Source organism: Hyaena hyaena, unplaced genomic scaffold, assembly GCF_003009895.1.
Source record: "Hyaena hyaena isolate Hyena2069 unplaced genomic scaffold, ASM300989v1 scaffold_120, whole genome shotgun sequence".
Taxonomy (NCBI): domain Eukaryota; kingdom Metazoa; phylum Chordata; class Mammalia; order Carnivora; family Hyaenidae; genus Hyaena; species Hyaena hyaena.
This window is the reverse complement of record NW_024080752.1, coordinates 289662-361750: the sequence shown is the minus strand read 5'-3', so window position 1 is coordinate 361750 and position 72089 is coordinate 289662. Positions and strand designations below refer to the sequence as shown.

The 72089-nt window shown below is 43.4% G+C and overlaps 2 protein-coding genes across 2 annotated transcripts; both read right to left on the bottom strand.

The window, feature by feature from the left end:
• Nucleotides 1-10767: 10767 nt before the first annotated feature.
• LOC120235022 (galectin-7-like) lies at nucleotides 10768-11172 on the bottom strand. Its single transcript, XM_039237123.1, has one exon. The coding sequence runs from the start codon at nucleotides 11170-11172 to the stop codon at nucleotides 10768-10770; it is 405 nt and encodes a 134-aa protein (XP_039093054.1).
• A 20138-nt stretch (nucleotides 11173-31310) lies between these two features.
• Nucleotides 31311-69050, bottom strand: ONECUT1 (one cut homeobox 1). Its single transcript, XM_039237141.1, has 2 exons — nucleotides 67946-69050; nucleotides 31311-31603 (listed from the first exon to the last, which is right to left on the bottom strand). The coding sequence occupies exons 1-2, from the start codon at nucleotides 69048-69050 to the stop codon at nucleotides 31311-31313; spliced, it is 1398 nt and encodes a 465-aa protein (XP_039093072.1).
• Nucleotides 69051-72089: the final 3039 nt, after the last annotated feature.

Genomic DNA, 72089 nt, shown 5'->3' with positions numbered 1-72089 from the left:
TTAGTACAGCAAGTGACTTAAAAAAAGTTTTTTTAACGTTTATTTTTTGAGACAGAAACAGAGAAAAAGGGACAGAACATGAGTGGTGGAAGGACAGAAAGAGAGGGAGACACAGAGTCTGAAGTAGGCTCCAGGCTCTGCTCTGTCAGGATAGAGCCCGACATGGGGCTCGAACCCATGAACTGCAAGATCATGACCTGAGCAGAAGTCAGCCGCTCAACTGACTGAGCCACCGGCACCTCAAGCATTTGACTCTTGATCTCGAGATTGTGAGTTCACACCCCATGTTTGGTGTAGAGATAACTTAAAAAATCTTGGGACACCTGGGTGGCTCAGTCTGTTGAGCACCCAGCTCTTGATCTTGGCTCAGGTCATGATGTCACCGCTTGTGAATTTGAGTCCTGAGTTGGGCTCTGCACTGTCAGATTGGAATTCTCACTCTCTGCTTGGGATTCTCTCCCTCTGCCCCTCCCTGCTCTCTCTCTCTCTCAAAATAAATAAACTTAAAAAATTAAAATTAAAAATTAATAAAAATCTTAGGGGCACCTGGGTGGCTCAGTCAGTTAAGTGCCTGATTCTTGATTTTGGCTCATGTCATGATCTTGTAGTTTGTAGATTCGAGCCCCTGTGCAGACAGATGACAGCATAGAATCTTCTTGGGGTTCTGTCTCCTTCTCTGCCCCTTCTGCTTGTGTGTGCTCACCTCCTCTCTCAAAATACATAAATAAAACTTTTTAAAAAATCTTTTAAAAAAGTGTTATTTCACTGTCTCCTATCATTCTAATTACTAATTACTATTCCTTTGTAGGTGATCTGCCTTTTCTCTCTGAGAAAAGATCTTTTCTTGTCTCTGGTATTTTGCAGATTTCACTATGATGTAACTAGGTTTAGATATTTAAGAAATTATCTTCCTCAGCATAGGCTGTTTTTACTGTAGCTTTAAATTCCTTTCTTTCAGGGGCGCCTGGGTGGCTCAGTCGGTTAAGCTTCCAACTTTGGCTCAGATCATGATCTCCTGGTTTGTGGGTTCAAGCCCCGCATCAGGTTCCGTGCAGACAGCTAAGAGCCTGGAGCCTGTTTCAGATTCTGTGTCTTCCTCTCTCTCTGCCCCTCCCATGCTCATGCTCTGTCTCTCTCTGTCTCAAAAATAAATAAACTATAAAAAATATTTTTAAAAATTAAAAAAATAAATTCCTATCTTTCATCATTCTGGAAAATGCTCAGCAATGATCTCTTTAAATATTGCCTCTCTTGCATTGTCTCTAATCTCTCCTTCTGAGACTCTAATTGCACATATGCTAAACCTTTTCCTTTTTTCTATCTCATCTTTTCTCTCTGTGCTACATATTTGTTAATTTCTGAAGACCTTTCTTTCAGTTAGCCAATTTTTGCTTCAGTTGCTTCTAATCTGCCTATTTAATCTCTATTAAGTTTTTTAAATTTCTATATATTTTTTATTTTAAAGGTTCTATGTGTACCCATATGGCCAAGTAATCTTGGACAAAGCAAGAAAGCATATCCAATAGAGTCAAGACAATCTCTTCAGCAAATGGTGTTGGGGAAAAAGACATGGAGAAGAATGAATCTGGACCACTTTCATACACAAAAATAAACTCAAAATGGATGAAAGACCTAAACATAAGACAGGAAGCCATCAAAATCCTAGAGGAGAAAGCAGGCAATGACGTCTTTGACCTCTGATGCAGCAACTTCTTACTCAACATGTCTCTGGAAGTAAGGGAAACAAAAGCAAAAATAAACTATTAGGACTTCATCAAGATAAAAAGCTTCTACATGGTGAAGGAAACAACCAGCAAAACTAAACGGCAATGGACAGAATGGAAGAAGATATTTGCAAATGACCTACCTGATAAAGGGTTAGTATCCGAAATCTATAAAGAACTTATCAAACTCAACACCCAGAAAACAATCCAGTGAAGAAATGGGCAGAAGACATAAACACTTTTCCAAAGAAGACATCTTGATGGCTAACAGACACATGAAAAAAATGCTCGCCATCACTCATCATCAGGGAAATACAAATCAAAACCACAATGAGATACCACCTCACTTTGGTCATAATGGCCAAAATTAACAACGCAGGCAATGACAGATGCTGGCGAGGATGCAGAGAAAGAGGAACCCTTTTGCACTGCTGATGGGAATGCAAACTGGTGCAGCCACTCTGGAGAACAGTATGGAGGTTCCTCAAAAAATTAAAACTAGAACTACCCTACAACCCAGCAATTGCACTACTAGGTACTTACCCAAAGGTAAGTACAGGTGTGTCATTTCAAAGAGGCACATGCACCCCAATGTTTACAGCAGTGCTATCAACATTTGGAAGGAGCCCAAATGTCCACTGAGAGATGAATGGATACAGAAGATGTGGTATATATAGACCATGGAGTATTACTTGGCAAACAAAAAGAATGAAATCTTGCCATTTGCAACAACATGGATGGAACTAGAGGGTTTAATGGGAAGAGAAATTAGTCAGAGAAAGGCAAATATATGACTTCACTCATAAGTGGAATTTAAGATACAAAACAGATGAACGTAAGAGAAGGGAAGCAAAAATAATGTAAAAACAGGGAGGTGGACAAAACATAAGAAACTCTTAAACACAGAGAACAAACTGAGGGTTGCTGGAAGGGTTGTAGGTGGGAGGGTGGGCTAAATGGGTTAAGAGGCATTAAGGAAGATACTTGTTAAGATGAACACTGGATTCTACTCCTGAAATCATTATTGTGCTATATGCCAACTAACTTGGATGTAAATTAAAAAATTAAAATAAAATAAAATAAAAAATAAAATAATACATAAATAAAAGTTCTATGTGTATTTTTTTCTGGTCAGTCCCATCTTTTTTTTTTTTTTCTTTTTCTTCCTTTTTTTCAGCTTCATCATTTTTGATTGTCTCCCTTTTCCATTTTTGTGATTCCAACCTTTATTTATTTAGACATTTCACCTATTATTATTGTCTAGTTTTTATTTGGTAATTATAGTATTTGAAGTTTGGGTGGTTCTTACAGTCCATAAGTCATGACTTATGATGAATGTCTTTGCTGATACTCACTCATGGTGCTTTTTTTCCTTATTGATCCTTGGTAATGAGTACATATTTGATCTTAACATGTAGGAAACTTCAGGGCTAAGCTGAAGTTGCTTTTTTCAAAGGAAACTTTCATTTGTTTCTGTATGCAGGGGGCACTGCCTTCAGGGACCTTTTGGTCCCTTCTAGGACCTCTGGCTTATTCTAGTCTAAGGTTCATTTTTGTGACTCAAGATGTAGGCTCTGTTATAGGCTGAATTGTCTCTCCAAAATTCATATGTTGAAGTCCCAACCCCCAGTACCTCAGAATATAAGAGTGTCTGGAGATAAGCTCATTAAAGATTTAGGTGATAACATTAAAATGAGGCTGGGTCTCTAATCCAATTAGGGTGGGCCCCTCATCCAATATGACTTGTTTCCTTATAAGGGTGACAAGAGCACAGAGGTGAACAGGTGAAAAGGCAGTGAGATGGTGACTATTTTCAGGCTAAGGAAAGAGGGTTGGCAAGGGGTTGGCACCTTGATCTTGGACTTCTAGACTTCAGAATTGTGAGAACAGTGAATTTCTATTGTTGAAGCCAGCCAGCGTGTGATATTTTGTTATGGTAGCCTGGCAGACTAATACAGGCTCCACGGTGCAGTTCATTAGGATTTGCCCTCCGGGTAACAGCAGCTTCCCTCCAGTGTGTTTATTATTCACCACTCTGCTTTCAGCTCACATTTTAATCTCTGCCCCTGGGAAATGTCCCTTACTTCCTACAAGCTCACTGATGCAAAGAAATGTGTTTCACTACAGATCTAGCTGTTTGGTTGGGTATCTATTCAGTGTATCTAGTCTGCCAGGAGCAGAAGTGCTTCAAATTCTATTGCTTTCTTAAGTACCAGTTTAAAAATTCTTTCTTTATGATATTGTCCTGAGTGACCTTCTCCTATGACAATCCTTTCCCTCCTTAAAATCTTAGCACTTATATATATATATATATCACTTATTGCCATTCAGGCTGGCTTAGAATTAGTCACCAACCTTTTTTTTTTTTAATTTTTTTAATGTTTTATTTATTTCTAGGAGAGAGAGAGAGAAACAGCGTGAGCAGGGGAGGGTCAGAGAGAGAGGGAGACACAGAATCTGAAACAGGCTCCAGGCTCTGAGCTGGCTGTCAGCGCAGAGCCCGATGCGGGGCTCGAACCTACGAACTGTGAAATCATGACCTGAGCCGAAGTCAGACACTTAACCGCTTAACCGACTGAGCCACCCAGGCGCCCCAGTCACCAACCATTTTCTTGATAACAGAGGCCAAATCTTATGCCTTCTCTCACACAGCTCATAAGGTAATCATAAGGTGCCTCATAAGGCACTGTAGAGATCTATTTCATGTTTATGAAATGGTGAATAGAAAATGAAAAACAGAGGATCAAAACGCTGTTAGTTGTCACTACTAGCTGAACAGACTGCATGAACCACAGAGTTGATTGTGGCTATTAAGTGATCTGAATACATTTTAACTACAAAAATAATGACATCTGAGGTCTGATTCATAGGGAGCCTTTGAGAAGTTAGTGAAAAGGCCTTCCATTATTGGTGAGAAATACCCCTGAAGGAAATGAAAACTGACATGAATCAGATCAACAATCCTAATTTATTTTGCAAGTCCTGCTCTTCCTGAGAAACAACAAAAATAATAGAAACTAAATTTATCTTGCACTGCCTCACACCAGAAAGGAAAATACAGTCACCTGTTGTGACTCATGCAGCCTATTTGGCAATGATTTCCAGATTCCTCTTCCAATTAAGAAGCAAGACAGAACTAAGATTGTTCAGTTAAGTCTGTGTGGCTATAGATACTAGACCATAACCATATGGAGACACTTACAACATGGGGACTTAGTCTGTAAATTAATTCTGATTTTTATTATTATTTATTAAATTTTTTAAATGTTTATTTTGTAAGAAGAAAGAGAGAACACGTAGGGGAGGGGCAGAGAGAGATGGAGACAGAATCTGAAGCAGAGTCCAGGCTCAGAGCTATCAGCACAGAGCCCAATGTGGGGCTCAAGCTCACAAACCGTGAGATCATGACCTGAGCTGAAGTGAGACGTTTAACCAACTGAGCCACCGAGGTGTTCCAATGAATTTTGATTTTTTTAATTTATCAGGTTTCTTCTATCAATTGTGCCATTTCATATTGTCGAAGAAATAAAAAGGAATTAAGTGGAAAATAAAAATTTAATAACTAAATAACCACATGGTCAGAATTACTTTATTATTTTAAAGCTTGAGGGGTGCCTGGATGTCTCAGTTGGTTAAGTGTCAGACTTCAACTCAGGTCATGATCTCGCGGTTCGTGGGTTTGAGGCCCGCATTGGGCTCTGTACTGACAGCTAGCTCAGAGCCTGGAGTCTGTTTCAGATTCTATATCTCCCTCCCTCTCTGACCCTCCCCTGCTCATTCTGTCTCTCTCTCTCAGTCAGAAATAAATAAAACATTAAAAAAAATTTTAAAGCTGGATTTTTATTTTATTTTATTATTTTTTTTAAGTAGTCTCTACACCCAACGTGGGGCTCAAACTTGCAACCTTGACATCAAGAATTGCATGTTCTACCAACTGAGCCAATCATGTCCCTAAGCCTTCATTTTTAAAAAGCTAATAAAGACCCAAAGGAAGAAGAGGGACAAGGAGCTGGGAAGGACCATGGAGGTGTGAGATGAGATGGAGGAATGTCACAGCTAAGAGGAGTAAGTCACCGAGGCCACCTTGTGGGGTGACTCAGGAATCTGGAAGTGGTCCTCCTCCCTTCCAGCTCTGAGGGCTTCTGGAGAAGTTCCAAACAGATGTTTGGAATCTGGAACAAGACAGACAGCTGTAAAGCGCATGTTAGCTGTCCTGCCTTGTAACCGAGGGCATTCTGTGTCAGTGGTACGTGAGTGGCCAGTTCTTAGTTCACTGTCATTTGGGAGACTGCTAGGAGCAAGCTTATTCCTAGACCAGTGCCAACACAAAAAACCTGGACTGAATTTGTTTTTGTTTTGTTTTTTTTTTTCAGGATTTTCTTTTTTTTTTATTTTTTTATTTTTTTATTATTTTATTTTATTTTATTTTATTTTTTTTACAAATAGTTTATTGTCAAATTAGTTTCCACATAACACTCAGTGCTCATCCCCATAAATGTCCTCCTCTATGCCCATCCTCCCCTCCCCCCCACATCCATCAGTCCTCAGTTTTTGTCAGCATTCAAGAGTCTCTCATGGTTTGCCTCTCTCCCTTTCCCCCACCATTTCCGCCCTTCTTCTCCCCCTTGGTCCTCCGTCAAGTTCCTCCTAATCCTCCTATACGTGCAAACATATGATATTTGTCCTTCTCTGCCTGACTTATTTCGCTCAGCATAACACCCTCAAGGTCCATCCATGTTGCTACACATGGCCAGATTTCATTCTTTCTCATTGCCATGTGGTATTCCATGGTATAGATAAAGCACATCTTCTTGATCCATTCATCTGTTGATGGACACTTAGGCTCTTTCCATGTTTTGGCTATTGTGGAGAGTGCTGCTATGAACATTGGGGTACATGTGCTCCTATGCCTCAGCATTTCTGTATCCCTTGGGTAAATTCCTAGCAGTGCTATTGCTGGGTCATAGGGGAGTTCTATTGTTAGTTTCCTGAGGAACCAAACCTGGACTGAATTTGATTGAGAATCTTCATTGGGTTCCATTTTCTGAAAGGCCATCAAATTAAAGAAACACATAGTCTTGTAACCAGAATTATGATGGTTTCCATAGACTTATCTTCCTATTGTGCGTATATGTTTGTTTGAAACAAACTCACAGTCTGCTGAAATTTACCTTCCTTTCTCTTAAGGGAAGAGACAATTATCCCCAAATGGGCCTAGACTAGTTACTTTCTAGCCCAGAACTTGCGAAGCTGGTGCTTGTAGGGACATATATTTACTTAAGTGATATGTTTGTATCACTGTTTTGTTAATAAATCTGTAAATCCATATACCTTCACACTCATTTTGTGGAAAACCCCCAAAACCCTCCAATTTTCTACAAATCTTTTCGTGTAGCACACATATTTCAACTTCTCTTTTCACCTCATGGAAACATGATCAATTTCCTGTTGACTCGATTTGTTTCATGCATGTGCTATTAGATCTTATGACTAATGCGCACCACCTTTTGAAGAGGACCTAAATGACCTACCTGTAATTCTAGTTCTTTTGTAATAGACCCACATCTGGTTTCTCTTCCTGGTCTAGTTAAGACAGGTGACGTGCAGGTAATTTTTCTATCCCCTTCCCCACAGGGGTGGGGGTGGGGTGAGCTGCCCATCCCTGTACTACACTTCTGTGTCAGAAACAAAAGGAATATGATATCCAAAGGGTTTCTGGGGAACTGTAATAAATAGTTTTCACTTATTACGGCTTTTATAGTCCAATTCTCCAAGGTGCATAAAATCAGCACATTGAGGTAGGGCAAATGAGTCTGAGTGTCAGATCTCAGCTTTCTTGTCTCATAGTACACCCCAGAGAATACCTGAACCTCTGTGTAAGCCAACACCAAGGTTAAAAATACCTCTCTCTGCTCTGGCTGGGGGAGAGTAGGGCTTCACCTTGGAGAGGAGCGGGTAAGGCCACGGCCACCCTTGCCTGACCAGGGCATTCTGTTTCTGGAGAGTTGCCCAAATATAAAGATAGCCCATCACATACCTCCCCCAGAAGCATAATGGAGACAGTCTTGAGCTCTCATAACAATTTCAGAAGAATTGAGAAAGGCTATCTCCTGGTCAAAATATCTTCCCTATTCTAACAGCCAACACCTGAAATTCTGTCAGATGTCTTTAGCTGAAGACATGTGAAAATGCAAACCCTCCCAAGAATGGTAACACATAGCAATACATTTAACAAAAAAAGAAAAAGACGACGTGTAATTGTTGAAAAAGTCATATGTGCACATGGTAAAAAAAATATATATATACATATATATATGCAGATAGTTCAAAGGCTATACATTAAAATTAGTCTTCCTCCCAGCCCATACCCTCAATCTCTCTGCAGTTACACTTCTCAGACTCAGGCAGATCTAAGATAGGTGTCCCCCTATAGTCTTTCCCTTTGTTTCTTACCTACATGTGAGCACACAGTTGCATTCCTCCAATGCAACTCACCTTTTTTTTTCTTTTTTTTGCCTCCTTGTTTTCTTCAATGGACTGATTTATTCTGAGAGTACTCTTAGAGATGGAGCATATCCTTCCCAGCTACTGCTCAGTGTTACATGACCATCATAAAAGGCAAGAGCTATCCTGGGTTGTTTTTTTTTTTAATTGTTTATTTATTTTGGGGAGAGAGAGTGCAAGTGGGGGAGGGGCAGAGAGGAGGACAGAGGATCTGAAGCAGGCTCTGTGCCGAGAGCTGAAAGCCAGATTTGGGGCTCAAATTCAAAAATGGGCAGATCATGACCTGAGCTGAAGTTGGATGCTCAACCGACTAAGCCACCCAGGTGCCCCCAGAGCTATCTTTGTCTTAAGGTGATCCAGAGGCTCCACATTTCCTTGAACAGAAGAAATATCTGAGATCACTTTAAGGTGGCTTGTTTGAGTAGGACACATGTTCATAGAACAAATTCTTTATTCCACAAAACAAGGTAAACTATTTAGAATTTGGGGTTAATTAAGTTTTGAAATTAGAAGCTCTAAACTTTGGGAACAAGGTAAACTTTCAAATGTCCAATCTTCTTCTACTTATGGGGTTGGGGCTGAGGGAGTGACCAAGCAGAGCAGGTGTGAAGTGGATGTTTGGACCAGGATCAGAATCAGGGGTAGGGTCAGGATAGGGCTGTGAATCAGAAAATGGAAATAGATCAGGCTCCCAAGAAAAAACAGGTGTTTCCTGTAAAAGATTTAAATATTCTCATTTATTTTATGTGGATTTCTTCCAAGCCATATCAGGGCATATATTTGTGACTTATGAGATTCCAAAGGTAGAATTATAAGTAGACTTTTGTCCATATAATGAATAAGTAAGTAGGTTTTATGTTTCATGAGACTAAGATAAATGCTGTCTAATTGAGCAGTACCAGTTGATTCGTGTGTGATACTTTACATAATTGTCATTTATGTCTGTCAGTCTTTCTGTGAGATACTTTTTCCATTTTATAAAAACATCCTTAGAATTCTGGCACTTAAAAAATTTTTCTTTTTGGGGCGCCTGGGTGGCTCAGTCAGTTAAGCGTCCGACTTCGGCTCAGGTCATGATCTCGCGGTTCATGGGCTCGAGCCCTGCATCGGGCTCTGTGCTGACAGCTCAGAGCCTGGAGCCTATTTCAGAGTCTGTGACTCCCTCTCTCTCTGACCCTCCCCTCCTCACGCTGTCGCTGTCTCTCTCTCTCTCTCTCTCTCATAAATAAATAAAACATTAAAAAATTTAAAAAAAATTTTCTTTTTAAGTGATCCTTGTACCCAGGGTGGGTCTCAAACTTACAACCCTGAGATAAAGAGTCACATACTTTTACTGACTGAGCCAGCCAGGTGCCCCTTAGAAGTCTGGCTTCTAAAAAACATTTAACCCAGGGGTGCTTAAGTGGCTCAGTCATTTGATTGACTGGGCTCTTGATTTTGGCTCAGGTCATGATCCTAAGGTCCTAGGATGGAACCCTGTGTCAAACTCCATGCTGAGTGTGGAGCCTGCTTAACATTCTCTTTCTCTTTCCACCTGCCCTTCTCCCCTGCTTGCTCTCTCGATCTCTCTAAAATTAAAAAGAAAAAAAAAGTTAATCTGAATCTCTGTTTTTTGGTTTTTTTTTAATGTTTATTTATTTTTGAGACAGAGAGAGACAGAACACTAGCTGGGGAGGGGCACAGAGAGTGAGACACAGAATCTGAAACAGGCTCCAGGCTCTGAGCTGGCTGTCAGTACAGAGCCTGTCGTGGGGCTCAAACCCACGGACCACGAGACCATGACCTGAGCAAAGTCGGCCGCTTACCTGACTGAGCCATCCAGGTGCCCCCTGAATCTCTGTTTTAGATCTAACTACCAGGTTATAGGAAACTTAAAGGATACAGAAACAAGCTAAGCCACATCTGGAAGAAGCCATCAAACACACCCAGGAGGCAAGTGTTTTCCAAATCAACTGATCATGAGTCTCCAAGGAGTCAGAAAAATGAATAAAGGGAATGTTGTAGATTAAGAGACCAATGGGGACATAAAAAAACATGTGCAATGTGTAGTCCTGCTATTGGAGCCTACTTAATTAATTGTTTATTTAAAGTTTATTTTGAGAGAGAGAGCATGAGCGGAAAGAGGGGAGAGAGAGAGAGAGAGACCCAAGAAGACTGCACTGTCAGCGCAGAGCGCGATACGGGGCTTGGAACGCACCAACCGGGAGATCATGACCTGGGCAGAAGTCCCACGCTTATTCAGCTGAGCCACCCTCTTTTCTATTTATTTTAAAAAAAGATTTTTCTTTTAGGTATTTTCTACACTGCTCAAACTTACAACCCCCAGATCAAGAGTCGCATGCTCTTCTGACTGAGCCAGGGAGGCACCCCTGAAACCCTACTTAAAAATGAACAAGTAGAAGGACATTTTTAAGGACAATCTGACAAATGTGAATTCTAAATGGGAATTACATATTAAGGCATATATTTATATAATTTAATTTGGTTCAACGTGAAAATGTTATTTTTAACTATAAAAAATGTTATTTTATTTACTTACTTATTTGTTTGTGGGCTGAAACTGTATTTGCCACTCAGCATCCCGGTGTGCCCTCCGGGGCTGGCTCAGAAGACCTTCACCCAGCTGCAGCTTCCCGTCCACCTCCAGGAGGCATGTGCGGGCGGGCGGATTCGGTAGCGGAAGGGGTGGCACCTCGGATTGCCGGACCGCCTCCGGGAACCCTTCCGTGGTGGTGAGGAGCCCGCCGCTGCCGAAGGACCGCCTGGACGGGAAGGGAATGCCTGCGCCGCTCTCCCCTGGGCCCCAGGTGCCCTGCACCAGGGTGTTGAAGCCCACTGCGGACTCATTCAGCCAGGGAGTGAAATGCAGGGCCTGAACCTGGCTCAACAGCAGGCTCACATAGAACCTGCCTGCCTTGCAAAGAACGACACTACGAGTCCTCATCACAGGGCCAGCTCAGATGCCCTAAGGCGGTGAGGTCTTGTGGGACACATTGTGCGGGATCAGCGGAGGGCGGTCCAAGGGACCCAGGAACGCAGAGGAGAGAGGCAGATGGGTCAGCCCCAGGGAGAAACGACCAGGACCCACATCAGCAGAATCAGTGAGAAAAGTGAGACAGAGGAGAGAGAGCCAGAGCCAGGTAAAGACTTGGAGAGAGAAATGCAAAACATCAACAGAAAAAGAGAGAGAGCATCCAAGAGGCAGATGGGAGCTTTGGGTTGGGTTGGGTCAACCCAGGAGCCACACAGCCCAGACACTTCCTCGCACATCCTAGCACCCACTTTCTCCTTTCAAACAGGAGACCTCAGCCTGGTGCAGCGTTGGGTCCAAGCCTCGCAGGCCTCTAGGCCCCTGAGACACTCAAAGATCTCCCCTCTGCCGTGGTTGGGACAGTAGCACAGACAATGGACAGATGTTCTTATTTTAACCAACTGAGCCACCCAGGTGCCCCACAAATGTTCTTATTTTAAAAAGATGTATATTGAAGTAAAAAAACAAACTGTGTCGTCACCCACCCCCCATTCCGCCACCAGACTTAGACTGAGTTCTTAAAATGAAAGCTACCAGATCAGAGTAGGGCACAGGGCTGTGCTTCATTTTTCTTTTCCTTCTGGTTAAAACCAAGTGTCATCCTTGACAACTGGGGGTGAGGCGTGGGGAGGAAATTACAGCAAATCAAAATGTTCACAGCCATGCATGTCTTTCTTGAGTTGCTTCTTTTCCTAATTGTTTTGCACTGTCAGCAGAGCGGAGCCTGTGTTATGTAAAGCCAGGGATTCCTGCATCACAGGACTTAGGCCCTCTCACCCACATCCCTTCACATTCTGCTGTGGATGGGGGAAGAGGCTCCAAAGCAGCAAGTATATTGTGGGTCAGAACTAACTACAAGGACTCTGGGCTGGAAAGGAAGACAGAAGTAAGTTGGGTGGGTCTCTGGGCTGGCTGGTTTGGACTAGACCTTGTGGCTCCCACAGTGATAGCTGCCTGCAGGGACCCCCAACCTTGGGCCTGTACCAGAAACTCAGGAACAGCTCCTGTTGGGATTTTTTAAGCCCTCTCTGTCAAGCCTAATATCTCTCAAGCCTAGGCCCCAGGGAGCCCTGCTGAGTCTGGCTGATTCTGAAAGCCACGTCTTTCTACACATCCAATCTGCTGCTTTGTCGAATGGGCTGGGAGGGCTGGAAGGGGGAAAGGATGTCTAAAGATGCCAGGCAGTGAGCGTTAACAGGGTATTTTAGTATTGCTGGGGAGCTCTGAGCAGACACCACAATGCCCATCTGTCCATTAGCAGTAGGCTATGGATTAGAAGTGGTAGAAAGGATATCTTTAAATAGATTTCTTGTTTTGTTTGTTTGGTTTCAGGCCTAGTGATTGAGGTCACTCTGGGAGAAGCTTCAGAAGAAGCAGGAAGCTCTGGTCAGAAGCTTTGGGTTTTACATTTCACAGCCATTATCCTCTCTCCTACTTCAATGGGGGAGAGAAAAGGTTAGGTGGGTGGGGTAGTGGAATGAGGAACAAAAATCCTCAGTCTAGGAAAATCAGACTAGAAAACATTACAATACATATTTTATATGTCTGAACCATTGAGGGGAGGGGGCAGGGTTCGGCTTAGCACAGCTCACCTTCATCAGGGAATCCTGATGGTTTTCCAGCAAAAATCAGCCTGGATCCCTGATGCCTTTGAGCCCACTCATTTGCAAATAAATGGCAGGAGCTCAGAACCAGTTTCCGTTCCAGTGGAAGGACTGGACGTACCCAAAGTCTTGGCTTTAAATTCTAGCTCTGGCACTTGCTGGCTCTGGTGTTTTAAACCAGTCCCTGGCCTGCCCTGGGGCTCAGCAACTAGTTTAGATGCTGAGATAAGGGGGTAGGGTATCAGACTTTCATGGGAGCAGTTCTGGGCTTTGGGAGAGAAGACAGAGGAGAGGAGAGAGAGAACCAAGTGGAGTTTCTTCCAAGTATACAGTTGCCTAAAAAAATTGCTATTAGTTGTATTTAAAAATGATTAAACTTCTTATAATATTAATAATTTATCATTTCTTTGTAATTCATATTTTGAAAGCTTTAAAAACATTGGCAAGTCATCCTTTGTTATTCTTTCACCAGTGTGGCATTAGCACCCAGTGGACGCTGTGCCCAGGGCTCCTTCATGCCCCAGGATTGGAGTGGGGCAGGGTGGAGATGGGGTGGGGTAGATAATTTTGCCTCCAAGCCTTACATCACTGTTTACAAGTTCTTTCCTTCCTGTCTCATCACTTAAGTGCCAATAAAAATGGCATCGCCCTATTGTGACTGTACATCATATAATGACATCGTCACCTTCAACTCCTGGGTCGGGATGTCTCCTTTTACCTCCCTCTTTGCAATCTCAGGTTTTGCCTGGAGTTGTGCTGAGAAGAACCTTGGTTGAGTGCTGCCATCTGCTGGCCAAAATGTATATAAGTAAGGAGATGTGGCAGGGAAAACGTTAAACCCGATGTTTCCAAGACCGTGTGCTGTGATGTCACTAGGTTGCAGCTTTTCATATTATTCTGTTAGCAACATATTACTCTGTAAAGCAAATACAGAATCCATAACTGACTTTCAGAGTAAAATAACTCTAGAAATAGTGTTGAAGTAATTTGGGATTTACAGAATAGTTGTAAAATAGTACTGAGAGTTCCATTAACCCTTTACCCAGGTTCCTTTAATTTTAACAACCTACGTAACCATAGTGCCATTATTGAAACCAGAGAATTAACATTGATGCAATACTTTTAGCTGTACTAGAGACCTAATTTGGTTTTCGAATGTTCTTTCTCTTGTACACGATCCAATTCAGGAGCCCATGTCGTCATTTCTCCTTAGTCTCCTCCAACAGTGACAGGTCCTCAGTTTTTCCTGACCTTAATACTTTTGAAGAATACTGGTCAGCTATGTTGTATAATGCCCCTTGGTTTGTTTGATACTTTCTCATAATTAGATTGAAGAAATACATTTTTGTCAGTGAATCATATAAGAGGATAAATCATGCTGATATGACTTACAAACAGTGATACTTTTTTTTTTTGAGATTTTGTTTTTTTTTTTTTGTTTTTTTTTTTTTTACAAATAGTTTATTGTCAAATTAGTTTCTACATGAGATTTTGGTTTTTTTTAAAGAAATCTCTACACTTAACATGGGGCTTGAACTCATGGCCCCAAGATCAAGGGTCACCTGCTCCACTGACTAAGCCAGCCAGGGGTCCCCAGTGATGCTAACTTTGACCTCTTACTTAAGGAGATGTCTGTCAGGTTTCTCTGCTGTAAAGTTATTATTTTCCTCTTTTAAATTGATGGGTATCTTCTGGGAGATACCTTGAAATTTTGCACAAGTCCTGTTTATCATACTTTAACCTAGTGATATTAGTGTTCATCAGTGGGTGTCACTTGCAGCAAATATTACTGTATTATTTGCCTAGTGGTGATTATTTCCATTTCTCCTATATTTTGAAATTGGAATTCTGCTGTGAGGAAGGGCTATCCCTCCACTTCTTTCTTTCCTTCCTTTGTCCCATTGACCCTTTGTTCATTCCTTGCTTCTTTTCTTTTTCTTCCTTTCCTTCCCTTTCCTTCTTTTTTCTTTCTTTCTTCTTCCTTCTTCCTTCGTTCCTTCCTTCCTTCGTTCCTTCCTTCCTTCGTTCCTTCCTTCCTTCCTTCCTTCCTTCCTTCCTTCCTTCCTTTCTTCATATCAGTATGTACTCATGGATATTTATTTTATTCTATGGGTTAGAATCCAATGCTATCATTTTTTATTTTGTTGTTCATACTGTCCAAGCTTAGGCCTTTGGGAGCTCTTTTAAGTCCACTCCTGTGCCCTTCAACACAGACCATCATTTTAAAAGTAACGACAGTATTGAGATATAACTCACATACCATAAAATTCATGCTTCTAAAGTGTACAATACAGTGTTTTTTAATGTATTCATAAGAGTGTGCAACCATTACCACTGTCTAATTCAAGAACATTTTCATCACTACCAAAAGGAATCTATTAGCCCTTACTCCCTGTTTCCTTTCCCTCAGTCCCTGGAAACCACTAATACCTACTTTTTTTTTTTAATGGACTTTCCTATTCTGGACATTTCATACAAAAGGAATTGAAGGGTAGCAGACACCCCAAAATGTGTCACTTTGGCATGTGGATTATTTTGAGCTGCAGTCAATCAAGATGTTGCAGACTCGAGAAAAACTTCTACTTCTCCCTTAACTACCTGAAAGAATTTAGATGGGGGTCCTTCCCAGAAAGAGGGCTATTACCACAGATAGTTTTTTTTTTTTTTTTTTTTTAATCTGAAAGACCTATCTGTTTGGCAGGGTAAATATCTGATTACCGAATATCTGTTCTGTGAATTACCCTTCTCCCCTTCGAAGCCCCAGGTCCATATCCTATTCCTTTGCTCAGGTAGGCATACAAGCCTCAACTGCCCGATTTGCTCTTATGTCTCATACCTTTAGGGCTCCCTTATGTATGAAATTAAATTTGTTTTTCTCATGTTAATCAGTTTTATATCAATTTAATTATTAGACTCACCAAAGAATGTAGAAGAGAGAAGGGATACATTTTCTGAGCCTGCAGAATCGTACACATGTGGCCTTCTGTACCTGGGTTCTTTCTCTTCGCGTAACGTTTTTGAGGTTCCTCTGTGGTGCAGCAGGTATCAGTTCCTCATTCCTTTTTATAGTTGAATAATAGTGCATTGTACAGACATACCACGTTTCATTCATCCAGCGAACACTTAGCTTATTTCCATTTTTTACTATAATGATTAATGTTGCCATGAACATTAGTGTACATGTGTTTGTGTGAACATGTTTTCAGTTATTTTGGCTATATACCTGAGAGTGGGATTGTTGGATCAAATGGTAACACTATGACTAACTTTTTGAGGAACTGCCAGATTGTTTTCTAAAGTGGCTGCACCTGTTTACGTTCCCACTAGCCATGTGCGTTTCAATTTCTCTACATCTTCACCAATGCTTGTTATTGTCCTTATTATAGCCCTCCTAGTGGGTATAGAGTAATAGCTCCTTGTGGTTTTGACTTGCATTTCCCTAATGACTAATGATGTTGAGCATCTTTTTATGTCTGTATCTTCCATTTATATATCTTATTATGATTTATTTAGATTGCTTTAAATTTTTTTCAACAATACTGCAGTTTTCAGTGTACAAGTCTGGCACTTCTTTTGATAAATTTGTTCCTAAGTATTTTATTTATTTATTTATTTATTTATTTATTTATTTATTGAGAGAGAGAGAGCAGGAAAGAGGCAGAGGGAGAGGGAGAGAGAGAATCTTAGCTTGCTCTACAACCAGCATGGAGCCCTATTGTGGAGTTTGATCTCATGATCGTGAAATCGTGACCTGAGCTAAAAGCAAGAGTCAGACACTTAATTAACTGAGCCACTCAGGTGCCCTAGTATTTTATTTTTTTGATGCTCATATAAATGGAATTTTTTCTTTATTTCATTTTCAGATTATTCATTCTAGTGTACAGAAATATGATTGATTTTTATATAATGATCTTGTATCTTGCAACCTTGCTGAATTCATTTATCAGTTCTAATAATTTTTTTATAGATCCCTTAGGATTTTCTATATACAAGGTTGTGTCAACTGCGAATATAGTTTTACTTCTTCCTTTTTAGTCTGGACACCTTTTCACTGCTGTTTCTTGCCTAATTTCCCAAGCTAGAACCTTCAGTACATTTTTTAATTGAAGTGGTGAAATTGGACATCCTCATCTTGTCTCTGATCTAAGGAGGAAAGCAGTCAGTCTTTTTTTCTTAAGGTTTTAAAAAATTTTTTTTCTGAGAGAAAGAAAGAGAGAGAGAAAGGGGATGGTCAGAGAAAGAGGGAGATACAGAATCTGAAACAGGCTCCAGGCTCTGTGCTGTCAGCACAGAGCTCGACGCTGGGCTTGAACCCACGAACCATGAGATCATGACCTGAGCTGAAGTTGGCCACTTAACCGACTGAGCCACCCAGGCACCCCAAAAGCAGTCAGTCTTTAGCTATTAAGTATGCTGTTGGCTGTGAGTTTTTCATAGATGTGTTTTATGTGGTTAAGGAAGTTTCCTTCTGTTTCTGGCTTGTTGAAATTTCTTATCATGAAAAAATGTTGAATTTTGACTTTTTTCCCCCCTGCATTTATTAAGATGATCATGGATCATCTTGTGGATTTTGTTCCTTATTGTATTAAGATGGTATGTTAAATTAATTGATATTCACATGTTAAACCAATCTTGCATTCTTAGGATAGATTCCCCTCAATCATGGTAAGTCATCCTTTTTGTGTGTTACTGAATTGGTTTGCTAGTCTTGCATGGGGACTAAAATCATCCCTAGTTGAGAATTACTATGCTAGAGGAAAGGCTAAATTATGTTTATTTCCCCTTTTTAGTGAACATTTATCTTAGTAGGCAATCAAACATAACAGTGTGTAGCCAGTACTTTGGTCTAATGGAAGGAGACTTTATATAGGATCCCCAGCCACCTCCTTCTGGTGGGCATAGCTGTATCTGGCAGCCCTAGATGCTATGGAACTAAACAAATGGGGCAATCCTTGAGTAAGGCATAGGCAGAAGAGGCAATCAAATGTTTGGACAGAAGATACCTGGCATATAAGGTAGAATTGCAGTTAAGGAAACAAAAAGTCCTTTTGTGGCAGGATTCTCACACAGAGTCGTGACACTGTGGCTCTTCTTTCCAGGAAGCAACTTTATTCCTGCCGGCACTATTCAGTTGGGTTTGTACCCAAAGAACTGAGCCTCAAATGCCACATGGCATAGTTTTAAAATATTTTTTCTACTTCTTTGTCTCCCATATATGGTAACACAAAAACATGTAGTCTGACTAGGTGGTCCCATGTTATAAGGTCTTGAGGGATGTTGTCGCATATAGCTAGGTTGCCTTGAGGTTGTTTGGGTTTTTTTTTACTTTCCTTAGGGAGGGGACCCTACCACACTTTCTTATGATTGGATAGCTCCCAGGTTGGTCTTAGCTCTTCCCAGAGGATGATAATGTGCATATAACCAAGTGTTTTGAGTGCCTTGAATGTTCTGGGCATATGGCCTGAGAACCTCTGAGCCAACTGATTGACTAGACCTAGTTGGGTTAATATTAGTGCCAACCATGCAGGGGCACTCAAAATGTGAGGACAAATTTTGGAAAGACTATGATGTTTGATCTGTTTAAAAAAAGCATTAAAGTATTTATCATGGGAAAAATAGAAAATGTGTTTAACTTCTTTCTGTGTACTATAGGTTTAGTATTGTTTTGAGTTTGAATTCTACATTAGGAATATGGTAGAGAGAAGGTGGGTGAAAAAGGTACATCATAATCTTTTCAGTGCTTAGTGCCCCTGCAGATTCAGCCCTGCCTGTGGGGTTATCAGAATGTGCTCTAGTGGGAAGAGCACAAGTCTTAATCCCCGATTTTACAAAAGAATAAGCTGAGGCTCAGAGAAGTTAAGTCCTTGCTATATAAAGTGTGGTCTGTGGACCAGCATCACAGCATCACCTGGAAGCTTTTTTGGAAATGCCAAATCTTAGGTATCATCTCGGGCTTACTGAATCTGAATATGCATTTTAACAAGAACTCCAGGCGATCTGTGTACAGAGTCTGAGAAGCACTGGGTTGAGAGATTTATTGAGGATCAAAGAGACAGAAAAGCCAAAGTGGAGCCCAATTGTACCTACCATGTATTTGTGTTTTTGATGTCATTATTTACTTCTTTTTATATTGTGTATTCATTAATAAATTATTGTAGTTATACTTATTTTTAAAAAAATTTTTAATGTTTATTCATTTTTGAGAGAGAGACAGAGACAGAGACAGAGTGCAAGCCGGGGAGGGGCAGAGAGAGCAGGAGACATAGAATCCGAAGCAAGCTCCAGGCTCCAAGCTGTCAGCAAAGAGCCCAATGAGAGACTAGAACTCACGAACTGTAAGATCATGACCTGAACCGAAGTCAGATACTCAATCAACTGAACCACTAGGCGCCCCATAGTTATACTTATTTTTAATTCATTTGTCCTTTAGTGTTATTTTTATTTAAAAAATTTTAATGCTTATTTATTTTTAAAAATTAAATTTTTTTTAAAATAGTTTGTTTATTTTTGAGACAGAGAGAGACAGAGCACGAGCAGGGGAGGGGCAGAGAGAGAGGGAGGCACAGAATCTGAAACAGGCTCCAGGCTCTGAGCTGTCAGCACAGAACCTGACATGGGGCTCGAACCCACAAACCATGAGATCATGACCTGAGCCGAAGTCAGACACTTAACCCACTGAGCTACCCAGGTGCCTTAATGCTTATTTATTTTTGAGAGAGAGACAGAGCACGAGCAGGGGAGGGGCAGAGAGAGCGAGACCCAGAATCCAAAGCAGGCTCCAGGCTCTGAGCTGTCGGCATAGAGCCTGACACGAGGCTCGAACTCATGAGCTATGAGATCATGACCTGAGTTGTAGTCAGACATTTAAGTGACTGAGCCACCCAGATGCCTCCGTCTTTTAACCTTTATACTATAGTTAAGTGGTTAACACCCTGCTGTATTTGAATTTTAGTGTATTCTGAATTTGAATGTATACTCACCTTTACCGGAGTGTTGTATATTTTTATGTGTTTTCATGTTGCTAATTAGTGTCCTTTCATTCCAGTTTGAAGAACCCCTTTCAGCATTTCTTGTAAGGCGGGTCTAGTGATGACTCCTTCAGCTTGTCTGGGAAAATCTATATCTCTTATTTCTGAAGGACAGCTCCACGCTGTCAACCTCAGAGCCTGATGTGGGACTTGATCCCATGAACTGTGAGATCATAACCTGAGCTAAACCTAAGAGTCAGACGTTCAACTGACTGAGCCACCCAGGAACCCCTCTATGTTTTCTTGTAGCTCATTGATCTCCCTAAAAACAGCTGTTAAAAACTCTTTAGGTAGATTGCAGGTCTTTGGGGTAGGTTACTGGAGGAGTATTGTGATACAATGGTGATGTCATGTTTCCTCAAATGTTTATCTTTCTTTAAGTCTTGTTGCTATCTTCATGTTTGAAGGCATAGTGACCCTCTCCAGTCTTTACTGAATAACTGTGGGGGAGAAATATCTTCCTTGAATCCTGCTAAGGGTTCTGAGGCTTTATTAGACCTTCTATGGATACCCCTGCTCCAGGCTTCTTGCTTCCTCATGTGGCAGAATTCTTAGGCTGTATGCCTTCTTTTGATCCTTCAGCATACCAAGCTGAGTGCTGAGAGCCTCCCTTTTGCTTTCCCAGGGGTTGTGCTAAATCTCAAGTTTTCAGTCTCTCCTTGAACCAAAGATTTGGGCTGGTGCAGGCTTTCTCTGAGGGCTCACTCGCCATCTTCCAAAGCTCTCTCTTACCACTATTGAGAGCACACATTAGGGAACTGGCTATAGGGTGTGTGTGTGAGAGTAGAGGGGTGAGACTCAAGTAGTGCTGGGATACCTGTGGCCAGTGGGGGGATTTGTGGGTGAGGGACTCCCCAGTAGATCATGGGTAAACTTCTTAATGGAGTCCATGACACAGTTATTAGGGTCTGTGTCTCCTTAGTGCCCTGAGAGCCCTATCTACCACTATGCAAGCTACTTCCTGTCCCCCATGTGTGAGCTCACAATTCAGTATTCTAGGTGCAGTGAGACAGAAATGGGCTTCTTTGGCCCTGTCCTGCACAGATATAGAAGCTGGGTGCCCACTCATGTGCTTTCACTTTCCACTCTGGGAAAAATCATGGGCTAAGAAGGCCTCTCTTGGGGGAGGAGTGATGTGGGTAAAGTCAAACTATTCCTCTTACCCTCTCCAATGAATCCAAACTCAGTTTTTGTTTTTTGGTTTTTGTTTTTTTTTGCTCTAATGGTGTTCTGGAACCTCTGCTGGACTCCTAGACATCCACAAAAGTCTTCTTGTTCATGGATAATTGTCTCAGATAGTGCCTTCCAGGGGCTCCTGGACCATGGGCAAGAGAGTCCAGAGCCAGTTCCTGGTCCACAGCAGGGTCCACAGCTGAGCCTTAGTGCCCTGTATGGGTGGGCAAGAATTCTCCTAGGTCCCTTGGTAGATGGTGCTGCATCCCATAGCTCCCACGAAGGTACTTGTGACCTTGGAAGGATACCAAATTGTTGTTGATGGGGGGATATGAGTGAGGAATGTCTAATTTGGCCAGTTTACTGATGTCATTCCCTGGGTGTTTTCTTAGACTACTGGTTAAGAAAAGATGCCATATCCTATGACTAAAATGCTTGTTGTTATGGAGAGATGGCTTTTGAGACCTAACCCTTTTCCCCCCAAAAACAAAAAATCTTAAAGAAGAAGCCAAAGGCAAAAATGTTCCAGCTTAATGTTTTCTAAGGAACTGACTGATGTAATAAACACTGTGTGGTCCGGAACATGGTAACTTGACTAAAATTCAGATGGAACAAAGTAAATGATCTGGTTGTGGAGACTTTTTTTTTAATGTTTTATTTATTTCTAGGAGAGAGAGAGAGACAGTGTGAGCAGGGGAGGGTCAGAGAGAGAGGGAGTCACAGACTCTGAAACAGGCTCCAGGATCTGAGCTGGCAGTCAGCACAGAGCCCGACTCGGGGCTCGAACCCACGAACCACAAGATCATGACCTAAGCGAAAGTCGGACGCTTAACTGACTAAGCCACCCAGGCACCCCTGGTTGTGGAGACTTTTAGTGGTAACACGTTAGGGGGTTGGTGGTGAGAGTTAGGTTTTAAACACCTGAAAATACTAAAACATTTTTTTAAAAAGTTTTTTCTATTTCCACCCTACTAGGAAACATCCTCACCTCCTCTCCAAAAGAGAGAGACAGAATGCAAGCAGGGAAGGGGCATAGAGAAAGGGAGACATAATCTGAAGCAGGCTCTAGGCTCCAAGCTGTCAGCACAGAGCCCGATGCAGGGCTCGAAACCAAGAACCATGAGATCATGACCTGAGCCGAAGTTGGTCACTTAACAAACTGAACTACCCAGGCACCCCAGAAAAAACTTCTTTGGAAGGAATTGAAACCAATTACATTTTATAGATATTTATTTGCCATCTGCAGTCAGTGTGCATGCTAGTTTCAGCACTTTAATGAAATAGAGAAATACTGACCCCATCTGGGAGGCTTCCATTTTGTTTGACTTCTCTTCCTCTGGGCTTCATTTATAATGTCTTCTGCAGGTATTCTTAGACCCTCTAGGTTCTCTCTGTGTAACCTTTCAAATCTACCCAAACTAGCTCCACTCCGCTAAAGACTCACATAGTTGAAGCCTTCAGGAGACAGTATTTTGGATGACTCCAAGGAGTCTCTCAAAGTCCACTTGCCCTTTAAGAACTTCTTCTAGACAGGTAATTTTCCTTTCTGCTGTCCTGGGACTTAAACATTAAACTGGATATCTCTTTAGGGTCAACCCACTGGACCACTTGGCAAGGCCCTATTCACATTTTATTCTACATCTTTGTTGCATATCTCCTACCTTTGGAAAATATAAAGTAATTGCTAGAATGTGCCAAGAAAGCAACCTTACTTTTATATTGAAAAAATGGAAAGCCTAACTTAGAAATTACTCTTTTTAACTAGAAAAATATCTGCACTTTAAGATATTTACCAATAATAAAAACTGCTAAGATTTATTAAACTTTGTCATATGTCAGACACTATACTAAGTTTTACTTGCCTGTAATATCTAATCCTCACAGCAACCCTGTAATATAGATACGATAGATACATAGCCCATGGGGGTGCCTGGATGGCTCAGTCAGTTGAGTGGCTGACTCTTGTTTTGGCTCGGATCATGATCTCACGGTTGGTGGATTCAAGCCCCGCATTGGGTTCTGCCCTGGCAGCATGGAGCCTGCTTGGGATTCTCTTTCCCTTTCTCTCTGCCCCTTTACTGCTCTTGCTCTTTTTCTCTCTCTCTCTCTCAAAATAAATAAACACTTAAAAAATATATAGATACTTATACCCATTTTACAGATGAGGAAACTGAGATTTAGGGAAGTTAAATCACTAAAGTTAAAGAATGTGCCCACAAATCTAGTAATGAGCACAGCAGGAATTCCAAACCTAGTTTCCCTTTTACCTGAACCGGGCCTCATGATCAATCACACACACTATGAAAGGAAAGAAGATCCTAAATCTCCATCCTCCCCTAGCTCCTGAGCCATGTACACACACACAGTATTTTACTGATGAGGACTTTTAAAGGCCATTCTCTCTAATACTAATTTTATTTCTTCCGAAAGTCAATCAGGTTAATACAGATGGCTAACATCTACAAATAGAATGTCCCACTTCCATTTAAAAACACCTCCTGGGGCTCTGGCTGGCTCAGTCAGGAGAGCATGAGACTCTTGATCTTGGGGTCATAAGTTCGGGCCCCATGATGGGTGTAGAGATTACCTAAAAATAAAATATTTAAAAAACAAAAACAAAATAAAGCAAAACAACACAAAAACAGCCTCGTGTTCCACTGGAGAATACCATTTCCTTTTTTCCCTCGTAATGAACCCTTCTTTAAACCATGGCACTGGCATTAGTTCTCAAGCACGTCACCCTCTCAGCTTCACCCTTCCTCCAAAGAAAAACCATCAACTCCTTGCCGAGAATGGCAGAGAATAAGAACAAAAGAAGGCAAGAATTGTCTAAATTTAAAGTGCTGGAAAATCCAACATTTTATTTTACTACATTTTGGTGACTACATAAATGCTGAAACATTTTAACACTGAAAAGCATGATGGCATCATCACTTGCTTTTTTTTCTTTTTTTTCTTTTTTGCTTAGCAAACACAGCAGATGATATTGCACGGCATAAAGTGAGAACAGTAGCGAAGCTTAAAAAAAATGAAAGAAACCTTAATGCAGTACAGGAGATACTCATAAACAAACCAGAATAATGCCTAATGCATTACACTTTTTGTTGCTACACACAAAAATACAGAAGAAGCATTGGACAGAGAGAAAGAGAGAGAGAGACAAAATATTAGCGAACAACCATAACTGGGTACAATAATCATTTAGTCTGAAATGCAGATGCAACGTAGAAACTACCACTGCTTTCTAATTGACGAAGAAAATGACAACAACGTTTGTCTTTTATCAAAAAAACCTTCTAAGCCCCTCATGGTTAGGTTTTTAAATTAATTATTTAATTATGTATTTACCTTTTTTAAAAATTTTTTTTTTTTTTTTTTTTTTTTTTTTTTTTTTTTTTCATTGCTAAGGAAGAACTCCCTCTGCTCTTGGAAGATTTTCTACTCTACTGATCTTTTTAAAATTTTATCTTTAATTTTTTTTTTTTACCTGATGATTGTCTTAGGCACCCTCCTTACATAATAAACCATCAAGCTAACTTGAACAGGGAAACTGAGTCACACTCAAACAATAGCGAAGGTCAAAGGTGTACTGAAAATACAAGGGAGGGGGGACAGGTCTAAGTGAGTGACACATGGGCTGCCTTCTGAAGGGACAAGGAACACAGGGAGATATGAAGACAACTACCGAAGCAAATGGAAGACAATGTTTTAAAGTTTATTTTGTTAAAAAATACTTGTCACTTGGTTCATATGGCAAATCTAAAATGAGCCCACAATGATTATGTAATAAATGCAGAACATACCACAAAAAGAAAAATCAAGACTAACACAGAAACAGAAAATATGACCTTGTGAATACAACTCCGTTCAGTGTTTCACTGCTGATGGTAGAAGTCTACTCCCTTAACCATTTTCCTGGGCTTTCTGTAACTCACTGCTCAACATTTGTATTAAAAACAAATAATTAGTCAATGCTTACCAATGATCCTGCAAGTCAGAGCAGAATTATTGCCCTATTAACATACATAACGAGTATAAAAATGTTTCTAAGAAAATGGAACATTTGACCCAAAGTCTAAGCCCTCCCTTTCCTTCCCCACCCCTAATACCCTTGCAAAAGAAAAGATAAAATTCTTGTATTGAGAGGAAAAGTATTTACACCTATGGATTTATGCCATGTAGTTGAAGCAACTTATTTCAGCAAAATAAAACAAAGCAGTGGGCACCGGCGCTTCTGAGGATGCTGCTAGTTGGCTGAGAATTGTGTGTTTGTGCTGACCTAAACCAGGGGCAAGAATCTGAACAGCCTCGATTAAGGGAGCCTGGGGCAGGGAGCATCTCTGGTGTGGACAAGAAAAGTAGTGTGAAGATGAAGAGTGAGAAGAGACAAACTCAAATAGGGCTGGGGTATATTCACTCAGGACTCTGACATTTGAGGAGAGCTCTTGCCAGTTTGGTGGGGGTAGGGGGGAATGGATGGAGGTGGGAGGCAGGTGTGGTGTGTGTGTGCAGGGGAGCATAATGTAAGTAGCAGATTACAAGAAACAGATGTGCATAGGAGCATTAACTGTGAAGCAATTTCTTTGATAATTGGGGCCGAGCAATCATGTCTTGCTTTCCTATGGGTTGGCCAGACAGGCAGGAGCTGGTCTGGGCTGCCTCTCAGCCTTGACTTTCTCAGTCAGGGCATGAAGCCATCACACTCTCCTCAGCTCCGAGGCAGGAATTGCCTCTCTGCCCTGCCCCCTGCCTCAAAGCAGTTCAGAAACTTGGTGAAACTTAAGAGGATTTCCAAATTCAAGTTAGCTTGCCTCTTTGAGTTTTTTTTTTTTTTTTTTTTTACACTCTTTACTTCTCATACCCGTGTGAATGGTTTAAAAAAAAAAAAGTAGCAAAGTATCTCACAAATGCCGGTGCTTTGAAACATTAAACAACTCTTAAATTCTTTGGAATTTCAGGTCTAACCTGCAAAATAATCTTTTCTAAGAAAAAAAATTAATAAATTAAAGGAAGAATAACGCCTTTCTCCTTTCTAAGCGATGAAAAGGACTACCTTGAAACACTCATTTTGGCATGTACAAGTGTTTTGAGGGGGGAACCTGGCAGTGTTCACAACACACATTGAAGTGCCTGCTAAGAAGAAGCTGAAGATACACCCTGCAGTTCCGAGAAGCTCTTGCCTTCAGCTTTATCTTAGCATCAAGAACAAAAAGATTGTTAACGTAAAGCTTTGGCCGTTCAATTCTACTATATACATTTTAAAAACTACAGTCATAAATTAAAGCAGTGATTAAATAAGCTCATATAAAATGTAATTAAATTAAAAAAAATCACAGCACATTATAGAGAAAAATAGGAACCAGTTTCACAAAAAACAGATTATATATATATATATATATATTTTTTTTTTTTACCCTGTGGAAACAAATTTACTACAAAACACAAAAGCTTCGTAAGTAACCATCAAAAGGAGAATCATTTCTTATTCCATTCTTGCATTTTTTACACAACCCTTAACCCACCTGGGGAACATTTCTGGAAATTAAGTCTTCCTTGAGCAACAGAGCAGTTCTGCCAAGAAAATAAACCCCAAACCGAAGGGGGGAGAGATGGGGGGACATCCCAAACATACAAACTACAAAATAAATAAGAATTATAAAGTTTTTTTTAAAAGTAACCTTAACAATTATCAAACTAGTAAGTTCTGCCTTATCACATAGACTCTCTATACAACATAACCCTAAAACTTTATTACTATGAGGTATTTGGAGGAATTGGTAAAAGTGATGCACGGCCTGCCTGGTGAAGGGGCTCGGTGAAGTGGGGGGAACTTGAGAGGGAACGAGGAGGAGGAGCTTTGGTTTATCAGCAAGAAATTGGGGGGGGAAGTCATCCTTTGGTATCAAAGAAAGTTTCATTGCATGGTTGCACGGAAAAAGCACCACGGTGAATAATTATTCCTTTTTTTTTTTTTCATTAGTGGCCTTTCTAAGAGGCTGAGGTATTCAAAGAGTATAAGGTGAGAGGTCAACAGCGGTTTAACACTTTGGTTCAAGCAAGGCACTCATCCTAGGAGTTTACAAAGTTTGCAACATGTTTGCCTAGAGATTTACAAGTAGAACTAGCAGTAGTAAGAGTAGTATTTCCTAATGTTGTTATCATTTCGTATCATTATTATTAAGAATGAAGACAAGTTTACACACTGAGTGAAGAGTGAGGAGGGGAAGAGAGGTGGGGGAGGGAAAAGGGCGGAGTTCCCTCTGCAGACCAAGGCCGTGCATGAAAATATCTTTGGTATTCTTTGGTATCATCAATGTGATTAAAATCACCAATGGAAATCGAGTGAGGTAGCGTCTTTGGTTCACACTATAAATAGTAGATCTTTACACTTTTTTTCTTTTTTTTTCTTTTTTTTTCTTTTTTTACACGTGGAAGTAGCTATTTCTTACCTTCTGCTTCTTTGTCCTTACTATTTAGGAAATAGTTACCAAATGTACTGTAAAGCTAACCACACCACAAGAAAAATCCAGAAGGCCAATCGCATCTCAAAATGGCCTCTGGTGTTTGAATGCACCCTAAACAACTAGATAGGAAAGGGAGAAGTGCTTTCTCTTTGTTTGCTAAATGCATAGTTTTCATCCTTTATGTACAAAGAAGGGAGGACCTTTCTTAGAGAAAATGCCTTTATAGCTCATGTGAAAATGTCCTAGGACTCTTTGGTATAGCAAAGTTTGCATTTAACCTGCAAAGACGGATCATTCACCTGGGGTAGCAATGGGAGTGGCATGAGTCCAAAAGTAGTGTGGTGCTTTTACTTTTTTGTCCTGGAAGATTAATTATGGTTTTTGGCAGGGGGCAGAGTGAGAGACATGTTCAGTTAGAATTTCTGAATTTCCCCACATTCTCTTTGGATTTTGGGGTCTATGTCAGCTGCATGTTTAGTTCCTTACCTCCAGAACTCATTTACCTGAACATTTACTGAAGTCTGGGCTTCTTGAGTATCCAGACTTCTCATTTTCCACTCTCTTTCTTTGCCCCCTTTCAGGGAAGCTTGTAGCCATGAGAGGACCTGAATGGTTTATGGTGAAAAACAGTCCAACTTTCATTCTACCAAAAAAACCTCCACAGAACCCCAAAACATGTTATATGAAGTGCAGTTTTGGAATAAACAAACATACAAATGAAAGAGTGAGAAGATACCTTTTTAGGTGAATTTTGCAAAAGGACTGAAAAATAATGGGTGAGCAAATGGCAGGTGATCTGTTCTGTTGAATGTGGTAGGTTAAGAAAGCTGTGCCATAAATTAATGCCACATGTCAAGTTAGAAGCAATAAAGAATCAGTCATACATGATGTAACAAGTGTATTGCTCGTGAGAAGCTGAGTTTGTCCATTATGATTTTTAAAAAGCAAAGATTGTGAGTATGCTTGAACAGTCAAGTAAAAAAATTGCTTTTTAGGCTCTGATTTGTGCATCTGATTATGAGAAAATATATCTCTAGGCCCTGAAATTACGTAATGGGTGCAAATTTAATGCTGGTATGAAAATTATCTTTGGTGTCAGCAAATAGGATCACTGGACTTTTTTTCAAAAAAGCATTATGATGGGAGTATTAGAAATGTAGTAATATTCTCTGAGACTGTGTCTACACAGCACCAAAACAATTGGTTGAAATGTCAAATGCAATTGGATTAATTTAAAGGGGTTATATAGCAAAAATGAAGCAAAAACCATAGTGTTCAAATTCAACTTTTGTTTTTTCTGGGGAGCTGAATTTGGTAAGATTGTGTGTAGACACAGCTTGAATTTCCCGGCATTTAATATTCTAATGTTTTAAATAAATAAGGCTTTCCTCCCTCCTGAATTATAAATATATTATATAGCTGTAACCTTGGCCCCCACCATTCCCGGAGAGAGTGAAAAAGTTAGTTTTTTCCTTTTGATTTATGTCATTGACAAGATCATATGTTAAGCAAAATCTCTAAGGGTGGCCAATGAAATGGTCTCTTTTAATAGTTGAATTGTAATTGTGCCATATTTAGAAGGGAAATTTTAATCTGGAGTCTGGTGTGAGATTAAAAAAATACTAAGACAAAATGTGTCAAGGCAAATGCGCTATTTCATTAAAGGAGAAGTATATGTTGGTTTGCTTATCTCATTCTACAGCAGACATGAAGGAGACCTAGAGGGCTTGTTGATTTAGTTTCATCTCTCCACGTGCCTGTCTCTTCTAGACTTAGACAAGACGCTGAGACTTGACCTTAAGGAGTTAGGTTTTGTGTCAAAATGGTTCAGTATTTTTCCCTATAACATTTCATTTTATATTTCTAATTAGATGTGCTAATTAACCAAGAGTACCCAATTGTTTACCTACTAATACCTAATAATTACCTAATAAATATTACAAAAGGCAATATTTGCTTGAGTTACAATTCAATGGAATTCAGAGAGAATTTTTCTGGGAAGCAAGTGATTTACTTGGGTACTGCTAGTACAACTGTATTCGTTTTTTTCTTCCCCCTTGGTTTCTCCAGCTCTAGTTATGTGATTTGGAAAAACAGAAATTGAAAATTTTGTATTTGGAAGCTCAAGTCTAGTGTTTAATTTGTCCCTGTTAGAGAGTGGACTCTCTTTTAGAAAATTTCCAGCTTAATGCAGTAGCAAGAAAGAATGTAGTATACTTTGGAGGCTATGCTTAGTGAAATAAATACCTTCATGCCAAAAGAACCCAAAGTCTTATCTTCCGCTAGAACTCTGTTTTTTTTTTCTATGGAGTTCTACCACTTCTCAGTTGCCTCTGTTATTTTTATTGTGTTCAAGTCATAATATGTTTGAGACTGGCAATAAAATCAATTTGATTACAAATACTGGATAGTTCATTTTAATAATAATGTTGGTCTGGTCACTTTGTGTGTTCATAAAATATTTTAAAAAGTACTTGGTGTCAAATGCATAAAGCAACTTTAAGTCAAATTAATCTAAGTATGATATCCTTTATTCTTTGGTCTTCTACTAAAAAAGCATTATTTTGAACAAATTTTCTAATTTAATTATTTGCTCTGTTAAACTTAATTTTCTAATTTATAAATGGGGTCCTACTTTGGAAGAATCCCCAGGTTTTCTCAGCTGTGAATAGCTCATGGCATCATGTCTATATGTCGACTTAAGTATCATTTATGGATCCCCAAAGGGAGTGTGCCATCTGGATGTACAAGTACACTACATTGACCTCTCTGTTATGATATTAATTGCTTCCCTGAAGCTACATTCTTTCTTGCCAGTTCTGAAAACTAATATTTCAAATGCTTCAAGAGTCATAAATAATAGTCATGATTCTATGTGGCATGTGTATTACAGCTAGATCAGTTCATACGTATAACTTTACATAGTATCTTGTGTAAAAATAGCTTTGGTTATTAAAATCATTGCAATAAAATACCTGCACTATAATATTGTGTTCTTTGGTACCTAGGTGATTTTTTTTTAAATGGATGGACTCTTGTTTCATTTCTTAAAAAATATCTGAACATTCCTTAACAAACAAAGAGAATGCACTGGTTTAGGTGCCATTCAAATTTTCTTTGCTGGGTTTGAATCTGCATTTAGGTTGCGGGCCTGGCAGGTTCAAACGCTAGGCTAGATGAGTGAAATCACACTCCTATCCAATGAACTCAGACAACCCCACACTATGTTGGGTGCACTCCTATAGCACAACCCTTCCTGAAGACCAGCCCTGCCTAAGTCCCTAACCACTGGTGGTATGTGTGTGTGTGTGTGTGTGCGTGCGCATGTGTATGTGTGTGTGTGTGTGTGTGTGTGTGTGTGTGTGTATGCACTCACGTACCCACACACAGTACTGAGACAGCATACACCTTCGTGGCATGGTGGAACAGATGAGAAAGTCTGATCTTAAAAGATGTCCACTCAATGGCTCAAAATCACTATGCTCCAAACCACGAAACAGCCAAGCACAGCGAGAATGATTATGGATTGAAGGTGTGAGATCCAGTGGTGCTTTCCTGCCCATATTTTTTCTTGCCAAGTCGTTGCCCCGCTGAAGTGTGTGTCTCCGAACAAAGTCAGATAGATGCAGGTGAGCTAAGTCTTTGGTTTCTTTGGACTATAAATAACACTTTTTTTTCCTTCAAATATTTCTAAGTATAAACCTGCTATCTTGAGGTCCTGGTCTTTTAAAAATTTTTTTACTTAAAGCTTTTCCACCGAGGTTTAGTTTGTGGGTGTTCCTTCATGCTTTGGTACAAGTGCTTGATGAAGAAGATGAGTTGCCTGAATTGGAGCTGCCCTCGTCCTGCCACTTGTCCAGACTCCTCCTCCTCGCGTTCATGAAGAAATTGCTGACGGTGCTCAGCTCCAACCCCAGCTGCTGGGAAATAGTGATTTGCAATTCTTTGGACGGACGCTTATTTTCCTTGAATATTGCATGTAGAGTTCGACGCTGGACATCTGTGAAGACCAACCTGGGCTTTTTGGGTGTGTTGCCTCTATCCTTCCCATGTTCTTGTTCTTTCCTTTTGCATGCTGCAACAGAACACAGCGGATGTTAGAACAAACTTGCCTGGGAGATTCAAGAGGAGAAAGGCAGCACCAATCACATCTGTTTCCCATTCCTCACGGACAGCTTTTTGGCTGCTGACCGCTAATTTTAGCACCAGGGTGGGCTGGGAGGAAAGCGTAACATTAAGGATAGAGAATTAGGAGGTGGGGTTCTGTGAGTCCTGGGTGTGGGTCCTGGCTTTATAAGCATCTACTCCTTGTCCGTGGTAAGTGGGAAATCAATTAACACCACCAGGGCCTCAGATTCCTCATCTGCAGAATGTATTTTCTGTATTGTTCTGATAAAACAAATCTGCTGCTTGAATTTTTATATTAGCATCTGCAAAAAACTTACCTTGCTGTGTTGTGGTAAGGATATATGAAATAGTAATGTGCAGAAGTTTATGTTAACTGAAATGCTTTACAAATGCAAAGTCTTACCACCTAGATGTGGTACTAAGAGCCCGAGAGAGTCTGAAAACAATAGGAAAAGGAAATGCATTTGCTATCCTTCTGACCTTTTTTGTTTCTGAGGCAACTCTGTATGTAAGACCTCCATGCCCATCAAACAATTTTCTACAGATTTAGTGGAACCAGGACTTTGGGAGCTGTGAAGCCTGTTTCCTTACAATTGGGGGTAAACCTGTCATATTAGTCATGTTCCCTTTTGTGGTCTCTCTGTGCCTCCTTTTTACTGTTGGAGTCCCCTTCTTTCCCTACCTCATCTCCCACTCTGAAGGCCTATTTCCTGCTCATGCCTTTTGGTTCTGGATCAGGTATCATGCTTATTGGCTCCTAGAACTATTCTGGTGTATCATCCCAATGTGGCCTTTGGGCCCCCTGGGGTTTGGTGTTGGATCAGGGTTTCTCCTCACCTCAGGTGCCATACTTCCTTTTTGAGGGCTAACATGGCTCACTAGCTTCCACCTGCCAAAGAGGCACTAAGGGCTACACTGCAAACAACATGCTCCACCCACTCCTAATATCCATCATCAATCAATCCCTATAGCCATCCCCAAATAACTGTACAATCTATATAAAAATGATGCTCTAGTTATGCTAATGCAACTTAAGAAGGCTCCTGTGTGCTGACTCCAATCGGAATGCTGCCTCTCAGCCCCCTACATAGACACTGTGGGGCTGCCAGTGCTTTCTTCATTTCTGGCTGGTTCTACTCTGACATGAGCTCCAGTCACAGTGAGAGGCAGATGGGGTATCTTCCTGGTTGATACAGAGGCTACGACTCTTTTATTCTTCCCTCTCCTCTCCTCTCCTCTCCTTCTTTTTTTCCTTTTTGGCTTGAGCAATGCAACAGCCTATATGGCTGCAGTAACCCTGATAGAGATGCCTCATTCTGGGTTAAGGCTACCCCCACCCTACCCCACCCCTTGGTCCTTATCACTGTGGGACTTTGGAAAGGAGGCATAGAATCTCTAAGCAGAGCTGGAGAGAGTCAGGTTGGATTGGCCAGTGTGGGGATCATCTGGAACCAAGAGTTCAATGGCAGTCAGGATGCTTGAATCCTCTGTCTTGATGGGGGCTGGGAATACTTGAGCCTCAGGTTCAAGATTAGCAATGCTCTGACCTGGGTTCAAAGCTGGGGTGGGGTTTGGAAAAGCCTTAGTCCAAGGTTCAAGAGAAGGCCTTGGTCCCAGATCCTGGCTTTGGGGCTGAGAATGGGCGATGGGTGGGTCCCAGATTAGGGGTAGGAGACTATCCCTGGATCCAGGTTTGAGGATGGCCATGGATGTTCTGGTCTCCAAACTCCAAGTTCAGAGCTGGGGAAGAGTCTGGTCTCTGAGGCAATTGGGACTGGGTAGGAGGGATATCCCAATTTTGAACCTGGGGGTATGCTCACAGATGTCCTGCTTTTTGAATTTGAAGGGGGGCTCTATTTTTAGGGCTGTGGACAAGGGCTCTGGGTCCCTGATTCCAGGTCAGAGTTGGTAGGGGCATTCTCCATGTCTGTGTATAGATCCCAGGCCCCTAGGATCGTGTCCTGCTCTTGTCCCAGCACCTCTAGTAGCAGCCCAATTGGAGTCCACTGGAGACCAATACTCTCAATCCCATTCTCAATCTTGTTCTTGAGGTTTTGCAGGTGCAGTGATGCATGCACCAGATTCAGAAGCACGGGCCTGGCGACGCTGAGCAGTAAGGTACAAGTGCAGCCTATAACCCAGAGGACGAGGAGGCTGACGGCAACCACTGCACCCAGGCAGGTGGTAGGGTGGCTGCTTGAACCTCAGCTGCCCACATCAGCACATCAAGGCCACTGTCACTTCCAACACACTTAGTGGGGTGTGCAGCGGGAGGATGTACCTGCTTCTGGCATGTTCCAGGCTCCCCTCCAAGCCCAGAACCTCCACAAGTTCACTCTCTCAACACGTGACCACATCCTGGTCTCTGTCTCTGCCTGAAATGCTCTTACTCTTTCATGTCTCCTTATACCTCCTGATGGCTGCCTTCCTCAGTGGTTCCTGCTCCACCTCCTGCCTCTTTTTATTCCAGGTTCTCAGTTTCTTACCAGATGGCTTATTAGATTTAGACAGATGCAGTCTCTGTGCTCTCCACACACGGCCCTGCTCCCCTGCCTGCCCGTACCTGTCATTTCTAATTGCTTCAACTCCTGGATTTCAGGGTTTTCCTAAGGCCTTAGCACAAATTAGCTCAGCAATCAGATCAGCTGCAAAGTTAAAGGGTGAAGGCTGAAGAAGACTCCAATCTTTGGAGTCCAATCAAGGAGTCTTTAAAATGTTGTAACCATGTGCTACTTAATAAAAAATGTTTTTTTTTGAGTGTACACTTTCTAATATTACTTATTTATAAATTATGTATATATGTGTTATTCTACAATAGTATGCTTTTAATAAAATATACACAAAATATAGAAATTTTGAAACGACTAAAAAATAAATAGACACAGAAATTCTCTTCTCCAGATGAATTAGCTTCCTCAGGCCCTAGCATCCATTCACCCCAACCAAAGGACCACTTGTCCAATTCCAATCATAGGGAAATATGATGGTGAGAATTTCAGAAAAAAACATGAGGGAATAGCTCAGTCATAAAAGAGACAGTTTTAGCTAGTCAGGCCATATGGTACTTTTCATAACATCGCCTGAAGGTTACTGGCTCCACCCCTTCTCAACATGAGAGGCAATATTAACATAATGGGAAGTATGTACTAAATGCCCCATCCCTCAGAGCATTGAGCCACATACAGTGAACCAGCTGAGATTCCCCAAATAGAATCCCTGCCCCCAGAGGCACCTATAGCCGTCACTGGGCAACTAGATTAAGTCTCTGAAAAAACAGCTGACTAGACTGAAGGCAATTCTAGTTAGTTTGAATCAGCCCATGTAGACCCAGCTTTACACAATACTGATGCACATGGCTGACTGATTCATTCATTTGCCTTCAAAAATGAATACAACAGGGGTGCCTGAGTGTCTCAGTCGGTTAAGTTTCTGATTTTGGTTCAGGTCACGATCTCGAGGTCTATGAGTTCAAGCTCCACATTGGGCTCTCTCTGACAGCACAGAGCCTGCTTTGGATCCTCTGTCCCTCTCTCTCTCTGCTCCTTCTCTCTTCAAAAGTAAATAAACATTAAAAAAAATGAATACAACACAGGCCTTGTTCTTAAGGAGGTCACTCTTATGGTCACAGAAGCAAATAACTGTGAGTATAAAAAGAGTATACAGGATATTACTTCTCCTTGGGGATATTAAAGGAGGCATCAAAAAGAAGGGGTGCTTACACTGGGCTGGAAAGGATGAATAGGAATTTGTTAGAAAGAAGTAGGACAAAGGCATGCCCAGTAGGGGGAGCAGCACTCATGTAGGATTGATAAACATTAGTAGATTGGGGTTAGTGGGGGCACGAGCACATAAAAGGAGGAAAGCTGTGGAAGGCCAGGTTTCACAGGTAGGCAGAGATCAGAACTGAATTATCTTGTTGGTAAGGAGGAGATACTGAATGATTTGAGAAAGGGTGTAGTGTGATTAAATTTGGGTTTAGAAAAAACCGTTCTGGTGGTGTTGTGAGGGAAAAACCAACAAGCAGCAAGAATAGAGAAAAGGATGCTGGGGTGTGCCACCCTGATGCCATTTAGAGTAAGACATTCACCTTCCACCTGCTAGAAAAGTTGGTGGCTGTTGGCTCTCAGCTGAGGGCCATTCTGGGTATTGCCCTTGGCCAAAGGTTATGCTACCCTGGGAGTGGGGTGGGAGGCTTTCTACATCCAGTGGGCAGTGAGGAAGGTAGGGGATGGGGGTGTGAAGGATGGAGGATGAAGAGAGTGAGAATGTGTTGGTTTAAGGACCTCCTTCCCCAACCCCTTGCATCAAGTTGGGACAATTCTGAAGGGTTACCCAGTTCCAGAGCACCCCAAGGATTGGTTGAGGCTATTCTTGCAACTATATCGAAGTTCAACTTCTTCAGCCTGGTCTTTCTTCCTCCACTCCCCCAGTGGGAGTTATTCTCCATAGCTCTCTCCAATAGCGTGCCTACATGCAAGACTCAGAAGCCCAGTTGTCTGTTTCCCAGAAAACCTGACCTAAGAAAACCACTATACTGAGGACCCCAAATTAGACAATGACAGTTGAGGCTAGAGTACAGAGACCAAATTTAAGAGCTTCTTAGAAGGTAGAATCAAGAGGACCCAGTGACAACTTGGCTGGGAGGGTGGAGTTTGGAACATCTCCCACGTTTCTGATTGGAAGATAGCAATGAGGCCATTAGGGAATGCAGATGGAGAAATGACCTTTACAAGTGCAGTAATCACTTCTATGTGGGACAAGCTGCATTTGAAGTGCTTGTTGGACATTCTGTTAAAAATCTCCAACATGTGGTTGTCCAGAAGACATCAGGAAATATGGAGCCTGGAGCTCAGCAGGGAGGTGTGGGCTAGGACTGTAGACTGGGAAGGCATTAGGGCTCTAGATGACAAATTACACGGAACACACCTACGGAAAAGTAAGTAATTGAGCATCAGGTGTAGACTCAACTTATTTATCATTCAGAAGGCAGAGCTAAGGGAAATCACAGAGATATTCATTTTCCACCTAACCAGTTTGTATATTTGAATGACTTCAATCTGGTCCTTGGCATTTGGTAGGACCAGTGGGCTATAGCTATTTCCAAACCAGCACTTTCTTTATTATTATTTTTATATTTTTAAAGTTTATTTATTTTTGAGAGACAGGGAGAGATAGAGCATGAATGGGGGAGGAGCAGAGAGAGAGGGAAACACACAATGTGAAGCAGGCCCCAGGCTCTGAGCTGTCAATACAGAGCCTGATGCCTGGCTCGAACTCATGGACTGTGAGATCATGACCTGAGTGGAAGTTGGACGCTTAACTGACTGAGCCACCCAGGGGCCCCCCCAAACCAGCATTTTCCCAATGGTGTCGGAGAAATGATACTATTTCCAATGGGTTCCTGGAAAAGATAGTTTGCAGGTCCATCACATTTGGAAAAACCTACTATATATAACTTCTTCCTCAAAATTCACGGTATGTGTTAGCAAATGTAATTATGTTTCCCAAATGTATTTAACCCTAGAACTCTGTATATTAACGTCTCACACTAATGTTGGGGAAATGCAGTTTGGAAGTTTCTGCCCTGAACTCTCAAGCCTTACAGATGTCACAATGTCAGAACCGGGGAAGAGAGATTCTCCAGGAGGAAGGCACTGCTGACTCATTCTGTACTTCCAGGGCATCCTGGCATAGTGCCTGGCTAAAAGGGTAAGTATTGTAGGGGGGCGGCTGTGACTCAAGAAATGTGGTATATCTGGAGAGAACTCTGTGCAGAAGTTGGAGGTGCTGAATAAGAATGCAGAGATATCAGTAGACTGAAGAGTGGACTAGAACTTGTTGAGGGTCACTGGGTGACCTTAACTAAGAGGCTGGGAGGAACAACCCACAGAAGTAAAATCATGCTTCTAGAAGATTGTTAGAACTACAACTGTTAGAACTGTTAAGAGAATATGAATGAGAGCAATTCTTTGGGACTTCCATGGGATACATTCCAAGGTAGAGATTACCCATTATAAGGTAGGAAACTACCAGCTGGAGGTCATGAGAGTCCACACAGTGTGCAAAGTAGGGAGCAAGAGGAGAGGAGTGAGATGAGGCATGGCAAGAGATAGTGCTGCTCAGGGAGCACCACAGCATGTGTTTTATGTGAAAGTTATACTTCTTGTTTAGCCATACATATTCCATTAAAAATAGAGAAGTATTTATCATAGAACTGGATTAAAGGGAAGAGTATACTTATTGTTCATGGAAGGTAGTTGAAGAGAAGACGACCTGTCGTGAGTCACCTTTATGAAGGTGGGCAGCTGATATATTTGCAGGATGATGTGGCAAAGTGTAGTGGGGGCTACCCCAAGAGACTTTGATCTTCTCTATGGGCAAGGTCACCTACAGTGAGTACTAAGTGGGAGGCAGAAGTAGGCATTAAAGATGGTAAAAGGCAGAGCATGACTTTGTGTACCACAAGAATAAAAGATCGTAAAGAATTATTTTTTATTTTTAAAAGGCAGCACATGAGGATATAGGTAAAAGACATAGGCTTTCATTTCAGGCATGCCTGGGACCTGTGCTTTGCCCATAACTGGCAAGACTGAGCCAACTGTATTTCCAGAAATATGAATTCTGCAGGATGTTGAGAGGTATCCAATAATAATGAGTTTTGAGATCAGTATGGGAAATATTAAGTTAATTAAGGATTAAAAAAGCTGTTTATATGTAGGACTTCTCAGAGCCTTTATATGTTAATGTGCACTGATGCTTGGGGGTCTCCCCAAATTTGATATACTAATGTGCACTGATACTTAATGGTGTCTTCCAAGCTTCTTTGATAAAAGAGCTCTTTGTTCAGGGAATTTCTCTCAGGAATGGCATTGCTTAGAACAGTGTTTCTCAAAATGTGGTTGGCAGACCCATACTGGTCTGTGAACTGTTACTGACCTGCAGCAAGGTCAGTACAGAAAACTGAGAATAAGCAATTAGAAATTTTTACAGCAGTTTGGTATTGCTGCAGCATTCAAGTGTCTTATTATTGTCCTAGTAATACATTTTTTGTTATATTACCAAAACTCTTATTCCAGGACAGACGGAAATTAGAAACAAGCAACTAGCCCTTCACCACCAGGGTATAAGAGACCCTGTCTTAGAACATGACTCTATAAAGCATAATAGACAGTAACATTCTAGAATCTGCTGTCAGCCAAGCATTCTTTCATCAAGTTGAATCCAGTTTCCTGATTTAATGACAGAAAGGACTTTACAGCATCTAAAGTGCTGACTGAGTTATGCAAAAGCCTGCCAAAAATTTGTCTAGGAACATGTGGGCACAGACATACGGGCCAGGAGACATTTATAAAGCCAGATAGATTTATAAGACAACTTTGTAGATGAACGTGGGCTCAGGACACAGCTCAAGTCCCAGCTCTGTGACCAATAATAGAGGTGTAATCTTGGGCAAGTCCCTCTCTTTCTTTGAGCCTTAGTTTACCCAGCTGCAAAACAGAGAACAATGGCCTTCTTTCATCATAGGATTAAAATAAGCACTAAATAAGATAATATACATCGAAGTGATTATTTTAAAAACTATAAACCATTAAGGGAGTATTCCAGGTGTGTGCAAATTAATTTTCTTCTTCAGTCATGATACAAGTATAAATATTGAATTTACATCGTAGGCTGGGATATTCGCTCTGATTCTAGGCTGTGGCATAAACCTGGACACATCACTTGATCTTTTTTTCTGCTTTCTTTAAATGAGCAGACTATGTTTCAAGGCCCCTGTGGATGCAAAAGCCCTGTGAGTCAGTGAATGCATGACTGCAGTGTCTCTCCTGGTTTCCAAAGTCAATTATCACCTCAGTTAAAAAATTTCCAGTGTAAGCTTACTTTGTCTTTTAGAATATATAGCCACTATGTTGACTTTGTTGCACATCTTTCACCTTATAGCTTCTCAAAAACAGGAAGTAATGGCTCTGCGGGCTCACCAGTCAGTTCTGCAAATAATCCAGATCTGCATTCATCTGAGTGATGGTGATAAACAAAAACCCACATTCCTCATAGTTGCTTTGACTTTTAAAGTTTATGAGCTCTGGAGGTTAAAATATTTACAGCAACCAGGACCACAGACATTGAGAACAGTTAAGTATTTGCCCACCCAGGACTCTGAGTCATTAAACCATTGCAGTTTATATTTTTACTGAGCTGCTATGTTTTCATGAAAACTGCAGGACAATTTATTTAACTTGCTTCCTGACTTTCTTGATAATTTGTCCCAGAGTTGGCTGCTTCACATAGGATGGAATTGTGTTTTGGAATAAGGCTACCTTCTTGTGTATGTTTCAACGTATGCTTCCTGAGGGTGCACCGTGGGTCTAGGTGTAGTCAGAGTGTACTCCATATTCTCAATATATGGGGGAGGAAGGTTTTATAAAAAGCATTGCACTAGTCGTCAGAAGCTTTGGGCTCTGGTTCTGACTCTGTCATTAATTAGTCGAATGTCTGGGTTCAATCACTAAACCAAGCTGGGTCCAGGTTCCTTAACTGTATAATGAAGGGACTGGACTAATAACTTACAGTCCCTTCAAGACACAACTCTATGACTTGATGTGTGTTAACAGCTTTCCACATCACTCTAGAGGGAAGCAGCAGGCAGATCAGGCCTTGTTCAGGACTATTGGTTTCTACGTCATTAATGGGCACCCGGACACGTTTGAGCGTTGAACTGTTCACACTAGGGATAGCTGGGCATTCTTCCCAGTCCACGCCCTCTCTTTTGTTAGACCATCCATGTACACTACTACCTCCATCTCACTCCTGGCAGGCAGAAATGGCCAGGGGGATTAAGGAGAGAAGATCTTTGGGGTGGAGCACCTTCCAATGAGGTAGGAAGGGGAACATGACCTACATGTACAGTAAACAATATTATCAGATAGGACCCAAAAATTGCTTCATAAGTTGTGTTATTCTTAGACATACTTCGTAAGGGTCCTTCAGAAAATTCTAGCTTGGGACACCTGGGGTGTCTCAGTAGGTTAAGCGACTGATTCTTGATCTTGGCTCAGGTTATGATCTCACAGTTCATGAGACTGAGCCCTGTATCAGGCTCTGTGCTGACAGTGCAGGGCCTGCTTGGGATTCTCTCTTTCTCTCTCTCTGCCTCTTGTGCATGTACTCTTGCTCTCTCTCAAAAATAACTAAATTTTTTTAAAAAAGGAAAATTCTAGCTTACCTTAGTTACACTAAGAAGAACTATGGAGAATGTGTGTTTTGGCAGCTATAGATGCACATACAGACAAGTAAAAATCAGGGCTGGGGGCTCATTTCTAAGCAGTCATGCTTATCTGATAGAATAAGATGGGAATGGGGCCAAATGAGGAACAAATCATGTGTCTTCACTTTAGAGGCATTATTGAATCTCGGCAATGGCTCCTTGAGGACCACAGTTGATAGGCTGAATGAAATTTAGGGACTTACCCTGTGGGGAGGGCAGTTTTAGCCTTGATGTCTGGATGGAGAACCGCAGAGAGGCAGGGTGAAAGAACCAGGTTGGGGGGGGGAGGGAATTCAAATCAGATTCATTTGGTAGTCTGAATGTAATGGATTGAAGGAGGCCGGTATGCCTACCCTGCGCTATGGCAAAGTATTTTCTCCCTCCAAACAACTGCCCAAGTGTCTGACGTCCTAACAGGATCCCATAGGAGATGGGTCAGAGAGAAGTAAAGGGGAAAGCTGAGATTTCCAGGGCACCATGAAATTGCCTTGCTATCTCAGGACAGTGTGGCATTTTAATAGGGGCCTGCTAGAGACCCAGTGTTTTTGCCCTGAAGGTCAGTGCTGGAGCCAAAATCTGCAACCTGCAGGGCTGAGTATTTTTTTTTTTTTTTAACATTTATTTATTTTTGAGAGACAGAGAAAGACAGTGTGATTAGGGGAGGGGCAGAGAGAGGGAGACACAGAATCTGAAGCAGGCTCCAGGCTCTGAGTTGTCAGCACAGAGTCTGATGCAGGGCTCAAACTCACAAACTGTGAGATCATGACCTGAGTTGACATCGGACGCTTAACTGACTAAGCCACCCAGGCACCCCAGGGCCAGGTATTCTTGAGCAGGTAAGCTTGTGATGCCCCATGTCTTTCAGGGGAGGTCAGGCCTCAGTTTGGAGAAGAGTACAGGCAGCTACTAAGGCCCTCAGTTCCTTTGCGGCTCCAGTGCCTCCAGAGTCAGGTGGGGTACACTGTTGAGGTAAAAGCACACCTCAAACTTCTACCCATATTCCTGAAGGGCTTGCCAGACACATCCCTGCACACTCTGCTCAGGGTAGCTTGGGGCTTCAGGGGAGAAAAGAAAGGGTAAAAAAGCAGCTGGGCCAGAAAAGGCAAAGCCACAGGGACGGAAAGTAGGTTGGTGGTTACCTATAGCTGAGTGGGTGGTGGCAGGAAATGCCAGTAACTCCTCATGGGTACAGGGTTTCTTTTTTCGGGAGGTGATGAAAAGTTTCTAAAACTGGTTGTGGTGATAGTTGCACAGCTCTGAGTATACTAACACCACTGAATTATACATTTTAAATGGGTGAATTGTATGGTATATAAATTATATCTTAATAAAATTATTCACAAAAGAAGTAGCTGGGCACGCACATAGGGTGAGTCCTTTGTTATCACTCCCCGCCAGCCTCTTCTAAACTGTGGCAAGGACAACCAGGGGTCACCTCCTCATATCTACTGAGCCCCCAAGGACCCTCTCTTGACAGCTGAAGCTGCTTTTCAAAGCAGACTCTGTGGAGGAGCCAAGAATGCAAACAAAACAGCTTTCAGTAAAAGAAGATAGCAGTTGGGAGAGATATAAAAAGGGGAAATATTGGGGTGCCTGGGTGGCTCAGTTGGTCAAGCAGCCGACTTTGGCTCTGATCATGATCTCATTGTTTGTGAGTTTGAGCCTCATTTTGTGTTGTAAGCTATTAGGGCAGAGCCTGCTTCAGATCTTCTGTCCCCCTCTCTTTTGCCCTTCCCCACTTGCACTCTCTCTCTCAAAAATAAACATTTAAAAAATAAAAAAATAAAAAGGGAAACTATGGCAGGTTTCCAAGCCCATTTGACTAGGCCAATACCCACAGTGCAGAGCTCAAACAGATGGAGTAGGGGCCACAACAGCTTCCGGATTATAGCTCACACTCCAGCAGGAGTACTGGGTCATAACATCATCTGCCTTGCCTTGAGTTACTTTGCTAGACTACGCATATTTTTATAAGCCAGGTTCCCAGTTGTTTTTAGAATGATATAGCTAAGTTAGAGGGCATGGCACAATGCGTAGGGTGTAATTTAAAAAGCAATTTCAGGGAGTTCTAACTGATGTGGTCACGGGCAGCCTTTGCACAGGAAGCGAACTCCTGCACACATTGTCCAGAAACTGTGATGCCCAGCAGAGGGAGTTGGAGCCAATATGCCCTGCTGGCCACAAGCTAGCTTTGCTTATGTCTGTGAGTTTGCGGGTAGCCAGAGCACCAGTGCAAACTCTTCTGGGCATGCACATGGAAGGACTCACAGAAACCTGCAAACAGACATTCCCAGCCAGAAATTATCCCTATAATTCACCCCTGTATCTTGCTTTACAGTGTTTACAACATCACCATTGAACCTTCCCATATGATCCCCACAAAACTCAAGCAAGGCAGAAATGGGTATTACTTCTTTCTCTATAGATGAAGAAACAAAGAGAGGTTGGGTGACTTGCCTATGGGCACACAGCTGATTGGGTGGGAGACCTCCAACCCACTATGCCCTGGAGGCAGATGTCAGCACAATGGACACATCATGAAAACTTCTTCCAGAATGGTTAAACGGACAGTAACAGCTGGTGAAAGGGAGCCCAGGGAACCCATAGCCAATGTGAGCCAATACAGGAGCAGTTGGCCAGTGGGCCGCAGGCCAGTTGTCAGTCAGACCTGTTTCGCTGTGGCTGAAAGGATTACAGTGAGCCCATCCAGGAGAGTGAGCAGCACCGGAGAGGATGTGGAGGGAGTTCAGGCTTTGCAGGGAACAGCACACCCACGCTGGCCTGGGAGAGGGAAGCTAGTCTCGGTAGGGGTGAAGAGGGGCAGGGGACAGCTATGTTCACGTGGATATGGGCTTTGAGAGGAAGCTAGAGGAAACTGAGCTGACCCAGTGGGCAAAGAAAGGTGGGGAGCAGCTAAAGCTGGGAGAGTGTACTTCATTAAATTCTGGTTGGAGGGGCACCGGGGTGGCCCAGTCAGTTGTGTACAATTTTGGCTTCAGTCATGATCTCACAGTCGGTGGGTTCGAGCCCTGTTTGGACTCTGTGCTGACAGCTCAGAGCCTAGAGCCTGCATCAGATTCTGTGTCTCCCTGTCCCCCTACTCATACTCTGTGTCTCAAAAATGAATAAACATCTAAAAATTTAAAAAAAAAAACAAATTATGGTTGGAAAAGTCACCCAAACCTCTCATCTCTCTGTCTGGTTTGCTTCTTTAACAGAGCCACCTAGGACAGAGACTTGCCTTCCCATGCATCTTCTGCCTGGAGTCCTTCTGGAGTTAGCATATAAAATATTTCCATCCACCTCTCTTCTCTAGGTAAAGCTCAATAGGCTGTGGCCCAAGAGGTGAGGCTATTGGACTTTACAATCCAAGGAGGGCAGAGGCTGCCTGTGCTTGGGACAGGTGGAACAGGATCAGCTGAAGCATGTAGCTGCTCCCCTGTGCTAAGCTCCGCATGTGTATCACCTTACGTAGCCTCTCAACAACAGTGGGAGGTAGGCACTATTATTATCTCTAGTTTACAAATGGGCTGTCTGAGGTTCAGAGACTCAGGGACTGGTCTGAGGTCATCATGGTGCAGCCAGGATTCCAGCCTGTGCAGGTCTCCGTAATGGTACTGGAGGAGACCAGGAGATTCCTCAGACACAGACCAGGAGGGCACTAGAGGATCATACCAGCTTTCAGTCTCTGTGGACCCTCAAACAGCCCTTTTTCTGTGGTTCTAGACTATCTTAGTTCTTCCCTCTACAAAATTTGTCTTCTCCCATTTGTTCTGTGTTCCTCTGGTACAGGCTGAGCCTGAACTAGAAAGGTGAGTTGAGAATTCTCATTGAATGAATATTTTCATATCCCTATGAGACTTGCATTGTCTTCTTGCTGGGCATTGACAATCTCTCTCTCTCTCTCTCTCTCTCACACACACACACACACACACACACACACACACACACACACACACATTTTCCTGAGCACAAGCTCAAGCTTTTTGACGTTCACAGGAAGAAACACCCACTACCTGACCCTCCCCTCCACGAAGCTCTTTCCCTGCATTGTAGCTTCAAAGGAACCAGCAGAAGAGACACTGCTGCCTTGTACCTAACTTGTTCAGTTAGTAACAAAAGGTAATGTGACTCTTTTCTCTGAAAGGCTGTCTCAGGAATTCTGATTTTTAAATTCCTAAACTTCTGTTAATGCCTGCTCCATTGGAGTTTTATTATATCAGTATCCCTCATTTAAAGAGCCCATGAATAGTTGGAAACGTGATATTCATGCCCTAGTTATGATGCTGATTCCTCTAAAAGTCAAAACAAATTATAGACCTGATGAATTGTATGTTTATGATGTTATTATCTCAAATAGGCCTATTGTGAATTGCAAGCTTTTTAAATTTTTTTTTAACATTTATTTATTTTTGAGAGATAGAGCACAAGCGGGAGAGGGGCAGAGAGAGAGGGAGACACAGAATCTGAAGCAAGCTTGCTCTGGCTGTCAAAACAGAGCCCTATGTGGGGCTCAAACTCATGAACCATGAGATCATGACCTGAGCTGAAGTCGGTTGCTTAACCGACTGAGCCACCCAAGCGCCCTGTAAATTTTAAGTCTTAATTTATGGATCTTATTTCTTTAATCAATAGCTATGTATAATACTTTATAACATACACAGCAATTGAAAGTTATAAAATGGAGTTCCTTCAAAAATAACCTCCCCTTTTTAGAGAGAGAGAGAGAGAGAAGGAGGAGGACAGAGTGGGGGGGGGTGTGTGGAGAGAGAGAATCCTAAGCAGGCTCCACGCTGAGCATGGGATTCAGTCTCATGACCCTGGGATCATGACTTGAGCCAAAATCAAGTCGGATGCTCAACCCACTGAGCCACCCAGGCACCCCATAAAGATTTACTTTTTCTCTCTCCCTTTTTCCTCTTCCTTCCTTCCTTCCTTCCTTCCTTCCTTCCTTCCTTCCTTCCTTCCCTCCTTGAGAGAGAGTAAGAGAGAGCACTGCCATTACTCCTATGACTGAATCAGAAAGTAGTTCAGGGCCAGATAAGGAGGAGACTGTAGTAACAGAGTGGAAGAGCAGAAGTTGCAGAGGGGCTGAATTTGGGATGAAACATTCATTGAAATAAGCTGGGAGTAGGGCAATCAGCCTCACGCAGATAAAGTGTCCAGGTGGGGACACTGGGTATCAGAGGGCAGAAAGATACTGTGTCTGTCCTTGCTAAGTCTGGGTGGTGACTGGTCCATACATCCCTCAAATACAGGGGTGCAGTCAAATCAAGGGCTGAAAAACTCAAATGAAGAATGATTTATATATGTGAAATGAAAGATCATTTTGTTTCTTTTACTCCTGGCAACTGCCAAATCATTGGATTTTTTGCATAGGACCTCTGGCTGTTGGGAGACCTTAGATCGAGAGGTGAGAGGTGCTTTTCCTTCCACCCTGGGTCTCCGGTCTGGCCTGAATTCTGCAGTGGGAGAGTCTGGAGGGATCCTCAGAGGGTCCTAGCTTTGGTTATAAATTGGAATCACCTGAGAAACTTCAAGAAACATTGCTGCCTGAAACCCATCTCCAGAGATACTGACTTACTCAGTCTAGCAAAGGCCAGGCCCTGAGATTTTTGAAAGCTCGCGAGGTGATTCTAACATATATAGCCAGGTTGAGAACCAGTACTCTACATCAGTGCTTCTCAAACTTGGTGTACAAACTTGAGTCATTTGGACATCCTGTGAAGATGAAGACTGTGATTCAGCTGGTCTGGTCTGGGCGGGGCCTAAGAGTCTGCACAAGGAACAAACTCCAGGTGACACCTAGCTGCTGGTCTCCGACTACACTCCGAGTAAGCAGGTCTAGACTCCAGGGCAGAAATTCTAACTGATGGACTTGTGGGCCAAATACATCAGCATCACTTGGACACATGAAGAGGTGGTTTGTTCAAAATGCACTCCATAACCCCATCTTATCTCTAATGAATTATATTCTCTGAGAAAACAGAATTCATAAATACACAGTTTAAACAAACCTCGCAAGTAATTCAGATCCCCAAGTTGGACACCCACTTGCTCCTAGGCTGGTATTTCAGAACTTGCCAAGATCAAAAGAATCACTCCATACACTTGTCAAGACTGCAGACTGGCCCAATCAGAATTGCAGGAGTGGCTTAGGGATCTGCATTTTAAGAAAAGTAGTCTTTCTCAGACTTAGCAAGGACAGTCACAGTATCTTTCTGCCCTCTGGTACCCAGTGTCTCTACTTGGGCACTTTTTCTGGTTGATCCCTTTTGATTTTAGGTTTAGGAAACCCTGGATGGTAGGATCTTTCCTTGGGGACAGGGAAGGTACAGTTAACTCTTTTCCCTTTCTCCTCCATGAAGTTGTCCCTGAAAAACCCAGGTATGTTGATTGTCATAAAAGTCTGTAGAGGAGAAGTGAGCATGTAAGGGGTTAGGGTAGAAGCATCCACAGTGTTCAGTGCTGGAGGAAGAGGGATTTATATGCTGATTCTCAAGAAACAGGAGGTTAGGTGAGAAGAGGGGGCAAGGATCAGCTTAACAGCTGTGAGCTTTTCAGCACTGATGGCACCTCCTCCATCTTGACTGTACTCTGATTTGTCCACTGTAGTAAGGAGACAGCTGTGGAATCAGAGGTCACCCCCTCTGGCAGGTGAGGGTACTTCACACTCCCCTTCCTTCTCTGCATCTGGGGTATCTTCCAGGGCTGGCACCAGGAAGAGAAAATAGAGCTGCGGTGTTTATTTTCTTTTACATTACACCTTCACACCCATGCTGTGACAGTAGAACCCCTATTTATCTGCTTTGGACCTGTTTTATGACTGTTACATTTAAAATGTTTATTTTTTTAAAGTTTATTTATTTTTGAGAGAGAGAGAGAGAGAGAGAGAGAGAGAGAGAGGGAGAGGGAGGAGGGGTAGAAAGGAGAGGGAGACAGAATCCAAAGCAGCCTCCAGGCTCTGAGCTGTCAGCATAGAGCCTGACTTGGGGCTCGAACCCTCAACCTGTGTGATCATCATGACTTAAGCCAAAGCTGGATGCTTAACCAACTGTGCCACCCAGGTGACCTTATGTTTAAGATATGTTTAAAGTATTGCTTTACATAATAACACATGGTTATATGCACACACACACGCACACATATCATAAGCCCATGCTGCACATTTCCAGCTATGCTTCTCAAAATTTAGCTTTAGAATCACTTCCAGAACTTATAAAAATACAGATTACTGGGCTCTATCTCAGGGTTTCTGAATCAGTAGGACTTCTTCTACCAAGTTCCCAAGGGATGCTGGGGCATATGTGTGGGGGGAGAATTGCAAATGAACCCTACCAAAATTTTTTATAGCAGATTTGTTTAATTTATGGGTATGGGTGGAATTATTTTAGATGTATGTTAGGATTGAGTAAATGAGTAAGTATGGGTAGGGGAGAGAGAAACAAAAATAGAGATGTTATGGGTGCCAGGGTTCTCACTGTAGAGAAAGGGATATACAGACAATGTTTCATGGTGCTTCATGGATACTGCTTTATTTTTATTTTTATTTATTTTTATTTTTTATTAAAAATTTTTTTTTTTTACAAATTGAAGGTTTATAGCAGCCCTCATGGAGCAAGTCTATTGGTGTCATTTTTCCAAGAGCATTTACTCACTTTGTGTCTCTGTGTCACACTTGGGTAATTCTTAAAATATTTCAAACTTTTTCATTATTACATTTGTTATGGTGATCTGTGATCAGTGATTATGACTTGCGGAAGCTCAGATGATGGCTCACATTTTTTAGCAATAAAGTATTGTTAATTAAGGTTTGCACCTTTTTTAGACATAATGCTATTTCATACTTAATAGGTTATATTTGGGGCACCCGGGTGGCTCAGTCCATTGAGCATCTGCCTCTTGATTTTACCTCAGGTCATGATCCCAGGGTTGTGAGATCAAGCCCTGCATGGGCCTCCATGCTGAGTGTGGAGCCTATTTAAGATTCTCTCTCTCTCTCTCTCTCTCTCTCTCTCTCTCCCTGTCTCTCTCTCTGTCTGTCTCTCCCTCCCTCCCTCTCCTTCTGCCTTTCTCCCCTCCTCATGCTCTCTAAAATAAACTAAAAATTATATTGAAAAATAGGCTATAGTATAGCATAAACATAACTTTTATATATGCACTAGGAAACCAAATAATTCATTTGACTCACTTTATTCCAGTATTTATCTTATTGCAGTGGTCTGAAACTGGACCCACAATATATCCAAGGTATGCCTGTACAAATACAGAATGGGGAAAGGCAAGAAAAAAATCCCATGGGTATATATTATAATTGTATGTGAAGTATTGGTGTGAACTCACGATTTAAAAAATACATAATCATGTTTATGTGTACACATATATAATGTGTGTGTGTAAATATACATGCATATATTTCCTGGATTTTTCTGAAGGATCTCGAAACAAAGTCACCCTAGCAGACACACCTCACACCCAGGACTTTTTGGTCTCTAATATCATTCCTCACCAAAATATATCAGGGCTCATTAAAACAGCAGATTCCATGAGTGGGACAGGGTAGGTAATAGATGATCTTGGCACATCTTACTATAACACCAGAAAGTTAAAAAAAAAAAATAGATGGAAGAATGTCATGAGAACATAGAAGCCAGATCAAAAGTGCTCCCCCTTGTCAAGTCTGGGATAATTTGAGCACTGAAATAGGTGAGTACAGTAAAGGAATGTCTGAGGCTACACCAATAATAAATGGAATGGAGCTCTTGCTCATGGAAGAAAGCTGAGAGCTGACTGCTAAATATGGCAGGAATGCTAGAGATGGAATATATTCTAAAAGCATTGTGATAAGCACTAGATCAGGCAAGAATCAGTAGAAGCCAAATCTATGGGGAATTTTGAAAACAAAGATATTTGCATGACCTTGAAGTGTTTCTCCTTGGATTGCTTATTAGTTTTAAGAAAGAAAAAAGAAACCCACAACTGTGATTATACAGTGGAGAAACTCGGCAACAGCTTGAATGAGTGATCAAAATAAACTCACCAATTAAGTGATGGACAGACAGACTTTGTGGCCTCCAGATGTGATCCTCTGAGAAAACACACTTCACCCATGCAGCTTTCTGGGTAAGAAAGCATTCCCTTAATCCAATTGTGAGGAAATATCAGTCTAACACAAAATAAGAAATATCTTTTTTAAAAAGTGGGAATTGTATGCTATAAAAGGTAAAGAAAGGCTGTGGAATTGTTTTAGATTAAAGGGGAAAAAAAGGATATATGAGACAGCTCAGCCTGAGACTGGTTCTGTCTTGGAGGAGAGCAATACTATGAAGGACATTACTGGGTCAACTGACAAAAGTGAAGTGTAGTTGCATAAGGGAATCTTCTCTGCTCTTGGAAATACACTCAGGTATTTAGGGGAAAGAGACCAGATGTATATAAATTACCCTCAAATGGTTCATGGAAAAACTGTGTGTGTGTGTGTGTGTGTGTGTGTGTGTGTGTGTGTGTGTTTGAGAGAGAGAGAGAGAGAGAGAGGCATAGACAGAGTGAGAGTATGAGTGCTTGAGCATGTGTGTACATTTAAGTGGGGTAAAATGTAAACAATTGGTCAGTGGGCCCTGTTAAGAATTGGGAAAAGGATCTATGAATGTTCTTTGTACTATTTTATTTTTGTACCTTTAAAAATTTCTGAAATAACTTCCAAAATAAATTTAAAAATCAAGCTTTTGGATAATATTTGTTCAATTGTAAATTCTCTATGAGCTCAATTTTGTGAAAAATAAAAATTTTAAATGTATCTTTATTTTTGTACTTTTTAAAAAATGATTTTGATTTTTTTTTAAGTTTTTATTTATTTCTGAGAGAGACACAGCATGAGTAGGGGAGGGTCAGAGAGAGAGAGGGAGACACAGAATCTGAAGCAGGCTCCAGGCTCTGTGCTAGCTGTCAGCATAGAGCCCAATGTGGGGCTTGAACATATGAACTGTGAGATCATGACCTGAGCCGAAGTCAGGTGCTTAACCGACTGAGCCACCCAGGTGCCCCTATTTTTGAACTTTTAAAGAGCTAGAGAGAAACAAACCAATCTATACCCAGGTATCATTCTGAATTATAGGACAGATAATTTGACTCTGTTGTATTATTTATAATGTTTCATATTTTCCAAAGTTTCTACATCCTGGATGTATTACCTTAATAGTTAGAAACTACTTTTGAAGAAGTAAAACAGATATTCAGTAAAGTTTTATGCATAATGTGGCTGACTGCTGTGTCATTCCTTGGTAATAGCAAGAACAAAGCCAAACAAAAACCCCTGAAATCACTGAATGTCTGGTGACAATGACATTCCGTTGTCAGAAAGTTTATATCAGTTATGATACTTCTAAAATATTATAAAGTCATAAAAATTTATGCTTACCCAATATATTTATGGACCAACGCAAGTGTCCAAAAACAGGGGATTGCTTAAATTATAGCATAGCTGTAAAACACAAAATTTGTAACGTTTTCTGACGTAGAGTGCTCTAGGAGTAGAAGGAACTATCTTTGTCTATCTCTGCTGTCCTGCAAATCGTAAACACATATCTGTTAAATGAATGAACGCTAGTCATGGGGTATTTGGGAGGGGGAAGGGATGATGGAATTATCAGAAATTTTTATTGTCTCCATTATTCTTTTATGTATGTTCTATCATATGTTTATGATATGGGAATTATAATGTTCTATCATAAATTTAATAATATGGGAATTTTTAATTTTAAAAATTGTAAAATAGTTTGTATTATCCCATTGAGAAAAGATTATAAGAATCTTCATAAAAGAGGGGGTTATCTCTGTGTGGGGATGTTATGGGTGATTATTGTCATCTTTTTTCTTTTATTATAAAGATTAATTTTTTTTTTATTTTAGAGAGAGAGTGGGAGAGCACAAGTAGGGAAGAGGGGCAGAGGGAGAGAGAGAAAGAATCCCAAGCAGGCTCCCTGCCTAGTGTGGAGCTTAATATGGGGCTTGATCCCTCAACCCTGGGATCATGACCCAAGCCGAAATCAAGAGTTGAATGCCCAACAGAATGAGCCACTCAGATGCCCCTCTTTCTTTTTTTCTTTAAAGATTTTATTTTTAAGTCATCTCTACACCCAATGTGGGGCTCAAACTCACAACTGTCAGATCAGGAGTCACACATTCCACCGACTGAGCCAGCCAGTCATCTCTTGTCATCTTTTTTTCTTGAATAACATTTTCTTTTACAAAGAAGTTATTTTTTTAGAGCACTGGAATTAAAACTGAAATTATAAAAACAAGACATAAGGTGCCTAGACATGGTAGGTATGCAACAAATAGTAAAAATGTTTACTAGGGCTATGTCATGACAAAATCAGGACCTAAAACTAAACATATATACAGTACAATAATTAACTCATTAAAAATCTCTATCTTTGTATTGAAGGCAGTGTTCTAAAATGATACAGTAGCTGCATTTGGGTGTTATATTACTTTAAAATAGGGAGGCTGGGTGGTAGATAGTGTATATTTACATAAACTTAAATTTTGAACAACTTTCCTACATAAAGATGTCTTTCATAAAAGAACTGGATTAAAGCACTTTAATGAAGTACTTGAGATCACTTTCAATATACCCAGAAGGGTGGTAACCCTACTGGTGCTACTCCTTAATTTCAGTGTTCAAATAATTGCACTGGGCAGTACCTTGCTGGGTGTATATATGTGTGTGTGTATATATATATATATATATTTCCTATATATATATTTCCTATATATATATATAGGAAAGGTACTGGGCAGTACCTTGCTGGGTGTATGTATGTATGTATGTGTGTGTGTATATATATATATATATATATATACATACAGGAAAGCAACTGTCAGTCAAAAGAGCAGAATAAAGGAAGCAAGAAGCATTGATTTTTTTCCCCAGAAAGTTATTATTTGGGCGATGGAAGAGGTCCTTGATTATTTTAAAAGAGGGATACATACACATACCTACACACACACATGCACAGGCATGCACATGCATGCTCACACAGTTGAAAAGCCATAGACTATCTCTAAAAGATACCCAAGAAACTGGTAACAAGGGTTGTCTCTGGGGGAGGGGGGATGGCTGGGTACTGAGGGAATAGATTAGGAGGAGAACTTGGTTTTCTCTGTATACCTTTCTATGTTAACTTTTGTTAATCAATCAATTAAAAGTTTATGTATTTATTTGGAGAAAGAGTGTGCATGCATGCACACTTGAGCAGGGAGGGGCAGAGAGAGAGGGAGAGAGAAGATCCCAAACAGACTTCGCACTGTCAGCTCAGAGCCCAACTCAGCTCGAGCTCATGAACTGTGAGATCATGACCTGAGCCAAAACCAGGTCACTTAGGACGCTTAACCAACTGAGTTACCGAGCCACCCTGCTTTGTTATTTAACTTTTACAACACAATGTGCACATAGAACATACTTAAAAATAAATATTAATTAAAAACAATTCTTTAAAAAATTGGAGCTCATGGGGCAACAACTGTGTAAACTAGATTAGTTTTAGAAAAGCAAAATTTGCGGGGCGCCTGGGTGGCTTAGTCGGTTAAGCGTCCGACTTTCGCTTAGGTCATGATCTCGCGGTCCGTGGGTTCGAGCCCCGCATCGGGCTCTGTGCTGACTGCCAGCTCGGAGCCTGGAGCCTATTTCAGAGTCTGTATCTCCCTCTCTCTCTGACCCTCCCCTGATCACACTGTCTCTCTCTCTCTCCTAGAAATAAATAAAAATATTTAAAAAAAAAAAAAGAAAAGCAAAATTTGCATTCTTGTGAAAGTGACAAAAACCAAGACTTTCCAATACCTGTCTGCCCTCTGACACACCTGTGCTTCTATACCCTCCTCTGTTATCTTCGGTTATAGACAGAGGGCTCCTGACCAATTGTTACAGAGGATTACTTTTTTTTTTAATGTTTATTTTTTGAGAGAGAGAGAGACAGAGAGAGAAGGAGACAGAATCTGAGGCAGGCTCCAAGCTCTGAGCTTTCTTTCAGTGCAGAGCCTGATGCAGGGCTCAAACTCACCAACTGCGAGATCATGACCCGAGCCAAAGTTGGATGTTTAACTGACTAAGCCACTCAGAAGCCCCAGACTTTTGTTCCTCTGCCAGCAGGACCAGATTTGGGCTGCCCCTTGACACTGGGGTTTAATGGTTCTTGTGTGCCCAATGGCAGGCAGCTGGTTGGAATGAAAGTACCCATCACTGCCCACCAACACTGGGGAAATACAAACCAGACCGAAAAGACTGAACCCACAATCTTCACCTCACTAGGTGATGCTAACATCATGTCTCCCCCATTCAGTAACATGTTCCTGTGAGGCAGAGGCAATCTACTTGATTTTACATCTCAAATCTGTGTGGAGGTCAGAGAGCCCACCTCTCTTAAGAATACGCTTGAGAGGGTGGGCTGTTCTGAAATGTTATATCTTTTTTTTTTTAATGTTTTTTATTTATTTCTAGGAGAGAGACAGCGTGAGCAGGGGAGGGTCAGAGAGAGAGGGAGCCACAGACTGAAACAGGCTCCAGGCTCTGAGCTGGCAGTCAGCACAGAGCCCGACGCGGGGCTCGAACCCACAAACCGCGAGATCATGACCTAAGCGAAAGTCGGACGCTTAACCGACTAAGCCACCCAGGCGCCCCTGAAATGTTATATCTTTATATTTACATCAACACAGCCACCCTATGGCTAACGGTATATCTAAGCACCCAGCTTCCCAAATCAGAACCGTAGGAGTCAGTTCCTCTCTCATTTTTGCTCTCCACGATGTCTTCTCTACATGACTCTAGATATATCTCTCAAGTTTTGCCCATCCATTTTCTCTATTTTTGCTGACAATGACATACAATCAGATCTTCATCATCTATTTCCACCCCACCTCCCAGCTAGTTCCTTGATACTGCTATTCTATTATCTCACTCAAATTTGCTTTCAAAAGCACACATCTGACTTAATACCGCTATGAATAATCTATCTATCTGTCTATGATTATAAAACTATGAAGCTATAGATTATTCCAGAAAAATGGTAAATAAAGGGGCAAAAATAAAACTCATTTGCCCTTAAATCTTCCATATCAATGTTCTAATTATCAACGTGTAATTATATTAGAATCACCTGTGAAGCTTTTTAACCAACACCTATTTTCTCCCCACCTCTCCTCCACCAACCTGATTTGCTCCCTTAGAGGAATATAAAACCCTCTGCCCACTCCTTCCCAGCACTGAAAACCACAGCCTTGGAGAACACTTTTGTTATTGATGGGAAGGTATTATGTCACTCAGCTGTGCCAGGGAAGAAACAAGATTTCAGCTGTATAATAATTCAGATTCAAGACATCTTCTGCAGAAACATTTCAGCCAGGGCCTCCACACATAATGCTGTTGCCTGTGCCTGGTAATCTCTTCTTCCATTTCTGAGCCAAGTCATATTCATTTTCCAGATCTTCAAACTTGTCCTTTCATAACACCCTAAACTTCTCTTGGCATGTGCATGCCCCCCCCACCCCAATCAAGAAGAAGGAATCAAGAGACAGCTATTTGTCTCTCTTCCCCACTAGCTTATGAGTCCTAAGAGAAAAGTTGACCAAATATGCCATCCCCAGTAGTGAGCACACATGCTGTAGCTGGTGCTCAAATGAATGAAAAATAAGCCCTTCTGTCCATATCTAATAAAATTTCCTGTTTCAGTTTTTATTTTGAAGTTTTAATTCGCATCCCAGTTAACATACAATGTAGTATTAATTTCAGGTGTACAATGTAGTCATTCAACACTTTCCTATAACACCTGCTGCCCATCACAAGTGCATTTAATCCTCATTACCTATTTCACCCATCCCCCCTCCCCTCTGGTAACCATCAGTGTGTTCTCTATAGTTAAGAGTCTGTTTCTTGGTTTACCTCTCTGTCTCTTTTTTTCCCCTTTGCTTGTTTTTTTTTTTTTTAATGTTTTATTTATTTCTAGGAGAGCGAGCGAGCGAGAGAGAAGTGTGAGCAGGGGAGGGTCAGAGAGAGGGACACAGAATCTGAAGCAGGCTCCAGGCTCTGAGCTGCAGTCAGCACAGAGCCCGACGCGGGGCTCGAACCCACGAACCGCGAGATCATGTCCTAAGCGAAAGTCGGACGCTTAACCGACTAAGCCACCCAGGCGCCCCAAAGAGCTTGTTTGTTTTGTTTCTTAAATTCCAAATATGAGTGAAATCATATGGTATTTGTCTTTCTCTCTCTATTTATTTCATTTAGCATGATACCCTCTAGCTCCAACCATGTCATTGCAAATGGCAAGATTTCATTCTTTTTTTAATGGCTGTTCCATTGGGTGTGTGTGTGTGTCTGTGTGTGTGTGTGTATGTCTGTATGGTGCATCTGCTTTATCCATTGATCAGTCAATGGACAACTGGGCTGTTTTCATAATTTGGCTATTGTAGACAATGCTGCTATAAGCATCCTCTTTCACTTCTTGTGTCCTGTCCACAACTGGCAGAATATAATTTCTAAGAGGGTTGACATTTAGTACATTGCTACGAACAGTTTAAATTATCATAATGCTGTGAGGTTTGTTTGGTATGAGCTATTTGGGTTGGGAAACCAGAAAAAACAATCTTTTTCCTCCCCAATGTTAAAATTAAATAGCATTTACCTCTATGAACAATATGTATATTTAAGATAGGAAGCCTAGTAACAAAATGATCATTTGTGAAGGAAGCATCCAGCAAAAGAACTAAAACAGTTGCCTTGTAAAGCTACTTATCTTCTGACCTTCCCCTACTGGAGGTAACCACACTCTGGAATTTGAGTTTATTCTTCATTATTAATTGTTTTTTTAATGCTGGACATGAAGCCTAATGTGGGGCTTGAACTCAACCCTGGGATCAAGACCTGAGCTGCGATCAAGACCGACGCTTAATTGACTGAGCCACCCAGGTGCTCCTCATTTGTTTTTTTAAAAATAGTTTTATCATATACTTATGTATCTTTAAACAATAAATTGTTCAGCAGTGCTTGCTTTTGAGCTTTGGAAAAGTGGTATTGTTCTTTTTTTCAATGCTTATATTTGGGGGAGGGGAGGGGCAGAGAGAGATGGAGACAGAATCTGAAGCAGGATCCAAGCTCAAAGCTGTCAGAACAGGGCCTGACACAGGGCTTGAACTCACAAGCTATGAGATCATGACCTAAACAAAGATGGAGCTTAACCAGCTGAGTCACCCAGGCGCCCCAAAGTGGTAGTGTTCTGATGTGATCTTCCATAGCTTTTTTCCCCTTAATTCAACATTGTTCCTAAGACTCAACTATGCTGTTGTATATAGCTGTGGCTATATATAGTGCAAAATATTATTGTAGTATACTACTGCATTATGTAAATATATTATAATTTATGCACTCCTTGTCAATGGACACTTGGATGTTTCTGGCTTCTTTGCTCTTATGAACAATGCTGCTACAGTCTTGTACACATCCCCAGGAGCATCTGTGAGTTTACCTAGGGTATATACCAAAGAGTACAATCACTGGATAGGTGTAGGTTCAGGTTTATAAGTCAATGCCAAATTATCTTTTGAAACAATGGTACCAATTTACATTCCTAACCAGCAATGTATGAATTCCTGTTGATCCAAATCCTCATCAACGGCTGGTGTCATTAGGATACAGGAAACTCAGACTGCAGCATATTTGTGCCAGAAGACAGCACTCCTGACTGGATGGGGTGTTTTCTCCTGACAATCTGAAAAGAGAGCCTAGCTTGAGTCTCTGCCCATGAGATTGACACCCAGGCCTTACGCCTTGTTGAATCCTGACTTTGGGGCAGAGCACTAAATAAAGACAAGAGACTGCCGTGGATACACAGTCATCACAGAAGGCAATCAGTTATAGAATGTGGGACCTGAAAGAACCCTATAGTCAAATCCTTCATTCTACATTTAAGGAGACTGAGGCCCCAGAAAGGGTATATAACAAGTTCTCTGAGTTAATTAATGCAAGAAATTGTCTCTGGGGCTTTTGATTCTTAGTCCAGAATTTTTAATTTTAATTTTTTTGTTTTAGTAATGTAAGGTAGCATATCTTGATCTACCAAATTAATAGTAACTGTAAGTGTCCAAACAAATGCCAATTTATTTTTTAAAGGCAGTTGTTTGACTTATGTGACTGATGAATTTAGTAACTTTAGCCTCTCTGCTTATGAAGGAAACAGGGATAATATTGATTTCCACCAGGATAAATAGGGGGAAAATGCAATTTCCACAATTATGGTTTTCACCATGCAAATTTGACTATACTAAATGACGCCTATCTCCTGAGGAAGATGATCCTCAGTTTTATGTCTGACTATGTTCATCCTTGGATCATTACAACCCCCTCCCCCCAAAAAATGCTAAACACTACTTTATAAGTCATTTTTGTGAGGAAGGCAAACTTCAAATTCAGTTGCTTCAATTTATCTTCTTACGAGCACTGATAATTAAGCTATCATAAGAGGCTGGGAGTTGTCTGTGAACATTATAGTAAGAGAGCCTCAGTAACTTGATGGTTTATATCAGATGGCTTTACAGGGGAATGCAGAAAAATATTGAAAAAGACCAATTTGCAGCTGAGGAACTTAGCACTGTTCAGAGTGTGCATAACAATCAAGCATGGCATGATCCTCTGCAGAGGAATCTGTCCCCTTGCATCAAAGGCAGTAAAAGCAGAACTAGGGAGAAGGAGGACTGCTTTACTACGAAGGGTGCTTAAGTAAAGGAAAATGGCCTCAAAAGCCTTCAGTGGAAATGTTCATTCTGGAGTTGTTCACTTCAGGAATTCCCTCACCAGCCCTCCCTCGGCTCACCTGCCTAGCTTCTCCCCACACTGAGAATCCATTTCCCACTTAAAAAGGTCTGCCTGTTGGGGGTGCCTGGGTGGCTCAGCGGTTAAGTGTTGGATTTCAGCTAGGGTCATGATCTTGGGGTTCGTGGGTTCGGGCCCCATGTTGGGCTCTGTGTTGACTGCATGTAACCTGCTTGGGATCCTCTCACTCCCTCTCTCTCTGCTCCTCCTCAACTCTTTCTCTCTCTCTGAAATAAATAAATGAATGAGTGAATGAATGAATGAAAATAAATAAATAAAATATCTTCTGGTTTAACAATGTCTATAGGCTGGCAATAAAGGCCTTTCCTTTTCTTTAATGTCAGGATAAAACTCAGGAGCTGTTTATTATTTCGGGATGGGGGCTTGGAGGGAAAGAACACCGAGAAGTTTTGCTAGGAATGCTAACCAAACTGCTGAGGTGCTCCTGGTTCAGGTTTTCCTCCTAGCAGTCATTTTAATCAGCACTTCCCCTATTTAATGAGCTTGTAGTGCCATTACATAATCACCCAGCTCGCTGGATTAATGATGAAAAGAGGAACTGATTTTACCAGTTGCATCATTTGAAGTAAATGTTAACTTTCTTTCTGAGTCCTTAGTTAACCGCATTAGTGTGACAAATATGTCTTTGTCTAGCATAAGTAATTAGAATTTAATCACTTTAACTGCATCTTAATTATCCCAAATGAATTAAAAGGACATTTAATAGCAAAGATTAAATTGCCTTAATGAACGATTTTTGTGACTCCATCAATACTTGAATCGCGTTAGCCACTCCTCTCACGCACTTCACCTGCAGTGAGCACAGGGGTCACTAGGTGGCGCGCTTCGCTCGTTTATTTATTTAATCCTCCTCCCCAACCCCCTCCATTGATCTGTTTTAGAAGACAACAGGAAAGAAAGCGAAAAGCTCATAGTTTATTGTGTTCCTTTGATAACCTCTCTTTGGGACTATGAGATCATCACCAGATGCAAAGACGAAAGCAGTGATTTCAGAAACTGTCGATTCTATGTACCCTGTGGCATATGCAAAGGAAGATGAGAGACACATGGATAACTGGAAACATGTAGTGTTTGAGGGAAGTTGTAAGTTGTCCTCTGGATGATTGCCAACTTATATATAGTCTTAGTTTAATTTATTATTTTTTAGTGGAGGGTCCTAAAATATGAGTAACAGGCAAGCTTGGAATAGCACGACAGGCACTGATCTGAAGCAAAGAAACGTAATTGCTGTCCAAGTGCAAATTAGAACACCAATGCCTTAAAGTATGGGAGGTTTGGGCCTTTGGGCCCTTCTCCAGGCATGAGTCCCAGTGGACCAGTCCTACCCACAGAACACATCTAATGATTGGATCTTGCCCATCAATAACTGTTTAAGTGAACAAATGGATAGGAGACTTGGGTTCCATGTCTAGCTCTCATACTACTTTACATTCCCTCTGGCTGCTTCTTCAAAAGAGAGCAATAAAGAGGCTCACTTATAAGTCTTGGGTAAAAAAGAAATAAGTTCTCATAAGTAACTTTCCTTGAGAGTCTAGAGAAAGATACATATTCTTCAATTTCAAGAACTTCATTATGTAGACACTTTGCAGATGGGGTGTTTATGGCAGCAAATCAGACATCTCCACATTCTATGTCCAATGACCTGATGAATCTGTACAAGCACGGGGTGGAGAGTGAGAGGGTTCTAGGCTTTCAGCTGGGAAAGCTTGAGTTCAAAACATCAGTGCTTACCACAGGTAAGTTATATAACTTCAATTAACATAGAAATAGGGAAGATAGTAGTAAGTGCTACTAAACTAGTGGCTCCCCAACTTTGCTGCTCATTAAAATCACCTTAGAGCATTAAAATCCCAATGTCCAGGTCATGCCCTATACTAATTACACCAGAATGTCTAGGGTTTTAGCTAGGAATCATATTTGTAAAGACCCCTAAGTGATTCCAACATGTAGTAAGATTTGGGAACCTCTAAAATTGACAGTGAATACTAAATGGGAACACCTATACCCTCAGACAGTACTTGACTAATAGAACATATGCCCTCATACAGTACCTGACTAATAGAACAGTCACAACAGACATAAGCCCCTTCCTTATTAATTGCCATGACAAATTGGTGGGTAGGACTTCAGGGACTGGTTCTGTTTAGCTGTTGGTTTACCAAATTGTCTCACCTAAAGGAAAAGAAAAATCCTGGAATCTGACTTTTTCCCAACTTTATGATAATGTAACATCTTTGGGAGGAACATAATGTAGATGATTCTGTAGCAAGACTCTGTGATAAAACATAAATTTCTATGTATGTATCAAAATCATCAGACCGTTTAGTCATGTATTCCAATCTTGTCACTTCAGGAGGAAATTAAACTTCACTAGTATTAACATACTTGTTACAAAATAAAAACCTGTGCATATCTATCGATAGAAGACAGGAATTTATGATTATGCACTAAATTCATGCACATTAGAAATCAGTTTTTTCTTTTTACTAAACTCTATGATGCTGACACTTTTCATGTAGAGATAATGTGGCTTTCTTCTCCCAAAGGTGACTATTCATCTTATTTAAGTAGAGACATGATAAAAATGGTATTTACTGAATGCTTGTTGAATGCTTTTATCCAGAATGATGAGAAATCTATCCTCTAACTACCATGACTTCAGTTAAGACCCTCCTTCTATTGCTAACCTAGGCTAGGGACCATTCAATTTTACCAAGAGTATGGAGATTCTGCTGTTTTAACTGAAATGAAACTAGGCATTTTTCACCCAATCCAGGATGGCTACTTGGTTGATTTAAAACCTTAAGAAGGTGTTTAACTATTCCAATATGTGAAGTTTACAAAGAGCACTTTTGGGGCACCTGGGTGGCTCAGTTGGTTAAGTGTCCGACTTCGGCTCAGGTCATGATCTCACAGTCCATGGGTTCAAGCCCTGCATGGGACTCTGTGCTGACAGCTCAGAGCCTGGAGCCTGCTTCAGAGTCTGTGTTTCCCTCTCTCTCTGCCCCTCGCCCACTCACTCTCTGTCTCTGTCTCTCAAAATAAAAGACATAAAAATTTTAAAAAAAGAGAGAGCACTGTTACTTGGAGGACAAGGGTTTTAGCTATGGATTTTGAGGAACACACAGAGAGCCTCTTTTTAAATTACCCACCTTCATCAGGCTTGAGGATTTTTTTTTTCTTACAAGGAAATCAAGAATAAATTTTACTGATATACTCGTAAGAACAATTTCCTCTGAGAACTTTGGGTAGCAAGGTCTGTTTGATTAGCTGAATTTGCCATGAATGTGGAAATGATGACATCAAAACAGCTCGTGTAACAACCTTCTTAAAGACCTCGTAGATTAGAGATGACTATAGATTTTCCCCAGCACGGATCAAAGGGACTGAATTGAACGTTTTAGCTTAATGATCCAACCCCTGTCACACCCATAGGGACTCGAATTCTGATTTTGTAAGCAGGTGTGCTCATGTACTCAGATGCACACAGAAAGCTGCCGGGGAGGGACTAAAAGATCAATCACCTGATCGACGAGGATAGGTTTGATCTTTTTGATTACTTGACTGTGACGGTGTCTATTCCTAGCGGGCCTCAAGATTTCTCATAAACTTCAGAATATTTGCTGTTAGTTTTCACGTCCTTACTACAACTCTTCAAAGGCATTCTACCCACTTTCCAGCAGCAAAAAGAAACTGGAACAGGCTAGAGCAGGCGGGGCCCTGTCCAGGGTCCTGACGCCACACCAAGACTCCAGGCGGGTCGGCCTCCGCATGCCCTTTCACCCACCCCACCCGAGAGGAAACAAAGACCTTCAAGCTCAAAGCCTCAGGGCTGCCTCCTGACTCCTGTCAGTTAGCTATAAGGGGAAACAACAAAACAAAGGAATCACTAATCCACGCATCCAGTACTGCATCCCCCAGCCCCAGCCTCCTACTCCACACTGCCAGGGTCACCTTCTCTGCTCTGACTCTGTTTTCCTCAAACAAAAACATGCCAGCAAAAGTATAATTTGGATAAAAAATCCAATGTGAATCTTGTTTCAAGAGGTCAGAGTTCGGGTGTACTTTGGGAGGGATGGCAATTTTGTCTCATCAGCTGAGTAACACCCAGACATTGTCAGGAGCCAAGACAGATCCACTATGTAGCCCTTTCTTTCTCCTTCATACCCTTTTCCTATCAAAAAATAATCATTGTTTTGCAAATCACTAGGACAACGATGTTCTAAAAACAAAGCCATAGCAAGCATCCCTTTCCTCTCCTCTCCACAGCATGTTGAACCACTGGAGTCTTGCTTGGTGGCCAGCTGCAGCAGCCTGCAGGGGGCGTGTGCAGCTATCACCGTACACAGCTCATTAGACACCAGGGGAAGCTGAGCCCAATGGAGGGCATCTGGGAGGTCAGGATTCCAGCTCCCAACCTGGCACTGAGGCTCAAAGCTTGAAGATAGAGAAAGATGCAGCCTGGGCTCTGAGTTGCTTTGCTGCTACAACACAGGTATTGTTGGAGCAGTCTGTCCCAAGTGCCAGTAGCAAAACAGCTATGGCAGGGTCTGGCTCTCTAGTGATCACTACACCCCTGGGGCCAGCATGTCACTCTGACTGACTCTGATCACCCTTTGGGCACTTCCAAGGGGCTTGGGGCTGCACCTGCTGGTGGAACAGCCAGCCACCATCAGAATGGGGTTATCTGTCTCAGGTGGGCCATCCTGCGTGTGCTGACACTAGGGTCACTAAAAATAACCAGCAGGCTTTCTCAAGCCTCAATAACAGGCATTCCTATCCTAGTCAAGTAGTTGGCTCCAATCTTTACATATGCACACTTCTTAACACCAGGTGTCCCATCCTCCCTTCACTGGCATTTGTGCTCTCTAGTGGGGACTGCAAGAAGGATCCCAAACTCTCAAGGGATCAGGCACATGCTGAGAGAAAGGCCCATGCAGAGCTTTTTGGTGACTGTCCCTAAGGATGAGAACTTTTGGATTCCTGCTGGGCTGGTGTAGGGAGGGAGGGGGGGTGGGGGGGGGAGGGTTCCCAGCCAACTCCTTGCGCACATGGCCACTATTCACCCTAAGGGGATGGGGGTTTTTTGGGACTTCTCAGTCTGCAATGGTGGCTGCCCCTACCATTGCACGTTGTTAGGAGGTGCTCCTTCCCCCCCCCCCCACTGCCCCTCCTCCCCAGTCCCACTGGCTCCTGGGGCTGCTAGGAGGATGTGGTTGGCCACTTGCCTGAAGGCCTTTTGTTTGAACTGCAGTGGGCTGGGAGCAGCTGCACTGAGTGAGAAGTAGGGCTTGAGAGAACCAGTCCATTTGGCACCTTCTCCTACTCTTGGGCCCAGGATCTCTTCCAGTTCCCAGGTCCCCATATGCCCAGGCCTGGTTTTTCTCCTTGCCTGGGAGTCTTTGAGATTTGGGGAAGTGAGTTTCCCAAGGCCCAGCACTATACTCCTTCTAGGTTCACTTGGCCCAGGGATCTGAGGGGACAGTTGAAATGGCACCCGCTGGGATAAATATTAACAAAAAGCAAATGGACTTGCAAGGAGGCCAGTTATCAATCAACCAGAGCGCAAGGCCACTTATGGCAAACACGGCCCAGGTTGGTCCCAGTGAGACTTTCTCATGGCCACTTCCTGGCTGAACATTCCCCTCTACACACATAGCCCCAGACTCAGGCTCTCCTCCAAGTATTTCTGGGGCCAATTCTGGACAGGAAGGGGATGCAGTCCCAGATGCAGGAGACCTGGCAGGCTTCCTAGCACTGTTTGGAGATTCCCTTCCTTCAGGTACCCAAGGGTCAAAGGGGTCTGGCACCCACCCCTGCCTGGGCCTGGGGCCTCGCCTCCTGGGTCCATGGTGCTGTGCCCTCTGGTGGGTGGACACTGCAGCCTCTTTCTAGGCTGACAGCTCCCCTATTATGGTCAAAGCCTTCTGGAATATTTAATTGGAAACTAAATCAAGCTCTTAATAGGCGTCCACCCACCCATACAGTCCAGCCAGCCCACCCCACACAGGATGCGAAGCGGCTGGAGCCTAGTTGCACCGTACTTTAATGGGACAGCAGCAAGTATTAGATTAAGGGAACACACATTGATTTTTTTAAAGGTAGTTAATTTGGTGAGAATTTCCTCCTGTCTTCCATCTACCACCAAGCCAATGTAATATTGTAAGGAGAAAGCACCTCCCCAAACATGCTGCCACATGTGGAGGTTCTGACCCTCTGCAACAGGCTTTGTGGAGTCTGGCGTACATGGAAGAGCATGGAGAAGCCACTCTTCGCCAATAAGCAAAAACCCCACCCCGCGGGGCAGAGAGGAGGTTGAAGGGTCTTTAGTGCAATAGTGAGCCCAAAATTGCAAGGGGCACCTCTGTGCATGAAGGCTGATGATGGCGGTAATGTCCCCAGCCTCGGCCAAAGCATCCTGCAATGCATTTAAGTCTGCACTCAGGGCCTACTAGAGACCATTTGGAGACTTCAGGAAAAGGCCTCACTCCCTTCTCACCCCACCCCGGAAATGAAAATGTTAAAGGAATTCCTCATTGTTCTTCGGTGACTTTAAAATTGGTTGTGGTTCCTGCAATATAATGGGATTGTTCTCGGTTGGGCTTCCTTCGCAAGCATCCCCATCCCAGCCTTTCCAACCCCTTCAATTAAGTTAAAGAAAGGAAAATTAAACACTTAGTCCTCATTGGGGTCTTAGGATGTGGATTCCACTTGGGGATGGGCACCAAAGCTTGTCCTGACACAGGCTCTGATTTTCCTTTTTAAAATTTTTTTCCCCAGAAAAAAGGCCACATGCCCAGGCTGAGCTTGACTCGCCTTCGGCGGCTGCTAGGTGCCAGACCGTTGCCCCTTCAATAACTTCCTGGATCCTGTGAGCCTGGCAGCATGCCGTCCAGCCTTCCCACATGATGGTCCCAGTACTTGTGCTACCCCCTTAACAGCACTGCGGCGCCCATGCGTGCAGGTCAGAGGGAGCTCGGGCAGATCACGTTTCCAGGGCTGCGGGTCATCTCTGAACAGAAACTGTCAGTCTGATTTTCCAGGATGCCATGGGGGCAGAAGGGAAAGGTGGTCACCGAAGTCTCGAGCAGCACCTTCACTAGGCAGGGAGTAGGGGGGAAGTACCAAGCTTCCCTGAGGGGATCTCTCTTCATTTCCATCCCATTCCTCCATTTCCTCAGCCCCACAGCCGGGCCTGTGGGAGCACACTGCCTGTTTAAAAGGTCCTCAAACCAGAGTACAAGGCTGACGCGGGCGTGTGAAAAGACACTGACACTGACTTTTCAGTGCAGGTCGGGGAGAATTGTAGCTGTTTCTCCCGTCCCTTGTCCAGCTACCCTGGGCGCTTGGTCAGCTCACACGGGTGGGAAGCGATATGGTGGATGCACACAGGAATACGAAATGGATTTGCCGAGCCCCAGAGGGCACCTTGTCAACTTCTCTCTCACCCTTCCTGTCCTCAGCTCCCATCGCCGCCCCCCCACCCCCCACTTCTAGGCGCAAGCTGTAATAGCCTGCATGGGGACATTGCTTGGAACCAGAGAGCGCAGGGCTGGGCTGGAAACCCTGGCTGGGCAGAGGCTCGGCGATGCCCAACACGGCTGAGAGGCAGAGGCGGGAGCGCCCAGACCCTAGGAGTGCTTTGGGTTGTATCCGGCTCCCCCCGCGGGCTCACTGGCACGCCAGCACCTGCCTCGCTCCAGCTTCTCATTGGCCTGCACCAGGTGGGGGAGGGGGCTCTGGCCTCTCGCTTTGATTTTAGACTGTGAAACGGCTCAGTGCCCCCGGCTCTGAGCGGATTGACTGTCTCTCATTCTCCAGGGACGAATTAATGGAGAACGATCAGTTAATTAACAAACCCTCATTCCGGCTTTTACCTTTCTCTTCACCAGGACTCAGGCCAGGGCACCAGGCTGAGATTGGGGCGGGGGGAGTAGCGCGGACCCAGGAGTCAATCAAATCGGCCAGGTCTCATCAAACCGTGTCCGCCCTCGGCTACCCTTGGCTTTACCTCCCCGTGTGTCCTCTGCCCTCTGGGGTCGCCGAATCCGCTTGAAATCTCCAGTGTGATTCAGAATGGGCCAAGCTGTGCCCTCGGCCAGCTTCCAGGAGCTTTCCTTGAACCTTGGCTTTGAGAGGCTGAGAAAGCTAGGCGCTGTCTGCACAGCGCCGAGGAGACGTTCCCGCTCAATTCGGAAACCCCGGGTCTCCGGGTTTCGCGCCTGGGAGACCTCCGCTCGCAGACTCGGGGCTCATGTCCACACTCCCATCCCCTTGCATAGGGATTCACTCGAAACATCAAGCAGAAGGGGAAAACAACAACAACAACAACAACAAAACAACAACAAAAAACAACGAAATGCGAAGTCGTAAACTAGTCGGCAGCAAAGGCGGTCCCTGGGCTCAGCTGTCAACTCCCTAGCTGATCCGACGCCTTCATCCTTACCTCGGCACCATCTGCCTTCTTTTCCCTTCCACAGCTGATTACCGGGGCAGAGTGATTGCTAACTCTAAACACAGCGTCGGCGCCAAACACACACCTTCCATCGGCTTCCGAACCTTTAACCAAACTTCCAGAGCGCGCTCCCCATCCCTCCCATCCCTGCCTCGCGCCAATAGAGTGAGCTCTGGAGGGGGTCACCGCACTATGTCCAGCCAAACGTGGGCGGGCGGCTGCGGCACACTCCAGCTCAACACCCGGGTGTGTGCCAGGGGTACTGGCTGGCAAAATCTGAGCGCAGTTCCACGCACGCGTCGCCTTCCTGTTCCCAAACCGGGAGCGTCCAACTGATAAGCGACGCACAGACCGTAACCGGTCAGGTGCCGGGGTCTCCCTTCGCCTCCGGCGGTGAGCGCTTCCAGCACTGTCTCGAGCACAAACGCGTCCCCGCAGTCGCCCCGGCGGTACTGCTCAGCTCCGGGAGTCTACCACACTGCGCAATGCACTGAGTCCTGGAGGAGGCGGTCTGCGCCTGGGAGCCGCGTGCTGGCTCTTCCAGGCCCAGGAGAACCCCCCCTCCCTTCTTAGGGGGAAAGGAGAATGGGATGAAGCGTGCCCAGCCCTCTCTTTTCCCCTCCCTTCTTCGGTCCCTTCAGCTTCCCCAACCTCTCATCTCCCCACGCGCCCAGCTCCTTGTCCCGCTCACCTGCCAAGCGGAGCGCAGACATGCGCTGGAACTCGGGCTCCTGCAGCCACTTCCACATCCTCCGGAAGGTCTCCCTCCCGGACTTGAGTTTGCTCCAGGGTTTGGGGTTGCGCAGCAGGTCCGAGAGGGTCCCTTGGGAGCGGCAGAGCACCCTCTGCGCGAAGATGGCCTGTGGGATGCTATAGCGCTTGAGCTCGGTGGTGATACGCTGCGCCACCTCTTTGGTATTGATCTCTTCCATTTGCCCTGAATTACTTCCATTGCTGACCTGTGCGCCGGTCACCGAAGGGTTGGGTTCCCGGGCCGTGCCCAGGAGCTGCCCGTGGCCCTGGGCGTTCAGGTGCGCGTGGGGGTGATGCGGAGGAAGGCCGTTGATGGGCACCATGCCAGCCGAGGTGGGCGTGAGGTGCTGCTCCCCGTGACGGCCGAGCATGGCCGGGTGGTGGGCTTCGAAGCCGTTGGGGGTGAGCATCTTCTCAGTGGGCATAGCGGCGCCCGGGTGGGCATAGTGAGGGAGCCCTTGCTGGGAGTTGTGGATGCCGCCAAGCCCGGAGCTGGAGAGGGGCGAGAGGCTCTGGCCCATGCTGGCCACGTCCTTGTGGTAGGGGGTATAGAGGTTATTCATGGAGGCCAGCCCGCGCTCGTCCCGCATGAGCGTGAAGCTACCGCTCACGTTGCCCGCCAGGCGCTGGTGGTGGTGCGGGTGGTGGTGGTGATGGTGGTGGTGGTGATGGTGGGGGAACTTGTCCGAGACGGTGGAGATGGGCGGCAGCGGCTGCAGAGGGGTTAAGGTGGTGTAGGTGGTGGGCATGCTCATACCTGGGGGAGTCTCGCAGGCCATAGTCATGGTGGGGTGCAGGGGGCCGGCCAGGCTGTGCTCGGGGGCCCGGTGGTGGTGGTGGTAATCTCCGCCGCCGCCGCCGCCGTCTAGCAAGGACGCCATGCCCATGGAACGCGGGTGCGCGGGGGGCAAGTGGCTGCCACGGTGCGCCACGGAGCTTCGCGCGTGGGGACTGCCGCCCAGGAGGTCGGCAGGAGCGGGCACTGGCTCATGGCTCACCCCGTGCAGCTCGCCGATCGCCTCCATGGTCAGCTGCGCGTTCATCGTGATCCGGGCGAGCGGGCGGCGGACACAACATCGATGAGGCCGGGCAGAGGCGGCGAAGGGCGCAAGCAGTCCGGTCTTCACATCGGCTGCCGGCGACTGTTGCCTGCCTGCCTGCCTTCCTCTCACTGTGGGGCTCTGTCTCTCTCTGTGTGTGTCTCGCCTTCCCTCTTGCCCCCACCTTCCCCTCTGCGTCCTCGGCTTTTTTTTAAATATTAATTTCCAAAAGGGATCCGTGCCGTTGGGCGAGCGCGGAGCCCCCAGCCCGCCCGCCCGTGGCCCCCTCTCGCCCCTTTCCTTCTTAGAATTCTGAGGCCCCCGGCTCCCCTGACGCAGCCCGCGCGTCTTCGGCGGCTGCTTTTTGCCCGCGCCGCTGGCCAGCTCCAGCCATGGCTCGGTTACTGTTGCAGACTCTGTGGCCGCGGTTCCGCCGCCGCCGCCGCCGCCGCCGTCGCCGCTGCCGCTGCCGCCGCCGCCGCCGCCGCGGCCCGCCCTCACGCCCGCCGGGCTCTGCGCGCAGGCGCGCGGCTCGGCCCCGCCCCCTCGGCCCCCGCGCGGTCGGCCCGTGACGTCCCCGTACAAATGATGGAAGGGGGGCCCCGCACCTTAACAGCAGCGCTGGGTGGCCCTGGAGCCGCGCGCACGTGTGGAGCCCTGACGTGGAGCGCTGCCTGCGGCGGCCAACGCAACCGCGGGAGACTTGCACCCCTCTCGGCTCTCTGGCTGGGGTGCGCTTTCACCCAGCAACGTTTCCCAGGCTCCCATCCTGAGAGGCGCGCTACGCCTGGAGAGCCCTCACCCTTCTGCCCAGTCGCTGCCTCTCGGTGTAGGTTGCCCAGAGAGCCTCAGCCAGTGTCCTTACTCCTTTCGGTCTGGCCTACCAAGCTTTTCCCCAGAGGGCTTCTGGGAGTCCGCGCTCTCCTCATCCTCAAGTGCTCGGCCACTTTGGAGGGAGTAGAAGCAAATATCTTAAATGCCTTGGTCAGCTTGCTGCCTGTTGACCCGACAACCTCCCTCCTTCCTGATAATCCTCTGCCCACCCTTCCTCTTACACGCGCCGGAGAGGGAAACTCTTAGCTAAGAGTTGGACCCGGGGCCATACCTCGCTGTCCCCCGCCGCCTGAGTCCTTCTTCACCTCAGCTGATAATTAAGGCGGAGTGCCGCTTCGCGAATGGCGCTGTGTGTGTGTGTGTGTGTGTGTGTGTGTGTGTGTGTGTGTTGGGGGTGGAGAGTTCCCTGGTGGGTTCCTATGTTAACTTCTGGGTGCTGGTGTGGCTGCAGAGGCGCGAGCTGTTCCTGCGGTCGCTCTAAGGCCCCCGTGGTAAAGCACCCAGAGGACGCTGCTTGTGGGAAGAACTGACGCCGGGCAGTGTGGACCAGGCGCGCCGGTCTCTGCTGGGCCCGTAGGGACGCCCTCTTCCCGGCATCCCCGCGAGAAGTCTCCAGATTTGAAAATCAATTCAGCCTCGGGCGTAATTGCCCGCTCCTCACAATCACGCTCCAATCTGGAATCGAACCTGGTCCCTGGGCTTGATGCGGACGCGTGGGGAGGCCCCCAGTGAGGGACGTACACCCGGCTACCACATGCCGAGGCTTTCTTTCATTTACAAAAGAGAAAAAAAAATCCGTAACAAAAGGCAGAGCCCTGTCTGCTTAGGTGCTTTCATCCCTCGGAGAAAGGACAGATGTGCCCATTGTCCAGCCCTTGGCAGTTACGACCGGGTCAGCGCGGAGCCTCAGCCCCGGGCTAGCAGTGGTCACAATACAGGACAGCCTCCCAGAGCCTGGGTTATCGGGACCCGGATGTGGAACAAAGTGTGTGTGGCCTTCACTGGGCCAAATTTAGACTGTACGTCCCTTTCTTGGGGCACCCAATCAGAGCCCACCAGCAGTGTCTCTGCTGAAAATGTTTAGACCCTAGGAGAGGTCAGGGCTGGGATAGTGGGAGTCGTGGTGATGGAATCCCCTAGGCAAACACTTGGGCCAAACAATCCTTAGGAGAAACTTCCAATCAGCTAAGGCGTGAGCAGGCCCATCTCTTTATCTAGTTCCCTGACAAAACCAGGGCAACATCATGATCCAGGTAGATTAAGGCTAGTGGGTACAGTCCAACCTGACTTCCTTGAAAGTGGTCATATCCTGGGATTGGCTAGTCTGGTGCGTTTCATCACCAGAGATATGTCTATATTGTCCAAATGATGCTTGTGGAGGCCCAGGAAATGGGAATGCATCTTGGAGAACTCAGTGTCTCTCTGCATAGTGAACATTTAGGAATTTAAGGCTCCCAGAAAAGAAAAGTCTTCTGGGGGAAAAAAGCACAGGCATAAAGGAAGTCAGAAAACGCAGTTATTCTATTTAAACTTGTATTTACACCTAACCATTCACACACACACACACACACACACACACACACACAAGCATAAAACACATTTTCTGCCTAGTGGATCACAATGTATTGGTGGGAAGCTGTATCCTTGGTTCCTTATTGTTTCTGTTCTCTTTTCTTACAACATAGAGCATGTAGCTCTCATATGAGACCAGACAATGGCTTACAGTAGCAAGCTGCCTTTGAGCTAAACCCTTGTGTATCCTTCCCACCTCCACATATTTTAATCCCCTTGAAATGATTGATTTGCCCTTACGACAACTCTCTTCCCAAAAGACAGTTTGTGAAAAGAAAGAAGTAAATATCACCAAGTGCACAAATTGTTCATGGTTTTCTCTTTGTGTAAGTACTTAGGGACTTGATCCTAGAAACCCTCCTTCATGTGTGGTTTCCAGCTGGGCCCCTGAAGCCTATGAAGAGGGTTGGGATCAGGTGAGCTCAATCAACACTGGCCCCCATCCCCTATGAAAAGGGGGTCTGGTTCAGTCTTGGTCTCTAAAGGAGAAGCCAAAGGAAAGATCTGGGTAATTGTTAAATATGTTAAAGTAATGTGTGTACAGGACTTGCTTTGGTTTGCAAATCTTCCTAATCTTTCTTGGCTTTTCATGCCTTTTGTTTAACCATTGTTTACCTGTAGTTGACCCAAATTGCA

Coding starts and splice junctions, on each gene's coding strand:
- LOC120235022 (XM_039237123.1), bottom strand. CDS start 11,172: ATGAGGACTCGTAGTGTCGTTCTTTGCAAGGCAGGCAGGTTCTATGTG.
- ONECUT1 (XM_039237141.1), bottom strand. CDS start 69,050: ATGAACGCGCAGCTGACCATGGAGGCGATCGGCGAGCTGCACGGGGTG. Junction 31,604..67,945: donor GTCTGCGCTCCGCTTGGCAG/GTGAGCGGGACA, acceptor GTTCTGTTGCAG/CATGCAAAAGGAAAGAACAA.